Below are 72,089 nucleotides of genomic sequence, written 5' to 3' on the forward strand. Positions count from 1 at the left end.
AGCACGCACAAAATGCTGGAGGAACTCAGAAGGCAAGGCAGCACCGGTGGAAAAGAGTACAGTCAACGTTTCAGTCTGAAACGTCGACTGTACTTTTTTCCTTAGATGCTGCCTGTAAAGCCAAGTTTATTGTCATTTAACTATGTACCATCAAAAGAGACGATGTTTCTCTGGACCAGTGGGTAAAGCACAGTGGTACACTTTATACATGTGGAACCCCTGGGCATTAAGAGTCCTTAGGGGCAATTTACAGTGGCCAATTAACCTTCCAATCCACAGCTCTTTGGGACGTGGGAGGAAACCAGAGCATCCAAAGTCAAGTCTAAATATTCTCACCTCCAATGAAAAATCATCGGCCTGGAATTTGACATGGTTCTCCCTCCACAGATTAGATTAGATTAGATTATGAGAACACTCAGCCCTCGTTTATTGTCATTTAGAAATGCATGCATTAAAAAATGATACACTATTCCTCCAGAATGATATCACAAGAAACACAGGACAAACCAAGACTAAAACTGACAAAACCACATAATTATAACATATAGTTACAACAGTGCAAAGCAATACCGTAATTTGATAAAGAGCAGACCGTGGGCACGGTTAAAAAAAAAGTCTCAAAGTCCCGATAGACTCATCATCTCATGCAGGTGGTAGAAGGGAGAAACTCTCCCTGCCATGAACCTCCAAGCGCTGCAAACTTGCCGATGCAGCACCATTGGAAGCACCCAACTGCAGTGGACTCTGAGTCCATCTGAAAACTTTGAGCCTCCGACCAGCCCTTCAACACTGAGCACCATCCTCTGTCGAGCGCTTCGACCCCGCCCCAGCCACCGAGGAACAAGCAAAGCCGAGGACTCAGGGCCTTCCACTCCGCAGATTTCAGACCACACAGTAGCAGCAGCAGCAGCGAAGCAGGCATTTCAGAAGTTTCTCCAGATGTTCCTCCGTGCTCTCGCATCTGTCTCTATCAAATCAGAATTGTGCACGGCCACCCTACTTGACAAATAACTGACATCACCACCGGAGTGGCCGCTGCGAGCTGCGTCGCGCCGCCATCTTCTCCTCTCCAGATGTTGCCTGATCAACTGTGTCTCCCTGGCATTGAGTGTGTCCATTCTCTTTGAGTTTGCTCATTGTCATTTGATTATCCGTGAAATGGAAGCAGCTTTGACAAAGCGGCATCTCTCAGCACCATACTAAGGTCAATAAAGGGGCTTGCTGAGTTCATCCACCCGACCCTGGTGTTAGAGTGAATATGCAGTATTCTCCACTGTTGAAATTGGTCATGGACTCACATAGCATACAAATAGGCTTGGCAGAGATGGTGCTCGGTGCTCGATGTCAGAGGGCTGGTCGGAGGCTCAAAGTTTTCGGACGGACACAGAGTCGGACTGTGGTCGGGTGCTTCCAGGATGCTGCTTCGGCAAGTTTGCGGCGCTGGAAGCTCATGGCAGGGAGAGTTTCTCCCTTTTACCGTCTGCGTGAGATGTTGGGGCTATTGGGATTTTGAGACTTTTTTTTTACTGTGCCCATGGTCTGCTCTTATCAAATTACAGTACTACTTTGCACTGTTGTAACTATATGTTATAATTATGTGGTTTTTGTCAGTTTTAGTCTTTGTCTGTCTTGTGTTTCTGTGATATCATACTGGAGGAACGTGTATCATCTTTAATGCCTGCATTTCTGTACTTATAATGTAAACCCACCCCCGCCCCAAACCCATGCCAACTATCAAGCACACACACTGAACAAAACTAATGGAAAAGACTAAATAAAGCTCCCAATCCAGAGACTGTTGGGATGTCGGAAGAAGCCGGTGCACCTGGAGCAAACCAATGCCATGGGAAGGAGAACATGCTGACTCCACACAGACAGTGTGGAGTATTGAACCTGCCTCACTGGGGCCATGAGGCAGCGGTTTTACTCGCTGAAGCACTGTTCTGCTCAAGTTTCCATGAGGTTTGATTAAGCCAATGACATCAGAGGTGGTTGGCACGTGCATATAATCCCTCATTATACACTAAGCAGTGTTAACTGAGAACTTCGTACCTCAAGAACCTACAGACGGTACTGTGTAAAAGACTCAGGCACATAAATGTAGCTAGCATGCCTCAGACTTTTGCACAGCACTGTATAGTAATTTTATGCATTGTACTGTACTGCTGCCACAAAAAAAATCATGACAAGTGTGAGTAATGACAAACCTGACTCTGATATTGGTCTCTGTTGCGGACTGAGAATGGGAAGAGGGCTGGGAGAGGAGAATTGCGATTTGCAAAAGGGGAAGGGAAAGGAGAGGGAGCAGGAAGCACCAGAGAGACATTCTGTAATGATCAATAATGTTTGGAATCAAATGACCTTGCCTGGTGTCTCAGGGCTGGGTGTGCCTGCCCCTGCACCAACCCCCACTCCTGGCACTCCTTCTCTGCCATCTGTCCCACGCCCCTCCTGTGACGCTTCACCCTCACCATTCCCAGCATCCTTTGCTCCCAACAACTTTACAAACTTGCTCTCCGTTCCACGTTGACAAATACAACCCTAGCTACACATATGTGCAAAGTACTGTACTTGGTCAACATCTACCATACCTGGGGAACTATTGAACAATAATGATTGGCCTCTAAACCAAAACCTCACAGCCCTCTTGAGCCTTTGTATTCTCTCCATTGGTTGAATTACTAGCATATTCCCTTCATGACTTTGCCCTTGTGATGTAGACAGTGCCACTTATTGGCTATTTTGTATAACCCAGATGCAAGTAGGGAGACTGTAGAGAGTGGACAGTGGTGGCTTATCCCCTTCTCCGACACACGTTCACAGTAAAGGCTGATTTATACTTGTGTGTACTAGCTTACGCTGTAGCCTACGCAAGTGGGCTATGCCGTTGTGAGCATTTATACTTGTGCATTGGTGCATCTGCGTCGCCCTGCAATTCACTGCCAAAACGCTAGTTGGCAGTGGGGTTTCTATGCCACTGTGTTGAGTTTCTTCGTGTTGAAACTCAACATGAAGAAACTCAAACTTCAAAACTGAAGGAGGGTGAATTTTCTGTGCTTGTCCGGCCACTGAGAGACATGGACGAGGAAATGCATTTCAAATATTTCCGGATGTCAGCAGGTAGATTTGATGATTTGGTTCATCGTCTCTAACCATTTATTTCGTATCAGTGTACGCACAGTATACTCAGAGACTGGCAATCACCATTCGAGTTTTAGCTTCAGGTGGAAGTCAACAGGCTGTAGCAGCTGGCTACAAACTGGCATCAAGCACAGGGTCTTCCATAATTTCGGAGGTCTGTAAATCTTTATGGAAAACATTGCAGTCAGAGTTCCTTCCCTGCCCTTCAGTCGCCCAATGGGAAGCTATTGCGGCGTAGGAAGAAATGTGATGCTACCAAGCGGACCAATCACAGTTGTTTTGGTCTGCATCGCTGCGACGCATAGTTACGTTTTGGGAGAAGTGCGTGTTCGGCTACGGCATAGGGTTGGCGTAGAGTACAGCGTAGGGTACGCTGCTATGCTGTACCTATGGTGTACATTTGACGCACAAGTATAAATCAGCCTTAACTTTCCAGATTTTTTCTTCCCTAATACCAAAGTTCTAGTTTTTGAAATGAACCTCACGGTTGAAATCGGGCCCAGAGTCTCTGACCCTGAAGCTCAAGACTACAAAGGCGTACAGTAAAGAGAGGAGAGGGTACAAGGATCCTGTAATAAATCTGTATTGGGATCTTATGGTAAACTATATTTATATGTTGTAACTGGGTTACCTGTCTGGACACGCCCCTCTGCTGACTGCCCCTGTGGCTCCTCCCACAGACCCCTGAATAAAGGCGATTGTGCCATGGCTCCTCCTCTCAGTCCAGGGGCAGATACTCAGCATGCTGGAGGTCACATTTTACTGCTAATAAAAGCCTTCCAGTATTTACTCTACTTCCAGTCTTTTGGAGTTATTGATGGTGCATCAGATCTCTACGGCAATGTGTCCTCCTAACATTGCCTTCACAGAAATTACAACTAGAATATAATTGTTTGGGCCAATTAGTTTTTTAAAATGAGAGAAACATGCACAAAATTCTGGAGGAGCTCAGCAGGTCAGGCAGCATCTACGGAGGGAAATAAGCAGTTCACATTTTAAAAGGATCTTGCTCCAAAATGTCAATTGTTCATTTTGTCAGAGCTGGGGAGCAGCCAATACCCGCCAAAAGAACATCTGCAGGCATTCTGACCTCTGCAAGGGACTGGCAGCTGTTGGTGGACCTCGAAGGGCAGCTGAAGTTCCCCAACCATATTGCAGCCACCACCCTGCGACCAGACATTGTCCTAGTGTCTGAGTCTACTAAGGAAGTGGTGCTGCTGGAGCTGACAGTCACATGGGAAGATAGCTTGGAAGAGGCCTTTGAAAGGAAGCTCTCCAAGTACGCAGGACTGGTCAGCAACTGTCAGCAGGCTGGATGGAGAGCGAGGTGTCTCCCAGTGGAGGTTGGTTGTAGGGGATTCGTAGCCCATTCTTTAGTTAGAGCCTTCAGCATTTTGGGCATCAAGGGAGAGAGGAAGAGGAGAGCCATCCGCAGTATCACTGATGCGACAGAGAGGGCCTCGAGATGGCTGTGGCTCAAAAGAGGGGAGCCATGGAGTCATAAGTAGCTAGCCATCTGGACACAAGCTGCGGTCTGATCAGCCACGGCTGGGTCACCTGGAGGAGGTGGTATGATGCTGAAAGACCAGAAACACCCGATGATTCCAGGAACATCACTGAAGATGTGTCCAGAAGCATCAATAGATGTATGTACACAGCTTCCTCCATGGTTGCTGCCTGATCTTCTGAGTTCCTCCAGCATTTTGTGTGCGTTGCTCTGGATTTCCAGCATCAGCAAGATCTCTTGTGTCTGTAGTAAATGATAGTAAATGCATGCCTCTTTCACCAATCAATTTCCCAGCTTTTTACTTCCCCCTTCCCCCCGCCCCTCCTGGTGTCACCTATCACCCTGTGTTTCTTCCTCCCCTCCCTCACCTTCTAACTCTGACTCCTCATCTTTTATTTCTCTCCAGTCCTGATGAAAGGTCTCAGGCCAAAACATCGACTGTACTCTTTTCCACAGATGCTCCATGCACAGCAAAACAATTAGCTTATTCCTGCTTCTTCGTGGCTTGGATACAACGCTGGGCCTTGTCCAATAATCTATCAATTACACAATCTAATGCTTTCATGTATTCCCCAATGCGAGCGTGTGGTGTCATCATCGCCTGCTCCCTGCCTACTGAGAAGTTCCAAGAAAGAAACTTAGAAACATACAGCTGAAGTGCAAATTGTTTGAAGCCAAAGCAGAACTATGAGTGTACGATACCACCCTGTGGAGTAAAATGGTGCACATGTTGTGCATGCAGTCCAGTAACCAAAGATGCTTGACAGTGGTTGTTTTCTATCATGAATGGGGGACGGAGAGGGAGTCAGCGGGATGGACTTGTGGCACAAAATGCACAGAGCAACAAAGCAAAAAGGAAATGTAAGTGAGCTGGAAAACAGACACAGAGGAAAAGGGGGCAAAGTTGTCAGGAGACCTTACAGGGAAGGAGAGTGCTATTGGGAAAATAACGAGGTGGCTAAGATAAAAAGCATAGGTTCAGTGGGTACATTTAATGTCAGAGAAATGCATACAATATACATCCTGAAATTCTTTTTCTTCTGTTGAATGGGCTGTTGTATTGCTGATCCTGTGGGATGAAATGAGTTTCTTTGTTTTTCTTTTATTGTCAGGCACCACTACCTGTGCAGATGGGGATTAAGGAATTTGACCGTCACTTCCACATTATTTACACTTTAGTAAATAACTGTAGATCCTGCTACAAGGGGCCGGATTATTCCACCTGTTTATCATATGTTTCAGAACATGCACACACCTGGGTGTCTTCAGCCTCTCTCCTGGTCATTCCTGGGAGTCTCTGTATTTCATTGCTATTTATCTGCAGACTCTGGTATAAAGGTCTCTCACCTCCACTCGCAGTATCATAGAGGCCTAGCATCAAACTGCAGAGAATCTGGTCTTTCCACTCCAAACTCATCCATGCCAACTGCAGTGCCTACCTACACTGATCCCATTTTCCAGTATTAGTCCTACATCCCTCCACTCAGTTCCTATCCAAATATTTTTGTTTCCATAGATGTTGCCTGACCTGCTGAGTTCCTCAGCATTTTGCATGTGTGCCTATTCCAATGCCTTTTTAAATGTTGTAATTGTATTGGCAATGACCAGCTTCTCTGGCAGTTCATTCCAGAAAATTGCCATCCCTGGGTGAAAGACTTCCATCACCAGGGTCTCGATGTCCATTCATGGCTCTTAAGCTTCCACTCCAGAGAATCTGACATCCACTCCTGGAGTCGCCACCCTAGAGCTCAGCGTCTCTTCCTCCATCATCCAGCCCAGGGTTTCTAATTTCCATCATTGGGGTCTCCCTCCCTCTCCCTGACATCTGCAAAGTGTTGCAATTAATGGAAAGTTTGCATTACTTTTCACAGCTTGCCCTCAAATCAGCTGTGACTGGGTTAAAGTGTGTCCTGTACTGCAGACAGTGTCCTAGAGATGGTCCATACTGTGAGAAACTATCTCTTCTTTCTCTTCTTATTTATTGAACTACAGCGCAGAATAGGCCCTTCTGGCTCTTCAAGCCGCATTACGCAACGGCCCCTCCATTTAACCCTTGTCTGATCATGGGACAATTTACAATGACCAATTAACCTACCAACCAGTGGGTCTTAGGACTCGCCTGGTCATAGGTAGAAAGTACAAATTCCTTACAGGCAGAGGTGGGAATTGAACCCTGGTTGCTGACACTAAAGCGCTATGCTAACCACTACATTAGCATGCCACTCCTTGTATTAGGATGTTGAATAAAGGGACACAGACTCAGATTAGAGCCACATCATCTAAGGGTACTGTCAGGAAATGCTGCATGGCACAAGGGCGATTGTTGGGGACAAAAACTTGACTCTCCCCTACTGCTGTGGAGGCTGAGGGTCAAGTGCAAACTTCAAAACCAAAATCAATCAATTGTTTTGCAGCGAGAGTTATAGAAAATATATGAGCTGCATGATGAAGGCTCAGGGAGCTGAGGCTGAGCCATCAGTGAAATATTCCAGGAGGAAGCTGGAACTCCAAGCAGTGAAGACTCCATCAGGACAAGTAAGGTTCTCCTTTTGAACCTGGACAGACACCGAGGAAAATCGGAATTGGTTTATTATTGTCACATGCAGCGAGGTACAGTAAAAACCTTGTCTTGCATACTGTTCATCAGATCATTTTTATTACACAGTGCATTGTGGTAGTACAAGCTAAAACAATAACAGAATGAAGAATGAAGTGTACCAGCTACAGAGAATGTGCAGTGCAGGCAAACAATGTGGTGGAAGATCATAACAAGGGAGATTGCAAGGACAGGAGTCCATCTTATTGTACTAGAGAAACACTCAATTGTCTTATAACAGCAGTATAAAAGTTGATCTTGAACCTGGTGGTTAGTACTTTAAGGCTTTTTTTATCTTCTGCCCAATGGGGGAATAGAGAAGAGAGAACGTCTGGGGTGAGTGGGATCTTTGATTATGCTGCCTGCTTTACTGAGGCAGTGAGAAGCATAGACAGAGTTCATGGAGGGGAAGCTGCTTGAGATGTAAACTCCAGAATTAAACAACCTCAGACCCGTGTGAGGAAGCAGTCCCTCCATCTTCAGGTCTCATGAGACAAAGCAAAAAGTAAAAAGCCTCCCCCCAGCCGTCCCACCCTACATTAGATTACATTAGATTAGATTAGGTTATGAGGACACGCAGTCCCCTTTTATTGTCATTTAGTAATGCATGCATTAAGAAATGACACTGTTTTTCCAGAATGATATCACAGAAACACATGACAAACTGACCTAAAACTGACAAAAACCACATAATTATAACATAGTTACAACAGTGCAAAGCAATACCGTAATTTGATAAGAACAGACCATAGGCATGATAAAAATCTCAAAGTCTCTCGAAAGTCCATCATCTCACGCAGACGGTGAACCTCCAGCGCCGCAAGCTTGCCGATGCAGCATCCTGGAAGCATCCAACCACAGTCTGACTCCGAGTCCGTCCGTAAACTCCGAGCCTCCGACCAGCTCTCCGACACCGAGCACCGAGCACCATCTCTGCCGAGCGCCTCCACCCAGCCCCAGCAACAGGCAATAGGCAAAGCCGAGGATTTGGGGCCTTCCCCTCCGGAGATCCTCTATCGCACAGTAGCAGCGGCAGCTAAGCGGGCATTTCAGAAGTTTCTCTAGGTGTTCCTCTGTGCTTCTCACGGCTGTCTCCATCAAATCCAGACTGTGCACGGCCCCCTAGTTAACACGTACGATATCATTCGGAACGGCTGCGCGCGCTGCATCGCGCAGCCATCTTCTCCTCCCTCCTCTTCAAAAGAGAACCAAGATCCCAAGGGCCAAAAGAAGCAAGAGTGGTACTCCCAAGTGACCCAGGAGGAGGAGACATCTCCAGCTCCTGCAGCAGCTGAAACACCTACAGCTTTCAACCTTCCACTGCTCAGGTGCACTGAGGGCTCACTGAACCAGAGAGGGGGAGCCTTGCGACCCTCAGGATTTAGTGTACGAGTCTCTATGCAGGAATTTTAGTGTCTGAGAGAACTAGAGAGAGTCAATGTAGGAATCTCCACAGGACACAGACCAGGGGAAATACAACTCATCCCGAGGGACCAATATTCCTGCTCGGCTCAGCTCCACAAAGGAGAACCTGTGGAACAGAAGTGTGAGATAGTCGGGAAAAGCATCTACCAAGTATCACTGCATTCTTAGCACAGTATCAGAGCACTGCACAGAAGTAAAAATGTGAGAAAGAATCTCTCCACTCCCCTCCTAATACATCTCCTCCAGTCTGCGAGATCTGAACTCCTCCCAGTTCTGGCTTTCTGCCCATTTTTGGTCCTCACCACTCTCCGAGCATTAGTAGTACCTAATGCTGACTAAACCTCCTATTCTGAGCCTCCCAAGGGGCCTCTTGTCGCCTTTAAGGCTTCCCTTCAAAGCACTTCCAAGGAAGTCCTGTCCGAATAATTCCTGGTGTGGCAAGCTGCCACATTTTGTTAATCATTCCTGTGAAATGCCTTTTGACATCCTACACCGTTGAAACTGATTTTTGTGGAAGAGCATTCCACGTATTTGCCGCACCTTCCCTTGTCTAGATACTGCTGATTGATCTAGCTAATCATATGGCTGCCAACAATTCTGCTTCCATAATCCAATACTAAATAAGCTGAGGAGGCAAAAATGGATTCATCCCTTGAACAACCAGACACAAAATGCTGGAGGTCCTGAACAAGTCGGGCAACACCTATGGAGGGGAATAAATAGTGGACATTTCAGGTCAAGACTCTCCAATAGGAGAAAGAGAAGAGTGCAGAAGTCAGAATAAGAAGGTAGGGGAAGGGGAAGAAGTACAAGCTGGTAGATGATAGGTGAGACCAGGTGAAGGGAAAGGAAAGTGTGTGGGGGGGTGGAATAGAGTAAGAAACTGGGAGAGATAGGTGAAAGAGGGAAAGGGCCGGAGAAAAAGGGATCTGATCAAAGAGACAAGAAAGATAGGAAGGAGGAGGGACACCACAGGAAGGTGCCGGGCAGGTGAAGAGAAGAAAAAGGATGAGAGGTAAGCAGAATGGGAATGAAGATGTCATAACAGGGGCACTGGTAGTACAGGGAACAGGACTAGGTTTGTCAAGAAAGCAAGGGAATTGAGGAAGAAATGATGCTGGACATTGACACAGGCCCTGGATGAGACTAGGATATAGGGTCTGGGCTTGGACTCCGACCCAGAGACTGGACAAGGACCCAGAACCTGGGTCTTGACTCGGGTTCGGACCCCAAATCTAGGTGAGGACATAACGAGGCTTGGGTTCTTCGAGTCTTGGGTATGGACTCCAAGCCAGAGACTGGGCAAGGACCCAGAACCTGGGTCCTGACTCGGGCTCAGACTCTGGAGTTAGGCAAAGGCATGACATGGTCTTGGGAGGCAGGAACCTCGGAGCCTTGGATGAGGACTGGACGCTTGGAGCCTTGGTCTAGAGCATGGGAACATGGAGCCTTGGATTTGAGAGACAGGAACATGGAACACAGAGCCGGGACCCCTCATTGGGAACAGGATATGGAGCTGGGATTCATACACAGAATGCTGAACACAACAAGACAGTTCCTAACACAAGGTAGCAGCAAATGGCTAGACCTACCTAGCGAAGGCATGGACCACAGAGACGGTTCCCAACACAAGGTAGCGGCAAATGGCCGGACCTACCTAGCAAAAGCATGGACACAGAGATGGTTCCCAATGTAAGGTAGCAGCAAACAGCCAGACCTACCTAGCAAAGGTATGGACGCAAAGAGACAGTTCCAAGCAACAAAAGAAAGTTCATTATCTAGACGCAGCAAGGCTCCGGTCTTGCTCCAGCAGAAGAACCTGACAGCGATACAGGCAAAGTTGCAGACAAGGCTTCAGGTGGAAGGTGAAGGAACAATCCAGCAAATGAAGCCGAACCCAGGAGCTATTTATGTAGCCAGCCCAAAATGAGAATCAGGTGCCTCAATTAGAGCACCCAACAGAACAAGGGAAAACCGGAAAACCTGGAATAAAGAACGAGGGAGGGGAGTGTGAAATGGAATGCGAACTTCACGGACCAGACCATGACAAGAGAGAGAAGGGGGGAGGCGGGAAGAATTAACAAACGTTAGAGAAATTGATGTTCGTGCCATCACGTTGTGCAAGTTTGATCTCATCATGACAGTAGAGGATGCGCGTCAGCATGGGAATGGGAAGTCAGACTGAAATGGGTGGTCACTGGGAGATGCTGCTTTCTGCAGTGGACAGAGCGAATGTGCCCAGCAGGGTCACACCACAATCTGTATCACATCTCACTGATGTAAAGGAGGGCGCATCGTAAACGCCAGATACAAAAGATGACCTTGACAGGCTGAAAGGTGAAATGGCGCCCCCCCCCCCCCCGGAAAGACAGTTTATGGCCCTGCATTGTGGTGAGAGAGGAAGTGTTGGGCAGGTGTGGCACTTGTCCTGCTTGTAGGTCCGTTGCAAACATTAGACACTACAGACTCTGATGCTGGAACCTGGAGCAATACACAAGACTGGAGAAACTCAGTGGGTCAGGCAACATCCATGGAGAGAAATGGACAGCTGACATCTTGGGTCGAGACTTTTCATCTTAACTGCCCTCTGGACCCAGCGAAAGATCTTGACCCAAAGCATTGACTGTCTCTTTCCCTCCTTAGATGCTGCCTGACCCATTGACATCCTCCAGCATTTTACGTGTCATTCTTTTTCAATCTGTGGGAACTTGCAATAAAGGTCTAGATTGTTAACGGTCCTAAAAGTGGTATATTAATGCAGCTATTCTCTGCAGCTGGGCGTATTGATGTAGATGCAGGTTAGGAGAAGCTGCTTAGCTGCGTGGCACGTACTCAGGAGTTGTTGTTACAGCTGCAGAATGGGGGTGGGGGGGATGTTGTTTGTTTTTCTCACACAGCCCGTCTAATTAAGGCACATCCTCGGGAATTGCACGTTCCCATCAAGAGTTCGCGGCTTGGACTAAAAAAAAATAAAGTCGCACTTTTTTGAGAGAAAGATAGGAGCGTGAGTCCCTCGTGTGTTCATGACACTGCACAAACAAGTCCATGTTTGTCGCCGAACACCGACGTTGTATTAAATAAAGCATCATTTCCCATTTAATTGCAGCATGAAACTAATGGAAGAGTGGAGTTCTCCACTAACACCAGCTCAAAGAAAGAGCTTGGCATGACTTCATAGCCATGCTGAATGCGGACAAACAATTCAATTTGCAAGTGATTCACCCTAGATCAAAGTCATAGTCAAGTTTATTGTCACCTGTACAAATTCATGAACACACAGGTGTAATGAAAAACTAACTTGGCAGATGCAACATAGGCATGGAGCGTCATATAAGTTGCGTTCACTAGAAAAACATACATTAATCATAAATTATACACAATTTTTACAGGGAAGAAACACAATTAGAACAAAAAGTTTGTGCATCCTCCCTGTGACCGCGTGTGTTTTTTCCATGTGCTCCGTTTTGCTCTCACGGTGCAAAGACATACCAGTTGGTAGGTCAATTGGCCATTGTGAGTTGTCCCATGGTTAGGCTGGGATTATCTTGGGGGACTGCTGGGCGGCATAGCTTGAAAGACCAGAAGAGCATGTCCTGTACTCAATCAATCAATCAATCAATAAAAAAATTCCATTGAGGTGCGAAGTGGTCACAGTTGCTATATCAGAGCAGTGACTAAGATTGTGCCAGTTGGTTCAAGAACTGAATAGCTGAAAGGAAGTAGCTGTTCTTGAACATAGTGTTGTGGGATTTCGGGCTTTTATACCTCCAATCTATTAATAGGTGCGAGAAGATGGTGTGGATCTTTGATGTTGGCTGTTGCATTCTTGAAACAGCACTTCCTAAAGATGCTACCAATGGCGTGATGTTTTGGTGGTGGGGAGGGGTTCATGTGATGTATTGGTAGTGGGGGGAGGTGTGCACGTGATATATTGGCAGTGGGGAGGTGTGCATGTGATGTATTAGTAGTCAGGGGAGGTGTGCATGTGATCTATTGGCAGCGGGGAGGTGTGCATGTGATATATTAGCAGTGGGGAGGTGTGCATGTGATCTATTGGCAGTGGGGGTGTGTGCACGTGATATATTGGCAGTGAGGCGTTGTGGAGCGTGATGTATTGGCAATGGGGAGGTGGGCACGTGATGTATTGGCAGTGGGGAGGTGTGCATATGATCTATTAGCAGTGGGGAGGTGTGCACGTGATGTATTGGCAATGGGGAGGTGTACACGTGATATATTGGCAGTGGGGAGGTGTGCACGTGATGTATTGGCAGTAGGGAGGTGTGCACATGATGTATTGGCAGTGGGGAAGTGCACACGTGATGTACTGTCAGTGGGGAGGTGTGCACGTGATGTATTGGCAGTGGAGGTGTGTGCACGTGATGTATTGGCAGCGGGGATGTGTGCATGTGATGTATTGCCAGTGGGGAGGTGTGCACATGATGTATTGGCAGTGGGGTGGTGTGCACGTGATGTATTGGCAGTGGGGAACTGTGCACGTGATGTATTGGCAGTGGGGTGGTGTGCACGTGATGTATTGGCTGTGGGGGTGTGTGCACGTGATGTATTGGCTGTGGGGAGGTGTGCACATGATGTATTGGCTGTGGGGGTGTGTGCACGTGATGTATTGGCAGTGGGGGGGTGTGCACGTGATGTATTGGCAGTGGAGAAGTGTGCACATGATGTATTGGCAGTGGGGAGGTGTGCACATGATGTATTGGCAGTGGGGAAGTGTGCACGTGATGTATTGGCAGTGGGGAGGTGTGCACGTGATGTATTGGCAGTGGGGAGGTGTTCACACGGGTACTGCCAAAGGTCTTCCAGGTTAGCACACCTGACCAACTGTGGTGCAGCACTGCTGCAAAGGGAGCTCCAGAAAGCATTGCTGCAATGATACATCATTGACACTGGGCTTTGGTGAAAACGGTGATTTTGTAGGCTTGAGGGTTCATATCATAACCAGTGTCCTTTCATGGAACAAACATAAGATGATGACAAATTTTGGTGAGCAGCTGAATTTTAGGATTATGTTCCAGAGCCTCTCCTTGAATAGAATGCAAAGCTCCAAATGGGAATCTCCAGCTCACGGCCAGTCAAAGTGGTGAAGGGGAAGGTTGGATGGTATTGAACTTTGAAGCCAGTTATCGGAACACAAAATGGCTCTGAATAAGGGTAGAAGGAGAAGAACACCTCAAAAAATGGCCCATCAGCTTGCCCTGTCAGCTATATCTCCCCTCCCTCTATGGAAGACTCAGATTAATTTAATTACACGTGTACATCAAAACATACAGTGAAATGTGTCTTTTCCCCTAACAACCAACTCACCTGAGGGTGTGCCGGGGGCTGCCCACAAGTGCCACCATATATTCTGGCACCAACATTCCGTGCCCACTATGTTTACAGAACAACACATACAACAATAACAACAACAAAACAACAGCAACAATTGAACAACAGCAAAACAAAGCCCGTTCCTCTCTCCACCCATCCATACACATACACACACACACGCGCGCGCACACACACACACACACACACACACACACACACACACGTAGTCGTCCAACCTTCGGCCTCTAGACTCTAGACTCCAGCTGGCTCAGACCTGCAGATATTGGGCCTTCAACTTTCCTAGTGGTCATGCAAACCCAGGCCTCCAGCCTTTGGGCCTCAACTTCGAGACTTCCAATTGACCTTTGGGCTTTGATTTTCTGTATTGACCCAGGACTCACCTATAAAGGTGTGGCACGTGGCCAAGTGGTTCGGGCGTTGGACTAGCGAGCTGAAGGTCATGGGTTCGATCCTCAGCCGGGACAGTGTGTGTGTCCTTGAGCAAGGCACTTAACCACACAATGCTCCAGTCTACCCAGCTGAGAATGGGTACTGGCAAAAATGCTGGGGGTTAACCTCGCGATAGACTGGCGTCCTATCCCGGGGGGCAGGGGGAGTCTCGTACTCTCAGTTGCTTCACACCACGGAAACCAGCATAAGCACTGGCCTGATGGGCCACAAGGCTCATGGCAGACTTTAATCTTAATCTTAATCACCTATAAAGACCCCGAACTCCAGGCCTCAATCTCCAGCTCCCTCCGTAGCCATCCTAGAACCCACAAGACTGGAGTGAAAGTAAGTCATCCTAGATCCTAAGAAATTGCCTAAGAAAAAGTTTGGACCTGTGCCGCAAGAGGTAATTTTATCTATGTAAGGCAGTAGCGATATTTGTAAGGGATCCTTTGGAACAATGGCTGTGATCCCAGGGTTGAGCTATTGTTCCTGCAAAAGGAACAAAACTTAGGTGTTCCTAAAAGATTGCCTGTATTTAGGTTTTGCAGTAACTGCCCCTTTACTTTGCATTGAGTGTGTTTCATTGCCCGAGAACCTCTTTTAAACATGCATGGAATTGGATGTCTCTGACACAGGACCTGTTTAGTACCCGGAGTGAATAACAATCTGCTGTCAATGGGTTAGACAGCACATGTAGAGGGAAAGGGACAGTCAATATTTTGGATCAAGACCTGCTAGAACAGATCCTGTGAAGGGACTCGAGGCAATATGTTGATAGTTCTTTCCAGCCTAATCTCCAACTGATGCTGCTCAGCCCACTGAGTTCCTCCAGCACATTCTTTCTTGATCCATATTCCAGCATCTGTAGTATCTTAGGTCTCCACTGAACACCTGGTTGCCCAAGGAAAAGAGTGACTGGTCTTACACCTGATGAAGGGTCTTGGCCTGAAACTGTTTACTTCCTTCCACTGATGCTGCTTGGCTTGCCGAGTTCCACCAGCATTTTGTGTGTGTGATTCTTCTTAGGTTTGGGACAACTGAGTGGCTTCCTAGGCTTGACAGAGCAGATAACATGAGCCCAAAGTCACACATAGAGATCAGAGAGGTTAAAAGCCAATTGCCTTTTCTAAATATGTGAGAGTGAACCAATTGCATCTCACCACAATCCCAAGAGATTAAGCAGCTTTTGGACAATGGAATTCAAATCCTCACTGATCCTACACTTTCTGGATGATGAGCCCATCATCCTACCAGATAAAGTTGCCAATTTGGGTAAAAATTGGGAGATTTAGATTAGATTATGAAGACACGTAGTCCTCTTTTATTGTCATTTAGTAATGCATGCATTAAGAAATGATACAATATTTCCTCCGGTGTGATAACACAAAACACAGGACAGACCAAGACTGAAAAAACTGACAAAACCACATGATGATAACATATAGTTACAACAATGCAACAATACCATAACTTGATGAAGAAGTCCATGAGCACAGTAAAGTTCAAAGTTTCTCAAATGTCCCACATCTCACGCAGACGGGAGAAGGAAGAAAAACTCTCCCTGCCATGCCGACCACAATCCGACTCTGAGTCATCCGAAAACCTCGAGCTCTGATCAGCTCTCCGACACCGAGTACTGAGCGCCAGCCCTGTCCAAACGATTCGACCTCCTTCTTGGTCACCAAAAGCAGGCAAGGCCGGGGATTTTGAGGCCTACCCTCCGAAAGATTCCCGACCACGCAGTAACGACAGCAGCGAACGGGCGTTTCATAAATTTCTCCAGATGTTCCTCTGTACTTTCACGTCCATTCTCCATCAAATCAGAATTGTCCACGGCCCCTATTTAACAGATACAATATCATTTTTCACCAGAGGGCTGTGCACACGCAGGCGCTCTGCCAGATTTGGATAAATACATGGAAGAGAAGGGCTTGGAGGACCTCGGGCCGAATGCAGGCAGGATACTATGGTTATTATGGACCAGTTGGGTCAAATAGCCTGCTTCTGTGATGTATTACCTATAGTGGGGAAGTTGAGGACTAGAGAGCACAGCCTCAGAATAGAAGGATGTCCCTTTAGAGCAGAGATGAGGAGCAATTTCTCTAGCCAGATGGTGGTGAATCTGTGGAATTCATTGCCACAGATGGCTGTGGCCAAGTTATTGGATATATTTAAAGCGGAGTTTGAAATGTTCTTAGTTAGTAAGGGTGTCAAAGGTTATGGGTAGAAGGCAGGGAAATAGGGCTAAGAGAGACAATAAATCAGCCGTGTTAGAATGGCAGAGCAGACTCGATGGCCAAATGGCCTAATTGTGCTCCTGCGTCTATGGTCTCATTGCTCCATTACTCCATGAAACTCCACATTCCTGATATTTACATTTCACAGGCAAGGCAAAATTCATATGTATATACTTGCTGGTGTTTTCCAAGAGTGCATCATGAATTGCAGAAGTCAATAAAGTTATATTAGTCCCAATAGTCGACTGGAAATATCAATATTTTCACAGGCAATAGAAGCAGGAAATGCTGGAAATGCTCAGAAAGTTGGATATTACTGCGAGGGGAAAAACGGATTAATGTTTCAGGTCAAAGATCCTTTCTCAGCATCAGGGAAAGCTAACGGAATAACAGATTTCAAGATGCAGTGGAAAGAGAAGGGGAGGAGGAAATAGAAGTAAAAGTCTTTAAAAGGTCAGAGAACTGGAGAGATCAAAGAGCAAAAGGAGCAATAGGGTAAGGTAACAAATGCACAGAGTAGGTGAAAAGTCAGAATGATTATCCAAAAATATCCACTTGGTAAGAATGCTAGAATTAGTCATTGTAGAGAGATACAGAATGGAAGCAGGCGCTTCAGCCCATTAAGTCCATGCAACCATCAACCGCTCATTTACATTAGTCTGACATGAATCCCACTTTTTAAATTAATCAATTTCCCCTATTTCTACCGCTCATTTGCACACTGGGGGCAACTTATTGTAGCCAATTAACCATCCAACATTGGGACCTGGAGGGAAACTGGAGAAGACGGTGGAAACCTATGCAGCTGCAGGGAGAACATGCAAACTCCACATAGACAGCATCGGAAGTCAGGATTGCACCGAGGTCTCTGGAGCTGCGAGGGAGCGGCTCCTCCAGCTCCACCACTGTGCTGCTCCGGCATTGAAATGCTGGAATGCCGATTATTTAAACTGTCATTTTCAATGTTGGGTCCGGAAGTCTGTGATGCGCCCAGTTGAAAGTTGAGGTGCTCAGCTAAGGTAATATCTGGTGGTGAATTCTGGATTATACTTGTTAACTTCACAGAAATGTTCTCCAGATCTGCAATTTGATCCCTCCAGTGCAGAACAGACCATAGCATCAGCAGTAAGTGCACCAATCTCAGGTAAATTGTTGGCGTAGAAGACATTTGGAGAGCCCCGGTCTGTGGGAAGGGCCAAGGTAATGGGGAAGTCATGATATCTCCCACAGTTGTATGGAAGTTCCCAGGAGAAGGGAGTGGGAAGAGGTGGATGTACAAGTGTGATAAGGAGGCTTGCAGAGGAAATGGTCCCATCGGAAAGGTGTAACTAGAGGATGTACTATCCCATTGGAGATGTTGGGAGCTGTGAATGATGATCCATTGGAAGTCAAAGCTGATGAGGCGACAAGTGAAGATATCCATCCTCACTCAGGAAGTGGGCAGAAGACTGAGAGCAGAAGTGGGGGAATTAGAGAATTTTCAGCAGTGGATGGAGAAGTGAGGAAAAGGCAGATACATTGGTCACACTGGCAAGGAAGATAGCATCATCAGAACAGATCTTCCCCACAGCTATCAGACATCAGAACCAATCACCCCTTTCACATCCCCTTCCTGGCGCTACTGCTATGTTCTTGATCTCCTAAGTCTGCCACTGCTCCAATTTCATCACAACTTTAGCATCTATTCTTCCACTCCTACTATCCTTGTCATGGTCCGGTCCATGAGCTCTGCATTTCGGTTCACAGTCCGGTCCATCGATCTGTATTCCAGGTTTTACGGTTTTCCTTTGTCCTGTTGTGTCCCTTAATCGAGGCACATGATTCTGATTTTGGGCTGGCTACATAAATAGCCCCTGGGTTCAGCTTTATTTGCTGGACTGTTCCTTCCCCTCCCCTTCCTTCTGAAGCCTCGCCTGCTACCTTTACCTGTGTCCTCACCTGTAATGCCGTCACGTTCAACCACCAGGACAAGATCAGGGCCTTGCTGTGTCTAGATAAGGAACTGTCTTTCATTGTTTGGAATCGTCTCTTTGTGTCCCTGCCTTTGCTAGATAGGTCCGGCTGTTTGCTGCTACCTTGAGTTGGGAACTATCCCTGTGTCCACGCCTTCGCTAGGTAGGTCCAGCTGTTTGCCACTACCTTGTGTTGGGAATCCGTCTCTGTGTCCACGCCTTTGCTAGGTAGGTCCAGCTGTTTGCTGCTACTGTGTATTGGGAACTGTCTTGTCGTGTTCGGCATTCTGTGTATGAGACCTATTCCTAAGTCCTGTTCCCAAGGAGGAGTCCCGGCTCTGTGTTTCATGTTCCTGTCTCCCAAGACCAAAGCTCTGTGCTCTGCATTCCTGTCTCCTGCAAGTACCGCGTCTAGTCGCAGTCACGTCCTAGTACCGCGTCTAGTCGCAGTCACGTCCTAGTACCGCGTCTAGTCGCAGTCACGTCCTAGTACCGCATCTAGTTGCAGCCACGTCCTAGTACTGCATCTAGTTGCAGCCACGTCCAAGTATCACGTCTAGTCACAGCCACGTCCAAGTACCGCGTCTAGTCACAGCCACATCCAAGAACCTCGTCTCATCCAAGCCACGTCTTTGTGCTCTCGTCCTGTGCAGGAGATTACTCATCCAGTCCTATAGCCTAGCCACATCCAGTCCTGTAGCCATATCTGGTCCTCACCTAAATCCGGGGTCTGAGCCTGAGTCAAGACCCAGGTTCCGGGTCCCTGTCTGGTCTCTGCCTTAGAGTCCTTGTCCAGGTTCCAAGTTCCTTGTTCCTTGTCCAGGTCCCGCTTTCCTAGTCTAGTCCTAGCCCAGGCCCTGTATCCCAGCCTTGTCCAGGGCCTGTGTCTTGTCCAGCGTCATTTCTTCCCCACTTCCCTTGCTATCTTGACACACCTAGTTCTGTTCTTAGTACTTCAGTGTCTGAAGCCCAAAGGCGGATCAGAAATCCAGAAGTTGAGTCCAGTTGGTCTGCCAGTCCACTGGAGAAGTTTGGAAGCCAGAGGCCCGGCCTCTCCCAGGTTTGGAGAGTGGGTGGGTGAGCAGAAGGGAGAAAAGGGTTTAATTTGCTTTTGTTGTTTTGTTGCTGTTGTTCTGCTGAACATTGAGGGTAGGGGACGTTGGCACCGGAACATGTGGTGACATTAGCGGGCTACCCCTCAGCGCATCCTTATCTGTAAAGGCAAATGACATATTCCCCTGCATGTTTTGATAGGCACATAAGTAAAAGAATCAGAATCTTTGCACCATGCTGTAGCTTTGCAATCATTGTTGTGCTTATTATTACCAAACTTACTGTTTATTCTGTGAGCGTCGTATGAGCAAGGAATTTCATTGCGCCCAGGTGTATGTGTATGATATGAAACTAATCTGAACAGAAATTGAGAAACTCACAAAATGGAACTCAAGCCAGATGAGAGAAGTTGCAATAAGGTATTGACAGGAGCTTGTGGGCTTGCAATGGATGTGTGTAGTATGCACTACAATTTTTAACAGTATGTGCAAATACCTGCATTTATTGCTAATCCCTAATGTCATCACTTCGAAGGGAGCCAACTTTTAAATGAACCAACTTCTGGGACCACTACAATGATTATGATGAAGGTAGAGCCATAGATGGGTTGGGATGGAAGCCTTAGGATTTAAAATTAGCAATGATAAGGTAACAGCAAAAGTTTTCCAAATCAGGCTGGTGTGCACCTTGAAGGAGGACCTGCAAGTGGAGGTGTTCCCAGGTGACTGATGCCTCGTCCCTTGTCCTCGGAGATAATCTCAGGAATCTGGAAACCAACATGAGCGAGAGGGCTATTGGGTGGGAGAGTTAGACTGATCTGGGTGTAGGTTAAAAGGTTGACACAAGATCGTGGGCTGAAGGGCCTGTACTACGTTGTACTGTTCTGTGCGGGGTGTTTGTTGAGAGTATCCACAGCAGGCATGACTGGGAGACACGGTGAAGGTTAGTATGCTTGATGGAGTGCCCACCAAATAGGTGGGTGCCTTTGAAGTTATTGAGTACCAGGGAACTGCACACATTCAGGCAAGCGGGGAAAATTCCATCAACTTTATTGAGCTGTGTGCTTGTTAAATATGGAACGGTTCTGGGGTATTAGATGGTGAATCAGTTGCCGGAAGATACGCAGCGCGCATTCCCTTCTTGTTGCAGTATCTATGTAACTGGTTCAATGACTTACAGTTCAATAGTAGATAATCAGTATATCCCATAGGTATGTTCCACAATGTCACAGCGCTTTGGAGCTTAAATGCAGCTTCAAATCAGTGAAAAACGAGCCTGGATTCTAAATTTTCACATCTAAAGAAGTCATGATTTGAGAATCATAAGATCTTTATTAAAGTGCAGGAACATTAGTGAATCTCTGAACTGTAAACCTTTCCCAGTCCTTAAATCTCAGAGCGCAATGATAAACAGCCAGGAGATGCTGCTGAAGATACGCGACAGAGAAGACAGGAAGAGAAAGAGAGCGAGATATATATATATATATAGATAGATAGATATATACAGAGAGAAAAAGAGAGAGCGAGAGAGAAAGAAGGCAAGTTCACACTTCAACTCTAAGATAAGCTTCCAGGCTGGCCATTATTCAATATGGTTACAGCTGGTCATCCAGTTTAGTGCCTGCTCCAGTTCCCCCCTCTATCTCTCCATCCCTCAAGCTCGAAGAACAACATCTACCTCCTCAGCATGTCAGGCAGCAACTATCGAGAAAAATGTACAGTCAATGTTTCCGGTCGGGATCCTTCATCTGGAGTTGAAGGATCCGGGCTTCATCTGGACTTTCCATTCAGTCCAGATGAAGGGTTAACTGTCCATTTCGTTCCAAAGATGTTGCCTGAACCGGCTGAGTTCCTCCAACACTGTGTGTTGCTCTAAGTTCCAGTATCGACAGACCCCTGTGTCAACACCTAACTCTTCCTCAAATACATTGAATCACTTGGCTTAATATCTACAAGTTCACCGCCCTCTGGGAGAAAATACTACTCCTCTTCTTAATAATAAATAGCTGATCCTTTATTTTTAGATTGTCGCCTTTTTACCCTGTACTCTCCAGGAACGTGCATGAAGGCACAGCCTCTCACCGAGAACTCCTGGGCTGCCCGACTTGCACAGTGTTCCCGGCGTTTTCTACTTTTATTTCTGATTTTCTACACACGCGTGTCCGCTTCTGGATTGCAATCGATCTCCGATCGGCTTCAACATTACAGACCGTTCAATCACAGGAAAATCGAGCATTCGGATTGTTCGATCCATAGCTGCTACACTTACATTTCTTTTTTGTTTTAGATAAAAATGCTTCATTGTCCCTGAAGTTCCTTCTGCAAAACAACAAAAAAAAACCCTACCCCTTTAGTATTGTGTCCTGACGGACGATGATAATTGGGCTTATTTCACACCGTGGTTTGCCCCGATGAAATAATTTAAAACTCTTTGATAATGGAAATGAGAATGCACTGTTTTCCAAGGCTTGCGTACAGGTTGTGAAGCCTGTCTTTCGTCCTTGTGAAGTTAAGCCTGTCAGTGCGCTGAGCTACACCTGCATTGCAATGTAAACGGAGACTGCAAGCGGCTCGAACAACCCCAGCGCGAAAGCGCGGGCGCTGCGCGTGTGCGCACACGCCTCTAACTTTTTGGGACAATTTATTCAGTGCGCCAAGCGTGGGTATCGCCTTCTGAATGGACAGTTTCTCGCAGCTGCCTGTCATTGGTGGGTATGTTACTGCTTACGATCTGACTGCATCTTCCCGCCCCCCCCCCGGGGTAACACTTGTATAAATGTGACCGTGCAGCCCCAGAGAGTGACACACTCACACATGCACGCTCACTCGCTCGCGAATGCACGTCTGAGCCGCCGCAAGAAAGTCACAAACGGCGAAAGGAAGCCTCCCCGGAGTCACCGAGTCGGCGCAGCGATGTTGCACAGATCAGTTGTATTCGCCTTCCTCGTGTTCGTCCAGCTCGGAAGCTGGTCGGCTGCGGATGAAATAGCTCCACAAGTTGAGGACCAGAGCGATTCAATTGCATCTCGAAGGACCAGGCTGTCGGCGCAGAACTCAGGTAAATAAAAGGCGACGTCAGTCTTGGACCTCCTTCGTTTCTCTGCATGCAGATAACCAAGTGAAGGCATTTAAGTGCCGTTTTGCAACTTTCGTGCCCCTCCCAATAACAAAAACTCTCCTTTGCCCTTTGCCAAAAAAAAACCCTTGTTTCATTTACGCTGAGTTCGCCGTCTTGCTTTTGCTAGTGGTCAGGGAGATATTTACTTGCAGTTAATGCAAAATTAGAGCGTAGTGATTTCGAATTGAAACCGGTGCCTTTTCAAGTGCGCTGACATTGAATGGACACATGGAACAAGGTCCTCTCTTTCGCTGCAAACTTCTGCCGTGGTGCAGGGGCAATAGAAAAGCTCCCGCTTAGAGGGGTGGGTGTGTGTGTGTGTGTGTTATTGATGGGGGCTAGTGCTCCTAATTACACACACCAGCGAGTCAGCTTTCACAGACCTGACTGCGGAACCGGCTCCAGTTGTCTGCAGTACCCAGCGCGCGCGTGTGTGTGCCCGCTCCCAAAAGTATTCAGTCACTAAGGGAAACCAGGGCGAATCTCCCTCGGGAGAGTCACAAGATAAAGGCGTTGCTATTATAAGGATAAAATAATAAGCAGTTCTCTACCCCGTCTCCCATGCAAAGTGAATAAGTGAACTTTCTCCCGTTGAGGCTGCGGCTTATAATAACTTGAAATCCCCCCCGGCAGGGTACAGCGCTCCGAACTATCCCGTTCAATTTATATTTGCAGTCACAGCCCTCGCTGGACTCACCTGGTAACCGTCCTCACTGTGCACTCTACTCCGATACTGTTCACCGTAGTGTTAAATATGCAGTCAGTCCCACTGTCTAAAGACAATGCAGAAATGGTATTTTCCAGAGTAGGTTCCCTATTCCCAGATCTCCAGGAGGAGAGTGTGATGTCCTCTCTGAACGATATAGGGTAGTTGCTTCTAGTATCACAACTGGTGTATTGGCTGTTTGAGGAGTCTCATCAAATTCCCTAACCATGCAGTGCCCCAGATTTGAAGCGGGGCTCACGAACATCAGCTTCTGGGCTCATAGCCTGATGACTGAAAATATTTACTATAGTTCTGTTCTCACTGCAGTCTTTATTACAGGAATGCATTTCTCTGACATGATAGTTTCACAACGCCCTTAATATTTGGTAGCTTTATATTAAACAGCGATTTTTCTTGCAGTGCTGTCAGTTATGTTTTTTCTCCTGGTGGCAGTGGGAAAGGTATGTTTCTAAAATACTAATACCTTCTCTTTGCGAGCATTCACCTAGCTTTACATTCATCACCTTAATGTTGATGCTGGGTCAATATTATCACTGGCAGTCGAATCAGTTTTGATGCCTTCATCATAGAAAAATCTCAGCACAAACCTTAGTTTATTCAGTTGTGATGGCTGACTGAACTCTTCCCTGAAGACTGGGAATGAAGCCCAAGGGTCCATCCCATATCTATCCTGCGAGAAATAGCATCCTTCTCCCCTGCCAGTGTGTGGAGACTTGCTGCATGTACACTGGCGGTTATATTTTCCCACAAGTTTAGCCAAGTCTCTTACTTTCCAGGTTAGAAGGTCCTGCTTTGAGAGGGGGGAGAAAAACCTAGGCAGATATTTTGGTGTGGCTGTAAGGGAGGGCTTTACTGCTGCCTTTTGAATGAGATGTTAACCCAATGCCTCTTTGCTTTCTAAACTCAATTTAAAAAGAAAACTCACAATGCTCCTTTTGTATAGTCCAATTCTGTGATCCCACGTGCTTATAAGAATGTAGTGTACAGGAGTACACGGATTTAGGAGTTATAAGTTGATGAGCCAAATAGTTTCTTCCTGAGCTGTAGTAATTCTGTGATTCTACATGCTCAGAGGGGCTTTACTGGTGTCCTATCATCTATTTATCCCATTCTGAACAAACTGACGAAAACAGCAATGTGGTCATTAGGGCAGCACAGGGATGCAAGGAGGTGGGGCCACTGCCTCACAGAGTCAGCAACTCAGGTTCAATCCCGACCCCTGCCTGTGTGGAGTTTGCACGTTGCAAGATGTTGTTGGCTTCTTCCCGGTGTTCCAGTTTCCTAGTGACATGTGGACTGGTGGGTTGCTTGGCCACTGGAAGTTTCCCCCAGTGTAATGTGGGTAGTACTGATGGGAACATGGGGAGAACAGATTACAAGGGAAATCTGTCAGGGAATGGCATTGCTCAATGAGATGGCACAAACCTGATGGGCTGAATGGCCTCTTATATCACCTGGAAACGCATCATTTTTGCTGCTCGTGGGGGTTTACTGTGCATGATTTGAGTGTTATCATGGTTACTAGACTTCAAGGTGCATCAGAGGCATGGAGTACTTTGGACCGCATCTGATGTCGAAGGCTCTAATGAAATGCAAGTCTGCTATGCTAATTCATTTTGTATGGCATACTGGTTACAATACTGAACAGCTAGAGGCTGCAAGGGATATCTGAAAGAAGTAACAGTGATTCCCTGTATGCACAGGTTACTATTGTGCCTCAAACATTTACATTTCATGTGGCATATACTCCTCAGGCAATTTTCACTATCAATTATTCCACAGTAAACATTCCCCTATTTTAACTATTTTGTATTCTGCTTTTACTAATATGCAAGTTGTTCTGTTCATACTTGCAATGGAAACTGCCTTTAATTGTCTATCTGTTGTGACATCCTCTTTTTATGTGAGGCTGCAATGCCTCCAGTGGAAGGAGGATATCATTACTACTTCAATTTTCCATTGGCCAATTCCAGAGGCATTGTTTTTCATTATCAATGGAAGTGAAAATGAACAGGATCTCAAGATTACTAAAACAGCAATAAAGATTCTAAAGTGTTGCGTCTTTGTGTGCAATTCCTTTCTGTAACAGCTCAATGGATCTGTTAAGTTTCTGTCATTCACAATATAAAATAATATTGCCTTGTAATAATAATGTTGCTTTGTATTGAGGTGCTGCAGCCAAAATATCTGCAGTCTCCTAAGTACAGATCTGCATGAACTCAGCCTCCCTTTACTTGACCTTGTAGAATGACCTTGCAATGTTAAAGGGCCACATAATTACACTGTGCATTGACTTGTGTTTGCAGAACAAGATTCATGAGCTGAATAACCTTCCTATGTGAAAAGGGGCGGAGGGGAATCTTAGTCTTATTATGAGCATCACCACAGGAGGTGTGGTAACATTACCACAAACATATTACTGTCTGCTGTACTCCAACTCTCAGTGCCAGATATTGTGATTGGAGCATCTTGGTTAGGTTACTGGAACAGTAATCCAGAGCCCTGAATTACTGACCCATAGCCATGAACTTAAATTCCACCACGGTTGTTGGGATTTTGAAACTAGTTAGTTGAGTAAATATGCACAAAAATAAATTAGTAACATGTGTTTAAGGTGTAACATGTAATTAGTAACATATCATTTGTCCAAAATGAGAGTTCTTCCATCTCTGCCCAACAGGCTCCTGGTGTGACCGTGGACCATTGGCCTTGCAACTTGTGTGCCCAGAAGTGGCATATTTGGGGATAATTTGTCATGCATGATAACTGTCCACATATGGTTAAGGGAAAATGTGTTTTAGGGGTCTCCAATGCAATAAGCACGTAACTCAGAATTCCGATATCCTCAGACTGCACAGCTGTTAGACACCTTAAAGTAAATCAAAGATGAGTTCTTGCATTTAAGGAATTAAACATTGACACATCTCATTGAGCACCTAGACCTTTTGCACATAACAGATCGTTTTTTAACCCCGGTTTTAGAATTCTAGATTGTGGATTCTAAGTTACAACATACTTTGTATAAAATAGATAAACATCCAAGTTATTAACAATACCAATAGAACAGTTCCATATTTAAACAACTTTATGTCCATCAAATTCCACTTGTCACAAGCATTATATCAGCCTTTCAAAAGATAATGAACCATAGCCTGAAATTTAACAGCCATTGATAAAAGTGATCCTGAAAATACTCAATGGACCAGACAGTATCTGCGGAGAGTGTGTAAGATAAGTTTTAATGAAAAGTCACTGACCTGAAATGTTAGCTGTTTTTCTCTTCGCAGATGCTACCTGACTTGCTGGCTGTCTCTAATCACAAACAACTGTCCTGCCAAAGGGTCTCGACCCGAAACGTTGACTGTACTCATTTCGATAGATGCTACCTGGCCTGCTGAGTTCCTCCAGCATTTTGTCTGTGTTTGTTGGTTATCTCTGGCATTTTCTGTTTTTATTGCAGGTTTCCAGCATCTGCAGTTTTACTTTAGGGTTACAGTTGATCTTAAGTTGACTTCAGCATCACAATAAATTGCACCGGCCTGAGTTAGTTATTTGTAGAACTGGTCCCTGAAGTAAAAGCTGGATTAGTAATGACCTATTGTAATGATGAACAAGAGAAAATCTGCAAATGCTGGAAATCCAAGCAACACACATAAAATTCTGGAGGAACTCAACAGGCCAGGCAGCACATATGGAAAAGACTAAACAGTCAATGCATTTTGTATGTGTTTATTGTAATCCTGTTCTGGCTCCATGATCACTGATGATTAATGCCATAGAATCTCATGGTGTGCAGGTACAAATACTTAAATAGACTTTGCCTTCCAGAAACAGTGAGAGGACTTGATCATCCTCCTACTATTTAGTCTCTCTGGAGAGGAAAATCCCATGTGAATAGGTGTAAACTGAGATGCAGCAAGCATAATTTTGGCTTCTGCAACACGAATAATCTTAACAATAGAGTGGAAAGTAGTGGATCACCAAGATAGCTGTCAATCTCTGTCCCTGTATCATACTGCATCCAATTAGTCTTCCCGATGACTTCAGTAGCCAACTCTCCAGCATTGACCTTTGAGTCTCCCATGGTTGCAAGTAACATGGACAACTCAATGAAGAAGAGCTGCCTGTATTGAAATATTGTGCTTCACAGGGAGGCGAAAAGACTAGTTGACGAAGGCTAAGGTCACCCATTCCAATGACAGTCTATTTACTTACCATCTTGCTTTGGGTGGGTGGGGCACAATTAAGATGGATGTACCAAGCAGCCAATATTATGAAAGATGGGGATATTATGAAAGTTCCTCGTGAGTGTGCAACTCGATGCTTCTTTCAAAGTACATTTCATGGTAGAGGACTGGAGCTATCATGGCTGGATATTCTGTGAGCTCCTAATTTTACTAGAATCAGACTCAGGTTTAATACCATTGGTGTGTGTATATATGATTAAATTAAATACATGGTGCAAGGAGGGAGCAAAGAGATATTGAGGAAGTGTTCATGGTTTCATTGTCCACTCCGAAATCTGATACAAAGGAGAAGAAGCTATTCCTAAACATTGAGTGTGTGTCTTCAGGCTGGTGTACCTCCTCCTTGATGGTAGGAATGAGAAGTGGGCATGTCCTGAGTGTCGGGAATCCTTAATGATATTTGCCAACTTTCTGAGGCCTTGCCTTTTGAAGATATCCTCGATGGTATGGAGATGGCTGAGTTTTCAATCTTCTGCAACTTTTTCTAATTCTGTGCAGTGGCCCCTCCATACCAGATCATGATGCAGCCAGCTAAAATGCTCTCCACAGTATATCTATGTAAATTTGCTTGAGTCTTTGGTGACATACCAATTCTCCTCAAGCTCCAAATGAGATATAGCCATTGTCATATCTTCTTTGTAACTACATCAATATGTTGAGCTCAGGATAGATCCTCAGAGATGTTGACACCCAGCAACTTGAAACTGCTCGGAACTTACTCTTCCACTATCCATCAACCACCTTTAGAGTTTAGCCCCTTCCTGTGCCAATTTAAAAGCCATGTGGATAATTCTTGACAGTTAATCAAATCGTACTTTGTTCCTATTGTCATTGCATTGACAGTAAGTGCAGAAGGTGCTAAGAGAAAGCAGCAATTTTTTTTTTGTTTGTTTGCAGGAATCCTTCTCCCAGGAAGGCTTTCAATTTAGGAAATCTCTAGGAAGTCTTTTGGAGTTAACGTTGTTTTGTTTCTCCATAGCTGAAATCATCAGGTGCCTGAACAATGCTCTCCATGTGGGCTGCGGAGCATTTGTGTGCCTGGAGAATTCTACCTGCGACACTGACGGCATGTATGATATATGCAGGTCCTTTCTGTACAGTGCTGCTAAATTTGACACTCAGGTACGTAACTCATTGACATATCTGTATGTGGACCTTATGGTGTTGATATACACAGTGGTAACTTTACTAGCTACCATCTGTCCTAATAAAGTGGCCTGTGAGTGTATGTTTGTGCTGCTGTAGCCTTTGACATGCCTCCTGCACCCCACTATTGTAACACATGGTTATTTGAGTTACTGTCATCTTCCTTTCGGCTTGAAGCAGTCTGGCCATTCTCCTCTCACCTCTCTCATTAAGAAGGTGCTTTCACCCACAGAACTGACCCTCACTGGATGTTTTTTTTTTTGATTTTACACCATTCTCTGTAAACTCTAGTGTCTGTTGTGTGTGAAAATCTCAGAAGATCAGCAGTTTCTGAGATACTCAAACCACCCCGTCTGGCACTAACAATTATTTCACAGTCAAAGTCAATTAGATGTTTCTTACCCGTTCTGATGCTTGGTCTGAACAACAACTGAACCTCTTGGCCATGTCTGCACGCTTTTATGCATGGAGTTGCTGCCATGTAATTGGCTGATTAGATATTTGTATTAGTGAGCAGGTGCACAAGTGTACCTAATAAAATTGCTACTGAGTGTAGATTAGCCATGGCTAAGTTGGCCATTCTCTCACCTGAGTCAGAAGGTTGTGAATTCAAATTCCAATCTTTGTAACTGAGCAGTACAGTGGAAAGGCTACACTACAGAGTCATATAGCACGGGAACTGTCCATTCCACCCATCAAGCTCCCTTTTACGCTAATCCTCTTTTATTGCCTCCCTCATTCTCAGCTTCTTCTTTAATGCATCTTTCCATTTCATCACAGCCTCTTCTTGGAGGAGTAAGTCCCACATTTCCGAGTAAAGAAATGTCTCCTCAAATCCAGTTTGAACTTCTGGTGACTGCCTTAAGTTCCAGATGACAAGATTTGAACTCTGCCCTATGGAAAATACACCTATCCAGTAAAATCCCATGTAATTTTCTAACTTTCAGTAGAACACCTCCCTGTTTCTTTAATCTGCAGAACAAGAAGAGCAAGAGTATTCATTCATTAGTGGCAGATTTCACTTCTCAGCACTTTTTATGCCTTGCCTGAATCTTAGACGAATAACCCAGATCAGGAACTGTGTCACGTTGATTAGCTTGTGGACGCACTGTCACTGGAAGTGAAGAGCAGAATGACAAGACAGCCATGAGGAATCGTGTAGGGAATTTGTGTGAAAAGACATTGGATTGTAGTGCTGAGGCTTTATAAGGCTTTGGCCAGATCACAACTGGAGTATTGTCAGCAGTTTTATCGAAGAAAGGATGTGCTGTCATTGGAGAGGATCCAGGGGAGGTTCATGAGAATGATAGCAGGAATGAAAGGATTAACATATGAGGAATGTTGTAATTGCTCTGGGCTTGTACTCACTGGAGTTTAGAAGAATTGGGAGGGGGGTCCTCATTGAAGCCTACTGAATATTGAAAGACCTAGATAGAGGTGGACATGGAGATGCTATTTCCCATGGTGGGGGAGTCTAGGACCAGGGGCACAGCCTCAGAATACAAGGATGTCCCAACAGAACAGAGATGAGTAGGAATTTAGCCAGAGGGTGGTGAATCTGGAATACAGTGCCACAAATGGCTATGGAGGCTGTCACTGAATATGTTTAAAATGGAGATTGATAGGTTCTTGATTAGTAAGTGCTTCAAAGGTTATGGGGAGATCAAATGGCAGAGCAGACTCAATGGGCTGAATCCCCTAATTCTGCTCCTGTGTCTTATGGTCTTGCGTGCAATATGCAGAGGACACAGAAAACCTCAGCTTATGTAAGCTGCCAAACAAATTTCAAAAGACAAAACTCAAGCACCTTGCTGACAGACCTTGTCCAGCAGAAGATCGCAGACTTGAGCCAACGAGCAAGTTCTTTTGCAATTCTTTCTTTTGGGTGATGAGTGTCACTACCAAGGCCAGCATTTATTTCCCACTCCTGTTCTCTTGGTAGTGAAGGTGCTTCCGCAGTGCTGTTGGGAAGGAGGTTCAACAATGATGAAGGACTGGTGATCTATTTCTGAGTCTGGATGGCGTGTGGCGCGGAGGGGAACCTGCAACTGGTGGTATTCCAATGCATCCCGTCCCCTTGCTGTGGGTTTGGGAGATGCCATCAGTGTAGAGTTATACGATAACACAGCATGGGAATACCATCTTATCCATGCCAATTGAGATGCCCAACCCCACTTGCCTGTATCCCTTTCAACATATCCAAATATCTCTTAAATATCATTATAGTAACTGCCTTTCCCATTTCCTCTTGTTCAATGTATGTACCATATATACATCTGAATAAATAGCGCGAGGAAGTTACTCCTCAAGTCTTTTTAAATCTTCCCCTAGTTTTTAGATCTCTTCCACTGGGAAAAAGACGATGTGCATTTTTCCTATCTATGCCCCTCGTGATTTTATACACCCCTCTGTCATCTTCACTCCCAGGAATAAAGTCTTACTCTGCCCAACCTCTCCCTATAGGCCCTTCAGTCCTGGCATCGCGCTTTCAAGTCCTGGCAAGCACATAGTTACTGTCAGGCTGGGTGAATGTCTAGAGTTCATTTTGTAGACGGTACATATTGCAGTTGCTGCATTCACTGGCCGCCTTATTAGGTGCCTCTTGTACTTAATAAAGTGGCCACTGAGTGTATGTTCATGGTCTTCTGCTGCTATAGCCCATCCACTTCAATGTTCTACGTGGAGATGCTCTTCTGCACACACTGAGTTATTGTCACTTTGCTGTCAGCTTGAACCAGTCTCATCACCCTCCTTGGACCTCTCTCACTAACAGGGCATTTCATCCACAGAGCTGCAGCTCATTGGAAGTTTTTTTTTGTTTTTCATACCATTCTCTGTAAACCCTAAGGACTGTTGTACGCAAGAAATACAGTTTCTGAGATACTCGAACCACCCCATCTGGCACCAGCAATCATTCTACATTCAGAGTCACTTAGATCACATTCATTTCCCATTTTGAATCTGGCGCAAACAACAACTGAACCTCTTGACAATCTCTACATGATTTTATGAACTGAGTTCCTACTATGTGATTGGCTGATCAGATATTTGAATTAATGAGCAAGTGTACAGGTGGCTGGAATGCCAATCAAAAGGACAACCTTGGGTTGAGTTGTCAGGTCCCTCAAGTCTGTACCGACCATCAAGCACCCAACTACACCGATTATTCTCACATCGGTGTCCTGGGTTCTACCACTCAGCTGCACACTGGAGCTAGTTTATGGTGGCCATTTAACCCGTCAATTCACACAGCTTTAGTTGTGGGAGGAAGCAGGAGCACTGAAAAAAACCCCACATGGTTACAGGGAGAGCACGCAAACTCCACACAGACAGTGCCAGAGGTCAGGATTGAACCCAGGTTGCTTGGCAGTAGCACTGTTACCTGTGCAAGTGTTTTCAACACTACAAATGTACAGGTGCGTGTTAAATGCAGCCGAGGCAACAACACATTAGCTGCGTAGGATCAACAACATCAGAGCTGGACTTCAAGGGCATGACACTAGATGTCAGTGAACCTTCCTCAACCAGAAAGGAAGCAAAGAGGGAAGGATTCAACCAGTTAAAGAAGTCTGCTGCCCTTTAAACTGATCTGCCTGTGGCTACAATACACTTGGCCACTTTCTGACCTTTGGAGTAGATTAAATGTGCTGGCATCCCAGCCCTGTACACAAAACTTTTTCTATGAAGTCATAGAGTCATACAGCCAGGAATAAGGCCCTTCAGCCCAAGTGACCCATGCTCAGCTAAGCTAGTCCCATTTGCCGACATTTGACCTTTTCTATCCATATACCCGTTTGAGCATATCTTACATGTTATTAACATACATTTCTCAAACGCTTGCAGCTCATTCCATATACAGACCTCCTATTAAATCTCCCTTGTCTCATCCTAAGGTTCTTGATTTTCCAGCCCTGGGATCGTTCACTGTTTTTGTACCCCTTGTATTTTTATACGCCTCTGCAAGGTCGCCCCTCCTTCTCCAGCACTGCAATGAATAAATTCCCATCTGCTCAACCTCTCTGTATAACTTAGTCACCTGAACCCAGGGAAATTCCTCAAAGTGCTGTACACTTTCCAGCTCAATGCGTTTTTCCTACAGCAGAGTGACCAACACTGAACACAATATTCCAAATGAAGCCCTGCATACATGTATTAAGATTGAAACCTAAGAGGTAACTCAGCACTGAGTGGGTTCTACAGTGTCACATCCAGCACAATCAAAACTGCAAAACCTTTCTCTGAGTGCCTGGGAACGGGTGCCAGTTTGGGGAGATCTGTCTCCCAGCAGAGTCAACTAACAAGCTGATGCAGCAACTCGCAGACTCGCACTTTGCAGTCGGCGTCGTCACTCTTTCTAGGTACATGATAACTCAGGGGCGGTATTACAACGAGAAGGAAGTGTACCTGGATGTCCTTAGCATTGACTCTGGACCCCATGAAACTCTGTAACCAAGTCGAACATGACTCCTGTTGCTTACTATCCCCCATCCTCCCACAGCCGACGTATCAGTTTACTGATGCACAATGGAAGTGCAGGAGCAAGAGGAAAGAAAGTTCTAGGATTCTATGTTCTGTGTACATCGTGAAGAGGTGTTTGGCAGTACTGCCTCTGGAATATTGTGTTCTGGCAGGCGGCACCATAGCGTAACAGTTAGCGTATTGCTTTATAGTCCCAGTGGTTAGGGTTCAATTTCCAGTGCTGTCTGTAAAGAGTTTACACGTTTTTCCATTTGACGGCTTGCTCTGGTTTCCTCCCACATTCCAAAGAGTTACTAAGTTATGGGCATGTTAAGTTGGCACCTGAAGCACGGTGACACTTGCGAGCTGCCACCAGCACCTCCTTGGACAATGCATTTCACTGTATGTTTCAAAGCACATGTGACAAATAAAGCTAATCTTTAAAATCATTAAAAACTGGCTGAATCTTAAAGTTTTCAGACTGTTTCTGCAGCTGGCACTGAGTGAACCAGTGTGATGGAGAAACTTATCAGTCCAACTGTCCTAGGTCTGTGACGTTTGGTTGGTCTGTCTGCTATCCCAATCCTTGTGAGGACAAAGTCCCGTTTTCACAGTGAAAGAACCATATGTTAAATGGCGATCTGAAAAAAAACCTGCAGATACTGAAATTCCAATATAAAATCAGGAAATGCTGGAAACACATAAGTCAGGCAGCATCTGCAGAGAGAGAAATAGTGTTCATGCTTTGAAAGGTTGGGGATCTGAAACTTTTCACTGTTTCTCTTTCCGCATATGGCCATATGACGCCTGACCGGCCAAGTTCCCAACATTTGCTCTTATTTTGTAAAATCCCTCAAGTCATGTGAGACTTCTATTCTGGTGGATTCAGAATAAATCCAGCAGAACTGAGCATCCATGATACAGTATGCATTATGGCAGCAGAAATATAACCAAGCAAAAACAAACTGTGGCACATGGGATCACATCTTCAGATCCAGGACATTAACCCTACATCTCCACCAACTGCAAAAATAAAATCTGACGATAGCTAGTCAGACCTTCACGCTAAAGAGAACAAAGAACCTGAGATAAAACTCACTGCTATTTCAGAAAACGATTGTTTTCTTTACGCTTATTTGTAATTCACGTTTTTGTGACTGTTGATATTTTGTATCACAGGGAAAAGCCTTCGTCAAGGACAGCTTAAAGTGCATTGTCAACGGGATCACATCCAAGGCCTTCTTCACCATTCGCCGATGCTCCGCCTTTCAAAAAATGATTGCTGACATTCAGGAGGACTGCTACAGGAAGCTGGACATCTGCACAATGGCAAAACGTAACACCGTGGCAATAGCAGAAGTCATTCAGCTCCCCGCGCACTTGAAGAACAGGTAGGCAGGGGGTTTCCTGGCACTGCCGAGGGTGTCAATAAAACAGTGCGAGTGTCCAGGGGCAGTGCAAGCTGTTGACATTGATTAATTTCAGTACAAATTCTCTAAGAATCTTCTAATATTTGGAGGCTGGTGGAAGGTATGTGATGGTGAATTGTTTGGTCAAGCACGCCTGAGGAACAAGGCATTAGACCTCTGTTTCCCAACGCCTTCCTCTTCCTTGCACCTGGCCCATTGCAGACTAATTGGTGCTCAGTTGTGTGACAACTTAATTCCACTCCCATATGAGAGCCTCGGGGTGTTGGGTAACTACTTAGATATCCTTCAGCTTTCCCATGACTGAAAAAAATACACGTAATTCATCATATTGCGACCTGAATATTTTCTGTGTCAGATCCTTGCTGTGGGGCATTGCAACTTCAAATATTGTCCCACATTTAATGAAGCAGCCCTGTAAGTCAACACTGAATTATAAATTTAAAACCAGCTCATAGTTTCATTTTCCAGAGAAGTACGTGTCATTGTTGGAGCTTCAGTCAATATCCTGTAGATCTCTTTCACTATATCAGATCTTGAACTCTGCCAATTTTGAATTCCCTCAGGATGTGGATCAGCTTTATTCACCATATACATTTATATGTGTTAGGGATTTGCTGTGGTTAGTTGGGGCATGACATTCAACAGAAAGCATTCAACAATTATAAAGAATAAAGAATTTTATGTGTGTTTTATATATATAAAAGGCTTGCACATGTAAGAAAAGAAATTCTGTAAATCGAATTTCAAAAATAATGAAATGAAAAGTTTCAAATTACCAAAAACTTTACAACAAAGTAAATTACTATAAAGCAAACTGTAAAACCATTATATCAAAACAATATTTGACTTTAAAACGGCATCAATTTCCTTAGGTACACTGTTATGCAGTCTTATAAGGAAATTGGCTAGTAGGTTGTTCCAAGCATCTTGGAGAACTTGTCACAATTCTTCTGCAGACTTTCGCTGTCTTGATTGCTTCTGTATCCGCAGATAATCCCAGACAGCCTCGATGATCAGTGCTCTTTGTAGGCCATACCATCTGAAACCATATAAAAAACATAGAGTGCCAAATCTTTTGCACAGAACTCTATATGTGTGTGTGTAAATTGCATATATAAAAGATGATTTAAAGTGTCTACTGTGCGGGTGATTGGGGGGAGGGTAATAGATAGAGGGGGATGGGGTGGCTATCTATAACGGTTGATCAGATTAACTGCCTGAGGGAAGAAGCTTTTAAGATGGTGTGAAGGTTTGTTTAGTTTTCTTCATTGTCTTCCTTTCAGTGGATTGAGACGGGCACTCTGCAGACAGTAGTTTTAGGACTGCTGGCTGCAGGTTTCAGACTCTAGTTCAGCTCCAGGTCATAAACTGGCTGTCATTTAAGGTGGATAGGAATGATCAGACTACACTACTTTGAACATTAGAGTTGGATAGCTTAAGTGTCCTAGCTAATCCCTCAATTAATATCACTTGACTATATCCTATCACTGCGAGTGGGATCTTGCTGCACACCAATTGCCTGTTGTATTTTCTGCATTACAACAGTGACCATTTAACACTTTAAGAGGTGCTTCTGTCCATTTTTTTCCCGTAGTATTGAGACTTTCAGGCCATTTGTCAAAGTCCGACATGGGAGGCTGGTCAGGAAGATTCAGTCGCTCGGCATTCAGGATGAGGTAGTAAATTGGGTGAGACATTGGCTTTGTGGGAGAAGCCAGAGAGTGGGAGTAGATGGTTGCCTCTCTGACTGGAGGCCTGTGACTAGTGGTGTGCCACAGGGATCGTAACTGGGACCTTTGTTGCTTGTCACCTGTATCACTGATCTGGATGATAATGTGGTTAACTGGATCAGCAGATTTGCAGATGACACCAAGATTGGGGTTGTAGTGGACACTGAGAAAGGCTAGCATGGCTTGCAGGGGGATCTGTATCAGCTGGAAAAATGGCAGATGGTATCTAACGCAGAAAAGTGCACAGATTTTCCACTTTGTTAGGACCAACCAGGGTAGGTCTTACACAGTGAATAGTAGGGCACTGAGGAGTGTTGTGGAACAAAGGGACCTGGGAACACAGGTACATAATTCGTTGATAGTGGTGTCACAAGTAGATAGGGTTGTAAAGAAAACTTTGATCACATTGGCCTTCATAAATCAATGTATTGAATACCGAAGATGAGATGTTATGTTAAAATTGGTTAAGACGTCGGTGAGGCCTAACTTGGAGTATTGTATGTAGTTTTGGTCACCTACATATAGGAAAGATGTAAGCAACATTGAAAGAGTACAGAGAAAATTCACGGGGATGTTGGGAGAGTCTGGAGGACCTGAGTTATAAGGAAGGATTGAATAGGTTAGGACTGTATTCTTTAGAAGGTAGAAGATTGAGAGGAGATTTGATAGAGGTATAATTAGCATAAAAGCAAGCAGGCTTTTTACACTGAGGTTGGTTGGGACTACAGCCAAAGGTCATGAGTTAAGGGTGAAAGGTGAGAAGTTTAAGGGGAACATGAGGGGTAACTCCTTCACTCAGAGGGTCGTAAGAGTGTAGAATAAGCTGCTAGCACAGGTGGTGCACGTGAGCTCAATTTCAAAGTTTAACAAAAGTTTGGATAGGTACATGGATGGTAGGGATATGAAGGACTATGGTCCCGATGCAGGTTGATAGGAGTAGGCAGCTTAAATGGTTTTGGCATGGACTAGATGGGCTTCTGTGCTGTACTTCTCTATGACTCTCTCTGCTATTGACGGCACACTGTGGGACAGCACAGTGATGCAGCTAGGTGAGCCAGGACCTCCCCCTGTCCCAGCTTCAATCCTTACCTTGGGTATGGTCTGCATATTTCCCCTGTGACGGCATTGGTCCTCCTTCAGGTCCTCCAGTTTACTCCCACATCCCAGAGATGGGCGAGGCTGCTGTAACTTGCTCCTAGTGTTAGGAGAGGTGTAGAATCTGGAGGAGATGAGGAGAACGTGGGAAGGATAAAACCGGGATTCATCTAGCATTAGTTCACAAGAGTGGTTGATAGTCAATGTGGACACAGTGGCCCAGAGGGTCTGTTTCCATACTGTGTCTCTCTGACTCCATGGCATCTCCTTTAACTAACGCCCAACCTTTCCATCCATCTGCCAAAGCTGCCCGTAGTGTATTGGGTGGGGGGGGGGGGTGGTGGTAGTGTAACCAGTATGTGGTATTGCCTCCAAACTGGACACGTTATCTCCTATGAGTATGCCAACCAGCTAATGTGACAGTAAGAGCTGTTCCTTTGCCCAGTCACACTCAGTGAGTACGGACTGTTGTACATTGAGTTAGACTGCCACATCTCTTTGTTTTTTTGCTGTGTCAGTCTCCACTATTCATCGACTGGAATCCCATTTGGGTGGCCTCACGAACGGATGTTAGTCCCTGTGGTCAGAATCAGGACTCGAGCTCGAGCGTAGAGTCAGTGTCATACTCTTGGACGAGATCTGGAAGAACGCCAAGTCGAGGCTAACATCTGACCGTGAACATAACCCAAGCAAATGAATAATTGTCTGTGAGATCATGCTGTACATCATGAGGGTGTTAGACATTCTGATGCCTGCACTCAAGGATATGCAGAGTTGTATGGATGCCTTTTTTTCCCTATCCAATAAACAACGTGAATTATATGGTTGGGGGCACCATGGTAACGTAGTGCTTAGGGCGACACTATGACAGTTCGGGGCATTGGAGTTCAGAGTTCATTCCCAGCATCCTTTGTAAAGAGTCCATGTAGGCCCTCCCCATGGAATGTGTGGAGGTCCAAGTCCTCCATTTTCTCCCGCAGACCAAAGATGTACCGGTTAATTGATTGAGTATAAATTGTCTGATGACTAGGTTAAGGATAAATCCAGGTTGTCAGCGGTTGCTGAGCAATGCAGCTCAAAGGCCCAGAAAGACCCATTCCATTCTGTAACTCTAAATAAGTATATGTACATGGCACATCGAGATCGTTGGGGCAAAGGACTGAGATGTGTTGCAGGTTCTCCATCCTTGTTTTTTGTATTCAAACATAGCAGCAGAATTAGGCTTATTCAGCCTGCTCCACCGTTCCATCATGTCTAATTTATTATCCCACTCAAACCCATTCTCCCATCTCCTATGCATAATCTTTGCCCTTACTAATCAAGAACCTATTGACCTCCACTTTAACTATACCCAGTGACTTGGCCTCCACAGCTGTCTGTGGCAATGAATTACACAAATCCGCCACCTCCCGGCTAAAGAAATTCCACCTCATCTCTGTTCTAAAGGGAAGTCCCCCTATTCAGAGGCCCTCTGGTCCGAGACTCCCCCAACTCCCCCATTATAGGAAACCTCCTCTCCACATCTACCCTATCTAGGACTTCCAATATTCAATAGGTTGCAATGATATCCCTGTTATTCTTCTAAGCTCCAGCAAGTACAGTACCAAGGTCATCAACTACTCCTCAAACATTAACCCTTTTATTCCTAGAATAATTCTTGTGAAACTCCTCTGGACCCTCTCCAAAACCGGCACATGTTTTCGTAGAAACGGGGCCCAAAACTGCTCACTTAACTCTGTTGCGGTCTGATCGATGCCTTGTAAAGCCTTGGCATTTTATTTGTTCTTTATGCATGTTCTTTCTTTGCATTTTCCTCAACTAATTATTAATCTGTTCCTACAATTGGCTCCAGGTATTACAACAAGCTACTGAAGAGCCTTCTGGAGTGTGACGAGGAAACAGTGAACAGCATAAGGGAGAATATGATGGCTGGGCTGGGTTCCCACCTCTCAGGCTTCATCCACCTGCTGCAGAGTGACCGCTGTCTGCCGTTACCCCACCGGGGCAGCTTCAACAGCCGCTCTTCCACCAAGCACCAAAAGCTCCGTGTCTTCCTGAGGAATCTCGGCAGTAACGAGGCTCCCCCTCAACTGGTCGGGAAGCCAGCCTCTGGCGAGAGCGAGTGACAGCCAGAGGTGAGGGGGAATGGAACAGGAGGCCTGTACCTGTCTGCAGAACCCAGGTGTCCCCAGTGTAACTCTCGAAATCTGTAGTGATCATATCGTGGCAGCTGACAGGAAACATGCACCTGGTTTTAGCACAGAGCTAACTGGCAAACAGTGAGCACCTTGCGTCCAGTCTCGGTCAAACTTTCCTGGCAATAGCAGCCCTCTACCTGACCTGCTAAACTCCTTCAGCCTAGTAGAACCAAGGATCACTTGAGTTTTATGAATTAATGACCATTCTTGACACAAACCAAGCTATCTGTTGCAAGTAATCACAAGATATACCCCAGTCTGGTACTGTGACATGGTTGTTTTCAGATTTTTTCATAATAAGTTATTACCTCAGACAGAGGAATGTCACATTAAGCAATAGCAACAGCAATTCATTTTGGGCTCAAGTATAGGCTACAAGGCTTCCCCAAGGTGACAGAACATAGCAATGTGACATTAAGATCCTGTTCAGGGAGAATCTCCCTGAAGGCTTATCTCATCAAGCGGACAATTGGTTTATTTCTCTGCTAGAGATGGATGTTATCATACACATATCATCATTCAGTTTGTTAGTTTTCCAAATATAGCAAAATCTGATTAAAAACCATGCCATTATCAGAGACCAGGCAACACAAACTATTTTCAAGCCACTTCACATTAAAAGTTAAGGCATTCTCTTCTCCACAGACTGCAAGGTTATAGTCGTTACCACTGAGACCAAGTGGTGGGAGCTGGCAACATTACAGTGAGCATCACAGTTAAGGCATATTGCAAACTTAGGGTTACAGTAGCTGTCACCAAGTTTTAGACCCAATAAAGTTCCACAGTTTGTTGCCTGATGAAGGCAAGGGCCAGGCAGCACCTATGGGGAGTAATAGACAGTCGACATTTCCCTTCATGTGGACTGTATCTCCAGAACTAATTGTTTTGATCATGAATACATTGTTTTTTGCAAATGTACTTCACTGTGGCTGTGTGTTTGGAGTACGCATCCCGTCACCAGCTGCACTATCTTACAAAGCTCACTCAGATTAATTTATTTATCACACGTCCGTTGAAACATACCCTGAAACGTGTCCTTTGTGTTAACAACCAACAGAATCCAAGGCTGTGCTGGGGGCAGTGCACAAGTGTTGCCGCTCTTTGCAGGGCCAATATAGCATGCCCACAATGCCCGGCAAAGCAACACTGTTCAATTGTCCTTCTAAAACAAACTGAAATATTTTTGTGTGTCACGCCTACTTTCTGTCCATTAGAAGAGTGGGGTTGATCTAATTGAACTGTCCAGGATGTTAGAGTGATTTCAGTAAGAGAGAGGTGGAGGGTGAGACAGAGAGAGATATTGTATGCTCTGATAAATGGAGTTCGGAATAGAGGGTCTTAATTTTGATATTAATATTGACTGTCTCATATTTTAACAGAGGCATCGCACAACAGTATTGATAGTAGCACTAACTGGGGAAAAGAGGGCTGTTTCACCATGTGATGACTTCAGACAGAGAGAATGCATTTGCATGGATTTGGGTGCCAGGAACATAATGCAGGATGGACTTTCAATTGTGTTGACACTTGGCATTCAAATTCCTTCAGATTTCCCATACATTGTATCCCAACACAAGGAGGCAAAAGGTTATGGAAATTTTGCTTGCTATCAGATTCCAAGGAGCTAGCACTAGAGCCAACCAGAATACAATGCCAGGGACTGACAATATAGGATCTTCCTGTAATATCTAAACTTAGCCTGAGAACTTGAGTGAATTGCTAGCAACAGCACAGAATGGGAGCCCTTGAAATCTTGGAGCATCTGGGAGCTCACTTGCTTGAGTGGACACTGGGAGAATGTTTATCTTGGCTGAGGAGTCTAGCTCTTGGGGCCACAGACTCAAAATAAGGAGTTGGTTATTTAGGACAGAGATGAGGAGGAATCTGTTCATCCGAGCATAGTGAATCTTTGGATTTCTCTGCGGCAGAGGGCAGTGGGGTGGCACTGACTGCATTAACAACAGTGATCAGTAGATTTCTGGACATTGAATGGAATGATTGGTGATGGGACAGAAAAATGGGGTCAAAGTAGAAGCCATGATCTTGTTGAATGGTGGAACTGGTTTGAATGGCCAGACATCCTACTCCTGAACCTGTGTTCTTATACCAGACCTATAGACTCCAACAGGACCTTACCACCAGAAGCAAAAATTGCCCCTTGCCCCAGAAGCAAGAAGGTAGAATGAAAAATTATTTTACAGGAAGGAAAAATGGTGAAGAAGCAAACTCAGTGATTGAGCAGTTCAAAGGGAAGCCATTGTTGAACCAGAAGTTCAACAAACCATTTTCATAACTGGCAGAATTAAGATAGGCAGCTTGAGTGCAGTTTTGGTCACCCTTGGTATCAGAGAGATGTGGTTAAACTAGACTGAGTGCTAAAAAAATGATTTATGAGGACTAGGAGGCCTGAGTTATAGGGAGAGGATGGCCAAGCTAGGTACTAGTTCCTTGGAACATAGGAGAATGAAGGAAAACCTTACAGAAATGTTTAGTACAAAGGTAAAGTGGATGGTCAGTCTTTTTCCCAGGTTAGGGGAATCCAAAACTAAAGGGCATGGGTTTAGGGTGAGAGGGAAGATTTAAAAGGGACCTGACAACTTTTTCATGCAAAAGGCAGTGCTATATGGAATGAGCTGCCAGAGGAAGTGGTTGATGCAGATCTAGAATTGTCATTTATAAAGCAGTTGGATGTGTACATGGAGGGCAGGACTTGGAGCGATGTGGGCTGAATGCAGAAAATTGAGACTAGCAGGGTGGGCCCAGGGCCCATGGAATGGATTGGTTGGGCTAAGCCTTTATCTGTGCTGTTTTGATCTATGAATCTATCTGAAGATGATCACCAATGTTTCCAATTTCCCAAGGCCGAAATGAAAATAATTGCCTGTAGTCGCATTTCTATGGGCAAAAGAAGCCTTCTTGGTATGAAATCCAGACTGGGGTAATATCCCCTACAGAATGAGAACTGTTATTTCAAGTTTCTTCCTGTCAGCTGACCAACAGAATGACAACTTCCAGGGAGCAGTGAGGAGCCATCCATAAATATCTTGCAGTTTTATTAGCAGTTGGAAACACGCTGGTAATGTGGAATTCCACCAATTGTGGCCATGCATTTGAGGGGGATGTTAGCCCCAGAAAAGTTCCGTCCCATGGTCCTTTCAGCTCATCGCTGTTTGCAGGATCCTGTTGCATGGATCAAGGGGTCAGCCAATGGTATGTTTAATTACTCTTGTTTGAAGAGATGCAATCAGGTGCTTGATAAATACAAGCATCTCTTGTGTATCTAAAAATATACTACATGCTTGTAACAAGGTAAAGCATTCCATTTACCTGCCCTCCTCGGTGCCAATGTGACTATTATGGATGGTCCCTAACTAACTGAGACGCCAACTTGTCAGGTAGAGTCCAAACACATTTCTATAATGATATTACATGTTATTTATTTTTAATTCCAAACATTGTAATAGATGGTCTTTTCTTTCTTGTGCCTTGTTTCTCGATGCAGAAGCTGCACAATTTTATTTTCCTGTGGGTCAGTGTTTTGCACTCAAGGCTTCCTGAATGTTGTCTGTTTTGTAACTGTATGTTTGTAACTTAAATATTAAAGTTATAATTACATTCATTAATATAGCAAATAAATTTGTGATGCTTTAATCACATCCTCTTGTGTGGCATTTGAATTCTTGCATTGATAAATCTGAGACTGAATTCATGTATGTTATGTATATGGAACAATCCCCCATTTTCACAGGAAAACTTATCCTGCTATTACTGGAAGAAGTTGCTGTAATTTATTTTGTTATAAAAAGTAGAATCCTAAAGCATACCAGGAGGCATAATATTAAGGTGACTGGAGAAAAGTATAAGGGGATGTCAAAAGTAAGATTTTACGCAGACAATGATGAGTGTGTGAAACACCCTGCCCGGGGAGGTTGGGGGGGGGGGGGGATGGTGGTAGAAGCAGATGCTTTAGGAACATTTAAGAAAATTTTTGATAGGCACATGGACCTTAGGAGAATGGAGGGTTATGTAAGAAGGAAGGTTCTTCACATGGATGAACTACAACAATTGTTCATCCCAGTTTGGCAAAAGAATAAATCAAGGAAGGGAGTGCACCTGTGGCTGACAAGGGAAATTAGGGATAGTATCAATTCCAAAGAAGAAGCATACAAATTAGCCAGAAAAAGTGGCTCACCTGAGGACTGGGAGAAATTCAGAGTCCAGTAGAGGAGGACAAAGGGCTTAATTAGGAAGGGGAAAAAAGATTATGAGAGAAAACTGGCAGGGAACATAAAAATTGACTGTAAAAGCTTTTACAGATATGTGAAAAGAAAAAGATTGGTTAAGACAAATGTAGGTCCCCTACAGACAGAAACAGGTGAATTGATTATGGGGAGCAGGGGCATGGCAGACCAATTGAATAACTACTTTGGTTCTGCCTTCACTAAGGAGGACACAAATAATCTTCCGGAAATAGTAGGGGACAGAGGGTCCAGTGAGATGGAGGAACTGAGGGAAATACATGTTAGTAGGGAAGTGGTGTTAGGTAAATTGAAGGGATTAAAGGCAGATAAATCCCCAGGGCCAGATGGTCTGCATCCCAGGGTGCTTAAGGAAGTAGCCCAAGAAATAGTGGATGCATTAGTGATAATTTTTCAAAACTCTTTAGATTCTGGACTAGTTCCTGAGGATTGGAGGGTGGCTAATGTAACCCCACTTTTTAAAAAAGGAGGGAGAGAGAAACCGGGGAATTATAGACCGGTTAGCCTGACATCGGTGGTGGGGGAAATGCTAGAGTCAGTTATCAAAGATGTGATAACAGCATATTTGGAAAGCAGTGAAATCATCGGACAAAGCATGGATTTGTGAAAGGAAAATCATGTCTGACGAATCTCATGGAATTTTTTGAGGATGTATCTAGTAGAGTGGATAGGGGAGAACCAGTGGATGTGGTATATTTGGATTTTCAAAAGGCTTTTGACAAGGTCCCAAACAGGAGATTAGTGTGCAAACTTAAAGAACATGGTATTGGGGGTAAGGTATTGATGTGGATAGAGAATTGGTTGGCAGACAGGAAGCAAAGAGTGGAAATAAACGGGACCTTTTCAGAATGGCAGGCAGTGACTAGTGGGGTAATGCAAGGCTCAGTGCTGGGACCCCAGTTGTTTACAATATATATTAATGACTTAGATGAGGGAAATAAATGCAGCATCTCCAAGTTTGCGGATGACATGAAGCTAGGCGGCAGTGTTAGCTACGAGGAGGATGCTAAGAGGATGCAGGGTGACTTGGATAGGTTAGGTGAGTGGGCAAATTCATGGCAGATGCAATTTAATGTGGATAAATGTGAGGTTATCCACTTTGGTGGCAAAAACAGGAAAACAGATTATTATCTGAATAGTGGCCGATTAGGAAAAGGGAAGGTGCAACGAGACCTGGGTGTCATTATACACCAGTCATTGAAAGTGGGCATGCAGGTACAGCAGGCGGTGAAAAAGGCGAATGGTATGCTGGCATTCATAGCAGGAGGATTCGAGCACAGGAGCAGGGAGGTACTACTGCAGTTGTACAAGGCCTTGGTGAGACCACACCTGGAGTATTGTGTGCAGTTTTGGTCTCCTAATCTGAGGAAAGACATCCTTGCCAAAGAGAGAGTACAAAGAAGGTTCACCAGATTGATTCCTGGGATGGCAGGATTTTCATATGATGAAAGACTGGATCAACTAGGCTTATACTTGTTGGAATTTAGAAGATTGAGGGGTGATCTTATTGAAATATATAAAATCCTAAAGGGATTGGACAGGCTAGATGCAGGAAGATTGTTCCCGATGTTGGGGAAGTCCAGAATGAGGGGTCACAGTTTGAGGATAAAGGGGAACCTTTTTAGGACCGAGATGAGGAAAAACTTCTTCACACAGAGAGTGGTGAATCTGTGGAATTCTCTGCCACAAGAAACAGTGGAGGCCAGTTCATTGGCTATATTTAAGAGGGAGTTAGATATGGCCCTTGTGGCTAAAGGGATCAGGAGGTATGAGCGGAAGGCTGGTACAGGGTTCTGAGTTGGATGATCAGCCATGATCATACTGAATGGCGGTGCAGGCTCGAAGGGCCGAATGGCCTACTCCTGCACCTATTTTCTATGTTTCTACATTTCTATGTTTAGATTGATTGGAAGAGCTTGGGGTTTGAGGAGTTTTAACTGTCACCAAACACTCCAGCAAATTTCATGGAGAGCATTCCAACTGTTTGGTATGTACACTGTATATACTGGTATGGCGGGGCCACTATACAGGATTAGAGAAAGATGCAGAGTCTTGCAAACTCAGCCAACTCCATCATTGTCACCAGTTGATGCCTCAAAATGGGGGCATCCATCGTTAAGGATCCCCATCGCCCAGGACACACTCTCTTCTTATTACTCCCATCAGAGAGAAGGTACAGGAGTTTGAAGGCACGCATTCAATGTTCTAGGAACAGCTTCTTCCCCTCTGCCATCCAATTACTGACAGACAATGAACCAGCCCACAAACATTGCCTCACAATTTGTGCTCTTTGTAAACCACTTACTTAATATTTTTTAAAATTCTAATTATTATTTTTGTGTCTTGCACTGTACTGCTGCCACAAAACAACAACCAGTTTCACAACATATGTCAATGATATTAAACCTGATTTTGATTCTGACCTGAGAGCCTGTCAAGAGGTCAAAACAATGTTGTAGGCCATAGGGCCTATACTCTGCTGTACTATTCCATGCAGACTCAATTTTCAGAGGAAATTAACACTTTGTTAGAGGATAAGGTTGTTTTCTGTGGGCCCACGCATAGCTCTTGCTACCATACAATTGGCTGATACTCCTGATAAAACATTCGCCATCTCTAAAATGAACCACCTCAGAAATTCCTGGGAGCTCAAAAACGATGATGTTGTCGCTCATTAAGCAAAGAGTCTGATTGCTATCAGTTAGTTCACAACACAAGGGAGAAACCCAGAGATAGTAAGCATTGTTCTTGTTTTTTTCTCCATTGTGTATTTCACTTGCTCAAGCACCATTAGTTTAACAAAATCTTTCTGTCGCACATCAAAAATAGGAACTTAAATTCAGTCATCACCTTCTGAAAGGGTGCCACACTCCAATACCCACAGAATCCTCAATCACAGTGGTGAGCATCACAAGTTCCCACCCCTCTCCGCACCTGATTTTCAGAAGAGTGGCAAGCACAGGACAAAAAGACCCTTCAAGTGCCTGTTGCCTGAATCCATGAATATCTAGCCTAGATCCTGTCCAGTTACGAGGTCCACCGACTGCTTGTTCCCTCTCCACCCACTCTTACCTCACTCCACACTGCATGCCATAAGAACAGATGGATGGGACTAAAACCAACTTCACAAGGCTGCCTGTGGGATCATGCTTCTAACTATGTGACCTCGTGTCTCCCTCAGTCACTGAGCGAAACCAGGAAATGGCCTCAGTCAGATCACAGAAAATAATTGGTATCCTGTCCTGTGTATCTGTCTTGGAAAATCTGAACTGGCTGCAGATTACTAACATCAAGCCACTGCCCAATGAGACATCTGCTTGATACTATCCACAACAGGAGTGACTGTTCTAATGCTAATCGGTTAATGTGAAGAAAAGACTCCTAATCAGCCTCGAAGTGGTTCCTCACCAGATATTAGGCAGAATTTTCCTATTCTTATCATGGACTCAGAGAGCAAGGTTGTCTGAGTATTTTGGAAAGTTGCACAGTGGTATTTCTGTCTGTGCCCACGTTGAAGGTAATTTCTATGCTCCATACCTGGAATGTGTAATGTCAGCCCGAGAAACTGCTTAAGAACTTAGAAATTTATTCTCTCCGAGGAGAGTGAAACTCTGGATTTCTCTGCCCCAGAATGTGATGGAAGGTTGGTGGTGGAGATTGATTAAGTATTCGGAAAATTGAGGAATTGAGGGCTACGGGAAGAGGCACAGAAGAGGAGTTGAGACCAGTATAGATCAGCCGTGATCATATTGAATGGGTGGCAGGCTTGAGAGGGTGAATGGCCGACTCCTGCTCCTATTTTCTTCTGTTTCTGTGTTAGTCTTGCCTAAGCACCTTGTCAACCTGTTGGCTGGATTATCCCTTCAATGACCACCACTAACGCTACAGTCTGGTGTCGGTTCTGCAGTTGGGGATCACGCGAGTGATTACTTGTGGAAGAGAAGCATGCCAGATTTAATGAGCCATTAGAGCCTGTCAGGATTTTCGGCTGAGCTTGAGATCACACAGGTTATTAGGCACTTGGCAAGACCCAATAAAAAAAAGTTAAGTGGAATGGCCATTGTGGGAGCAGCCATTGTGCTCAAGAGGATTCAGCAAGGAGAGGAGGAGGCTAAGGTAATTAGTTTCTTTTTTTCTATCTTTCTTTCTGTCTCACTCTCTTTCTGTATCACTTTCTTTTGGTCTCTCTGTCTCTCTATTTGGAGCAGTGGGAATGACAGTCAGGACAAAGCACTGCTCCTCTTGTGGGATGTGGGAAGAAGGGAGAACTCCATTATTCCTAATGACTACACCTGCAAGAAGTGCATCCAGCTACAGCTTCTTACTCACCCATATTGGGGAACTGGAGTTGGATGAACTCTGGGTCATCTTGGAGGTTAAGGGGTTGACTGACAGGGGATACAGTTAAATCTAAAATGCAGGACACAGGTAACTGAGTGACTGTCAGGGTGCCGTTATGGACATTCCTCTCATTAGCAACTCAGATCTCTGGCATTGAAACTCAGAGCGGAAGAAGAAGAAAAGTTGAGCAGTAGTGATGGGGGAATAGTTTGTGATTGGTTAGGGGAATGGATAGGAGGTTCTGTGGATGAAATCGAAATACCTCGATGATATGTGGCCTCCCAGTTGCCAGAGTCAGAGGCAACTCAGACTGAGTCTGAAGCATTGTTAAGTGAGAGAGTGAGCAGTCGGAGGTTGTGGTTCACTTTGGTAACATTGATTTAGGCAAGAAGGGTGACAAGGTCCCACAAAGTGAGTTCAAGGAATTGGAAGATAAGTTAAAGAATTAAAGGGCAGGACCTGCAGGGTGGTGATCTCAGGTTGGCTACCCAGGTCACATGTTAGTGAGGCTAGACATAGGAAGTTAATTCAGTTTCACACATGGTGAAGAAAATGTTGCAGGACAGGGGGCTTCGGAATTTTGGATCACTAGCTCTCTACATATACAAATAGGATAGTTTGCATCGGAACTGGAAGGAGACCAATATCCTTACAGAAAGGTTTGCTTGTGCTCTTCTGCGGGGTTTAAATTAGAGTAGCAGGGTGATGGGAACCAGAATGCCAGGGCAGATTGTGGATTTGGTTATAGGGAAATCAGGTGTCAAGCCTACACAAAATGACAGGAATCAAAAGATTGGGAATGATCGGACCAAGTTTCTGAGTTGCATCTATTTCAAGGAATATTGTAGGTAAGGCAAATGAGCTTAGGACTTGCATCACGATATGGAGTTACGCTACCGCAGCCATTAGTGAGACTTGGTTGCAGGAAGGTCAGATCTATCTGCTAAATGTCCCGGAGTTCTGTTGCTTTAGAGATGATAGAGGGGCAAGGGTTAAAAGGGGAGGGCACAGGCAGAACAGGCTGGAGGGCTCATCTACTGATGTTGTATGGGTGGAACTGTCGAATAAGAAAGGGATGACAAAGTTAATGGACAGTGGAATTTAGAGGAGCAAATTTGAAGAGAAATAGCAGACAGTTGCAAGTGATAGTGGGTGATTTTGACTTTCCACATATTGAATGGGACATGCTGTTAAAGCTCTGGATGGATACGGTTCAGGAAAGTTTCCTTATGGAGGTCTCAACTAGAGCGAGTGCAATACTCGAGAGCATTTTGGACTGATTGATCATAATTCTTTAATTTCAAGATAGTTATGGAGAAGGATTGTGATTCTCTATAACTGCTCCATGGGTTGAGAATTTAAAGCAGAGAAAGGTCAATTTTGAAAGCTTCAGAAAGGAGCTGGCAGGTGTGGATTGGGACCGCGTGTTTTCTGGCAAAGGGATACTTGGTAAGTGAGAAACCTTTAAAAATGAAATATTGAGAGTACAGAATTTGTCGGTTTCTTGTAGAATGAAAGGCAAGAACCTTGGTTTTTGAGGGATATTCAGTCTGTGGTTAAGAAGAAGAAGACCTAAGAGGAAAATCAGGAGGGTTAAAAGAAGGCATGAAGTTGCTCTGGCAGACAAGGTTAAGGAGACTCCCAAGGACTTCGTATTAAGAGCAAAAGTATAGCAAGGGACGAATTTGATCCACTTGAGGATCAGCATTCTCATCTATGCGTGAAGCCAAAAGAGATCTTAAATGGATTTTTTTTTGTATCTCCATTTACTCATAAGATGGACCTCAGAGCTTGAGGAATGCAAGTAGAGAGATCACGGACCATGTCCGGATTCCAGGAAAGGAGGTGCTTGCTGTCATGAAGCAAATTAGAGAGGATAAGTCCACTTTGACCTTGTGGGAGACTGCAGAAATTGCAAGGGCCTTGGATAAGCATTCTAAAACGTCCTTTCAGATTCAGATTCAGTTGTATTCATCAAATGTACTTCAAAACATATAGTGAAATGCATCTTTTGCATTAACAATCAACGCACCCAAGGATGTGCTGGAGGCAGCCTTCAAGTGTAGCCACATATTTTGGTGCCAACATGCAGGTAGATTGGAAAAATCAAGTTGGTGCTGGATCACAAGAGAGACAAACTGCAGAATGTCTACCAGATGACTTTTAGAGGAGATTGTGGTTGAACCCACCAGTAGATTAGCTATTTTGGATTAGGTGTCATGTAATGAATGAGATTTGATTAGGGAGCTTAAGGTAAAGGAACACTTAGGAGACAGTGATCATAATATGATAGAATTCACCCTGCAGTATGAGAGGGAGAAACTACAGTCAGAGGTATCGGTATTACAGAGGAGTAAAGAGAATTACAGATGCATGAGGGAGGATCTGGACAAAGTTGATTGGAAGGGAACTCTAGCAGGGATGACAGCAGAACAGCAATGGCTGGAGTTTCCAGGAGCAATCAGAAGGTGCGGGATAGATACATCCCAAAGAAGAGGTATTCTAAAAGCAGGATGATGCAATCATGGCTGTCAAGGGAAGTCAAAGTTAACATAAAAGCAAAAGAGAGGGCATATAATAAAGCAAAAATTAGTGGGAAGTTAGAGGATTGGAAAGCTTTTAAGAATCAACAAAAGGTGGCTAAAAAAAAGCCATAATGGGCAGGAAAGATGAAATATGAAGAGAAGCTAGGCAATAATACCAAAGCGGATACCAACAGGTTTTTCAGATATATAAAGAGTAATAGAAAGCTGAGAGTAGATATTGGATTGCCAGAAAATGACACTGGTGAGGTAGTAATGGGGGACAAGGAAATGGCAGACAAACTGAACAAGAATTTTGCATCAGACTTCACTGTGGAAGACAGTATGCTAGAAGTTCGAGAGTGTCAGGCAGCAGAAGTGAATGCAGTTGCTGTTACTAGGAAGAAGGTACTTGGCAAACTGAATGGTTTGAAGGCAGATAAGTCACCAAATTGAGTACACTCAAGTTTCTGTAAGAAATAGCTGAAGAGGCTATGGAGGCATTAGCAATGATCTTTCAAGAATCAATGGGTTCTGGCATGGGTCGGGAGTACTGGAATGTTGCAAATGTCACTCCAGTCTTCAAGAAGGGAGGGAGGCAGAAGGGATCATAGGCCAGTTAGCCTGAGCTCAGTGGTTGGGAAGATGTTGGAGTCGATTGTTAAGGACGTGGTTTTAGGTACTTGGAGGCACATAATAAAATAGACCATAGTCAGCATGGTTTCCTTAAGGGAAAATCTTGCCTGACAAATCTGTTGGAATTCTTTAAGAAAATAACAAGCAGGATAGACAAAGGAGAATTGGTGAATGTTGTGTACTTGGATTTTCAGAAGGTGCCATACATGAGGCTGCTTAACAAAACAAGCAAGAGCCCATGGTGTTACAGGAAAGATACTAGCATAGATAGAGCATTGGCTGATTGGCAAGAGGCACAAAGTGGAAATAAAGGGAGCCTTTTCTGATTGGCTGCTGGTGGCTAATGGCATTCCACAGGGGTCTGTGATGGACCTGCTTTATTTTTACGTTGTATGTCAATGATTTAGATGCCAGAATTGATGGCTTTGTAACCAAGTTTGCGAAAGATACAAAGAAGGGGAAGATAGTGTTGAGGAGGCAGGGAGTCTGCAGAAGGATTTAGACAGATGAGGAGAATGGGCAAAGAAGTGGAAGTTGGAATACAGTCAGGAATGTCTGGTCATGTGCTTTGGTAGAAGGAATAAAAGCATAGACTATTTTCTAAATAGGGAAAAACTTCAAATATCCAAGGTGGAAGGGGACTTGGGAGCCCTTGTGCAGGATTCCCTAAAGGTTAATTTGCAGCTTGGTAAAGAAAGCAAATGCAATGTTAGCATTCATTTTGAGATGACTAGAATATAACAGTAAGGATGATGCTCAGGCTTTATGGTGCACTGGAAAGGCCTCACTTAGAGTATTGCAAGCAGTTTTGTGCCCCTTATCTGAGAAAAGATGTGCTGGAGAGGGTTCAGAGGAGGTTCAAGAGAATGATTTCAGGAATGAAAGGCTTATCATGTGAAGGGTGATTGATGGCTCTGGGCCTGTACACACTGGAATTTAGATGAATGAGGGGGTATCTCATTGAAACCTATCGAATATTAAAAGGCCTTTCTGGAGTGGATGTGGAGGGCATATTTCGTAAAGTGAGGGAGTCTAGGACTAGAGGGCACAGACTCAGAATAGAGGGACATATATCTATAAATATAAAGTAGAGATATTGGTGCATGGCTAAGTGGTTAAGGCATTGGTCTAGTGATCTGTAGGTCGCTAGTTCGAGCCTCAGCTGAGGCAGCGTGTTGTGTCCTTGAGCAAGGCACTTAACCACACATTGCTCTGTGAGTACACTGGTGCCAAGCTGTCCCCTTGGACAACATCGGAGGTGTGGAGAGGGGAGACTTGCAGCATGGGCAACTGCCGGTCTCCCATATAACCTTGCCTGGGCCTGCGCCCTGGAAACATTCCAAAGCGCAAATCTATGGTCTCACGAGACTAACGGATGCCTAAAGTAGAGATGAGGAGGAATTTCTTTACCCAGAGGGCAGTGAATCTGTGGAATTTGTTGCCACAGGTGGCTGTGAGGGCTGACACATATGTGTATTTAAGGCGAAGGTAGATAGATTCTTGATTAGTCAGGGCAGGAAAGGTTGCAGGGAGAAGGCAGCAGATTGGGGCTGAGAGGCAAATGGACCAGCCATGATGAAGTGGCGGAGAAGACTCGATGGGCTGATTGCAGTGGCGTATCTAGGGTATGGCAGGTATGGCACGTGGCCTGGGCACCACTTGAAGGGGGCGCCACTGAGCAGTTTCTATTAAAGTCAGACAAGCCATCCTTGGATAGTGAAAAAAGAACTTTCTTCAGATGTATGATCTGTCTTTGATTATCATGGGTGAGAAGCACTAGGATGACCTTATTTCAGAGCATTGTGTAAGAAGACCATGAAACGTTTCTTCACGAAGAAGAAGGAAAGTGGAGCTGAAGGACGGAAGAGACGAAATTTGGAGGCAGCGGAAACCAAGAAGTCGAGCAAGTTCTTCATGCCCTTCTTTGAAAAGCCCAGAACAAGTAGTTCAACGCGTTCCATGGAGTCACCTGCACCTGCTACAAGTTTGTTAGAATCCGAAGGTGGATCAAGTACAAACGTGTCACAAACCGAGGAGGAAGTCAAGTCAGATAAATCCGGGTATGAGGAGATTAAGAGTGAGGCTGCCACAGAGGACGTGGACATGACAGGAGGGGAAGATGATGGTGGTGGTGATGTTGAGTTTATTGACGAGATTTTTCCTGTCAAGTTTGAACCTGATGACACTGAACCTAGTGAACTGGATGGTGTCAAAGAGCCTCCAACTGTCATCCCAGAAGTGATTGAACAGCATGACATTGGACTTGAAGTTCGACAAGGATACTGGAAAAGCAATTCTGTCTGCCGCATTGAGAACGGAAATAACAAAGCTGGGTTGAAGTATTTCCAGAACAGTGAGGGGCCTTTCCTACCAACAAATAACCACTCAATGAACAAAACTTAGTTCAAAAGGAAATTGGGAAATGGTCGTGGTGAAGAAGTGGCTCGCTCATGGCTGGTCTATTCCCCTTCTAAAAAGTCTGCATTTTTGTATCTGTTGTTTTCTCTATTCCCGGTCAGACCATCAATCCTCACTGGAGCAGGAAAGTGGATTCAACCAGTGGAAAGCACCTGAAAGGATTAGTGTTCATGAAAATGCCAAGAAGCATCGGGAATGCTTCACACAGTGGAAAGAAATGGAAAGAAATTTAGCTGGAAACAGAGGAGTTATTGACGCGGTATTTCAGTCACAGATTGAGAAGGAAAAGCAGAAATGGCGTGATAATCTTGACTAGAATCCTTCACTGCATAAAATTCCTTGCGACTCAGAACCTGGCTTTGCGAGGACACAGGGAGTCACCTCAGCTAGACGATGACTCCAATGTGGGAAATTTCCTTGGCTTACTGAAACTATTGGCCATCTTTGACCCCTTCATAAAAGAACACCTCACTCATTTGGAAAGTCATCCTGGATCCACATCTTATCTTTCACCGGGTGTCCAGAACGAATTCATCCATATGATGGCATCCACTGCTCACCAGAGTTTACTGAGAAGCATTCGTAAAGCCAAGTACTATGGTCTCATGTTCGACTCGACTCCTGATCAGGCACACCGTGAGCAGATGTCAGAAGTAGTGAGGTATGTGGAAGTTGATTTTGAGAGGAAAACAGTCCGTGTTAGAGAGTCTTTCCTTGTGTTTATCCAGATAAGCCAGAAGGATGTTAAGAGCTTGGTTGAAGACATCTTGAAACAGCTAGAGAAGGACGAAATGGAGCTACAAGATTGTCGGTCACAGTGCTATGACAACGCTGCTGTGATGGCTGGACACAGAAGTCATCAAAGAATAAGTGAGGAAAACAACCTGGCAGTGTTTGTGAGTTGCGACAATCACTCACTCATATTGTTGGGTGTACATGCAGCCAAGCAGGATACAATGTTGGTCGCATTTTTTGGAACCATCAAGGCTCTCTACGTGTTTTTCTCTCGTTCAACACAGCACTGGGAAAAACTCAAAAACACCGTTTTTGTGGTTGTTAAATCAGAGTCCAAAACCAGGTGGAGTGCAAGGACAGAAGCAGTGAAGCCCGTCAACAAGTACCTTGAGGAGATATTTCACGTTCTTCAGGACATGATAGACAATGAAAACGAGACCGGGAAAGCAAGAAGTGACGCAAGGCAGCTGTACAACCGCATGTTGAGTTATGATTTTCTGATTTTGCTAGGAATTTGGAATAAAATACTCATTCGCATTGACTGTATTCAAAAGAGGCTGCAGGATCCTAGCATGAACTTCCACGATGCTGCCCTGGACTTGAAAGCCCTCCTACATCATTTTTATGATGAAAGAGAAGTATTGGTCAGTGAGTCACTCGAAGAAGGAGTTGGTCTCTCTCAAGAATGGAATATTGAAGTTGAAAGGCGTCAGAGATGAAAGAAACGAATGGCTGATGAGAACTCAGGAGATGCTGGATTAACAGCTAAAGGGGAAATGGAAAGAGTCATGAAGGGAACACTCGACTGTCTTCACAGAGAAATTGATGAAAGGTTCGCTCATTTGAACGACACTGACGTCAAAGTTTGGGTTCCTTCTCAATGTCGAGGGACTGTGTTACAGCGCCGACAGTAACAATCTAAAGAAGAAGATATTTTCAACTTGAAAATATCAAGACCTGAAGTGCTTCTTGAACTTATTGTTCAGTATGGAGATGAGAGCGTCTTCCCCAATCTTCACATTGCTATTCAGATAATGCTAACCATCGCAGTTTCCATTGCCAGCTGTGAGAGATCATTCAGCAAGTTAAAACTAATACTTTCGTATTTGAGAGCCTCCATGGGTCAAGGCAGACCTGTGATCTTGCTCTGCTGAGTGTAGAAAGAGGAGAAACTAAAAAAACTGACTTTGATCACAACATAGACCAATTTGCATCAATGAAAGTAAGGAAGGTGCAATTATAATTTTCATGTAGTGCCATAACTTGTTAATTAAAAGATTTACGAGCTTGACTTGTATTTTTGAGCTGATATTATGGTAAAGTTATCTAAAAGATGGGTGTCAGATGTTTGGACAGGGGCACAATTTCAGTGCTTGCCATAGGTGCTATTTTCCGTAGATACGCCCCTGGCTGAATGACATAATTCTGCTCCATTGTCATATGGTCTAACATAGCATGCCCACAATATTCAACACAACGCACAACACTGAATAACCACCCCTTACATTGTGCCAATCAACATTACCTTGAAGAATAACCACTCATCTTCTGATTAAGTTTTACCCATGTGGTCTTATTTTGAAGAGACATCTAGGAGGTCCTTCCTCACTGTGACATTCATAGACTCAATTGCCATGTGACAGTTAAGAAAAAAAACTATAGCCTGCAGGAAGATATAGGTGGTCCAGTTGGTTGAGCAGTTTATTGCAAAAATGTGTGATGTATTGCATTGGGGAGGTTCAGTAAGGTAGAGGAATGAACACTTAAAGGAGTTGATGGTGTGTAGAAACAGAGTAGTGTTGGTTATAGATAGTTAAAGGTAAGAAGGTCAATAAAATGGTTGAAAGTGCATTGACAGTGCTATCCTTTATTGGTTGAGTTATACAGTATAAGAGTAGGGAAGTTATGCCGCAACATTAATTCCACATTATGGTACCCCATTTGAGTCTGGCTACTGTAACACAGGAAAGTTGCCATTGTGCCGAAGAGTGGGTTGGGGTCTTTAGCTATGGGTGAGGTGCCTGAGGACCGGAGGATAGCTAATGCTGTTCCTTTGTTCAAGAAAGGCCGTAAGAATAAGCTGAGAAGTTATAGACTGATGAGCCTGATGTCAGTATTGGGTAAGTATTGGAAAGTATTCTAAGAGACAGGATATGTAAGTATTTGGATAGACAGGGCCTGATTAGGGATAATAAACATGGCTTAGTGCATGGTAGGCCATGTCTAACCAATCTATAGAGTTTTTCAAGGAGGTTACCAGGAAAGTTGGTGAATGAGAGACAGTGGGTGTTGTCTACATGGTCTTTGACAAGCTCCTGCTTGGGTGGATGGTCCAGAAGGTTCATTTGCTTGGCATTCAGGATGAAGTAGTAAATTGGATTCAACATTAACTTAGTGGGAGCAGCCAGAGTGAGGTAATAGATGATTGTCTCTCTGACTGGAGGCCTGTGACTCGCCACAGAGATCAGAGCTGGGTCTATTGTTATTTGTCAAATATATCAATGATCTGGATAATAATGTGGTGAACTGGATCAGCAAATTTTCAGATGACAACAAGGTTTGGGATGTAGTGGGCAGCGAGGAAGGCAACCAAAAATTGCAGTGGGATCTGGATCAGCTGGAAAGTTGGCTGAAAAATGGCGGGTGGAATTTAAGACAGACAACTGTGAGGTGTTGCACCTTGGGAGGACGATCCAGGGCAGGACATACACAGTGAGTGATAGGACACTGAGGAGAGCAGTAAAAGAGAGGACTCTGAGAATTAAGATCCATAATTCCTTGAAAGTGGCATCACAGATAGATGGTGGGAAAGAGACCTTTTGGCATATTGGCCTTCAAGCATCGAGGTACTGAGGACGAGAGTTGGGATGGTATGTTGAAATTATATAAGATATTGGTGATGCCTAATTTGGAGCCTTGTGTGCGGTTTTGGTCACCTGCCAACAGGAAAGATGTCAATAAGATTGAAAGAGTACCAAGAAAAAGTACAAGGATATGGCTGGGACTTGGGGACTTGAGAACCTGAGTTATGAGGGAAGGTTTAATAGTTTACGACTTTATTCCCTGGACTGTAGGAGATTGAGGGGAGATTTGATAGAAGTATACAAAACATCGAGGGGTTTAGACAGGGTGAATGCAAGTAGGCTTTTTTTCCGCTGAGGTTGGGTGAGACCAGAACAGCAGGTCATAGGTTAAGGGTGAAAAGTGAAATAGTTAAGGGAAACCTGAGGGGGTGCTTAAGGGACAGGGCAGAATAATTATGGGACATGGCGGAATAAGAGTTCAGTGCGGATTAGATGGGCTGAAAGGCCGGTTTCTCTACAGGGATGCTCTGTGACTCTATGACACCTTTGGAAACAAGTAGATTCCTGAATAAGAGGTGTTGTAGTTTCGTCAAAGGAGAAGTGCCTGCTGCAGCAATTTCTGTTCAATCCCAACCTTTTCTCCTGTCTGTGCGGAGAATCCCTGTGACTCTGTGGGGTTTCTGCAAGTACTCTGCTTTGCTCCCACATCTCGGTGACTTGTAGGTTAGTAGATTAAATGATCGGTGTAAATTGTCCCTAGTGTGTAGCTGAGTGATAGAATCTGGGGGAAGCTGCTGCAATTCTGGCGAGATGAATTTGTAGGGAATGACTGTGCGGTGATATGAGACACAGCAGGCCCAATGGGCCAAAATAACCACCTTCTATGACATTGGGAAATAAGATTAAAAATTCAAACTTGGGTGCATTGTCAACGTATCAGCTGTATCAAAAGAGCATCTGAACTTTAATAGGGACGCAAGGGATTCTGCAAACGCTGGAAATCTTGAGTTATGCAAAATGCCAGAGGAACCTAGCAGGTCAGGCAGCATTTATGTAGATGAATTCACAGTCAGCACTTCAGGCCAAGGCCCTTTATCACGACGAGAAAGGAAGAGAACAGAAGCCAGAATAAAAATGGAGGACATAAATTTAATGTGAAAGGGCAAAGAATTAATAGGGACTCGAGAGGTGCTTTTCCAAACAGAGGGTAATGGGTATATAGAACAAGCTGCCAGAGGAAGCTGTAGAGTTGAATAGAATGACAGTATTTAAAAGACATTTGGATATGTAGATGGACAGAAATGGTTTGGGCCAAACCCAGGCCAGTGGGACTATCTTAGATGGGAATCTTGGTCAGCATGGACCAGTTGAGCTGAGGGGCCTGTTTCAGAGTTGTATGCCTCCATTGTTCTATGTCACAATCACATTTGAAACATTTATAGAAGATTGACGGCCTCGTGCAAAATCATTTAACCTCTCTGCTTCTAAACTGTTACTGATGGACCCTGTTGCTTATCCTACAAGTCATCCTCTAGTGTTTCGAGAATCTGCCTGCAGTAGAACCGCGGGAGGTGGCTGGGTCTAAGGCAGTCGCTGTGAGAAACCGTCTGACAGATTCACCTCCACACATGATTGCACCCACGGTCCCTGGCACTCGACCAGAAAGGGCCTAGAGCCAAAGTGAACACGGTTGCTTTTGACAGGAGCTCAGCAAACACCACGCCCGCAGTGGGTTGTGACATTGGATCCCACCAGAAAGGGTGAGAAAAAAATAGTTACTGTCAGCGCAGCACTTCCCCAGTTTGTGCATCCGCATGGGATGTACCTCTGGGATAACCCACCTGAGGAGTGGGGAACCACCACAGGGGACGCATGACTGCACCTCAATGCTAACACCGCGTGATCAGCAGATTCATCCATCAGGAATTCACTGTCAATTGGTATGTGGCTTCCAGCCAAACACGGAAGCCCTGGCTTTGCAAACTTTTGCACGTGTTCAACGCCACTTTACAAAGGTAGCTATTTCCAATGCTGTCTTGTGCGATAATTGCGCTGGAAGTCCTAACTCAGTGTTCTTCCGGATATCAGTTACATTAGTAAATTATCGAGCGACGTACAGGAAGACAGAGCTTAGACCTCTGTCACTGCCCTGCTGAATGTGCTAATCGTACACCACAGCGCGGGGGAGAAATGGCAGCGTGCACATAATAATGCAGATGTAATCAGCCACCTACAGGCAAGTTCTTCCTGAACCTGAACGAGCTGTTCAGTCAGCGTCCTTCTCTGTTGGCCCAGATGGAGGGGAAATAGCACTAATTGGGGAGAGGGAGCTCACATCAGAGCCCTGGATGATAACCTGACCCTCAGCACCCTCACTCAAACAAAAAAACCCTCCACTTGATGAGCAAAGTAAAGTCAAAAATTGACACTGAACTACAACAGGTGGTATTCCAGCAGACGAAAAATAGATTGGTCACTGTAAAGAGGAAGTAAGAAAGAAAGTGAGTTTGAGAGAGTTTTGAGAAGGAAGTCCTAAGGCTCAGCCACATGGCAATTGTTGATACAACACTGGAATAGTTAAAACTGGGAATAATCAAGAGGACAACAAGGGAAGGTTGGAGAGATCCCAGACAATTAGTGGATTGGGGATCAGATCAGAAACAGAATCAGAATCATGTGACATGAAATTTGTTAACTTAGCAGGAGCGGTTCAATGCAATACATAATATAGAATAGAAAAACAAATAAATAAATAAGTAAATCAATTTCAGTATATGTCTATTGAATAGGTTAAAAATCGTGTAAAAACAGAAGTATTATATATTTAAAAAGTGAGGTAGTGTTCACAGGTTCAATGTCAATTTAGGAATCGGATGGCAGAGGGGAAGAACCTGTTGCAGAATCGCTGAGTGTATGCTTTCAGGCTTCTGTACCTCCTACCTGATGGTAACAGTGAGAAAAGGGCACATCCTGGGTGCGCAAACAGGAGAAAATCTGCAGATACTGGAAATCCAAGCAACACACACAAAATGCTGGAGGAACTCAGCAGGACAGGCAGCACCTAGGAAAAAAGTATAGTTGACGTTTCCTGGCCAAAGGATTTCAGCCTGAAACGTTGACTGTACGTTTTTTTGGGGGGGTGGGGTTGTTTGTGCAGACAGAAAGGGGAAAGACCCTGCAGGGCTTTGAAAGACATAGATGTTACTGGCAAGGTACAGTTAAACTGAGAGCACAATATGAGCCGGCAATGGGCTGGTGCAGAATGGGACATGGGAGGGATAGAGTCTTAGAAGGCCAGAGGCTTGGAGAGATTAAAACAGGGGAGCATGACATGGAACTCGGAAGGTGAAGAAAAAGCTCCAGGAATTGTAAGTTCACCTCTTGACTGTTATTGCAAATGTAAAACATACCCGGTACAAGAAGATTAGAGATATAGGGCAGCAAAGGTCACTTGTCTTCAGTCAATTCACTGACCAGTTTCCACAATGTGGAGCATTCATGTTGGCTTGGCAATGGTATTTCCATTTCCATTTCTTTAATGACACCCTTATACCCCATGTTGGGATGTCTCTACTGCCCAACCTATTCCCTTCACTGTCCTATCTATCCAAGGGCGTTGGTGGAGGTTGCTTAATATTTCTCCTGAATAATCCATCTGCTTCCCCTCTGATTGCTCAAGAAGATCCAAAGCTTGGAATGATTGCAGGAATGCATGAGGCCAGTGCATGGGAGTCAAGAGGAAGAGGGGAAGTATGTAATCTGAGATCATGGGAGGAAAGTTTCAGCTAGCAAGCCCACATGGCGGTGGCTCCCGCTGACTGCTAAGTTCATTTTCCTTTGTGCTTCTGCACAGGTCTCTCAGGTACAAAGCTGGAGTCATCCAGCCATTGGCATCAGGTCTTCAATGCTGTCAGGCAATCCGAGAACAAGATACTACGGCATGTTCTTTTGTTCATGTTTAATGTGCCAGAAGCCATTCAGCCTATAAGTCCTATGCTAGCACTCAGGACAATCCCATGAATTCCATTTGCTTCCTTGTCATTTATCCTTGCTCATACGCAGGTTACCGCATAGGGGCTGTCTAGAAGCAGTTAAAGGTTGGGAAGTTTAGAGAGGGAATTTCCAAAGCTTGAGATCTCTACAGGAAAAGATTCAGGGGATTAATAAGAGTTTAGAACTAGACAGGTGTGGAAACTTTGGAGGTAGGGATCAAGGAGGTATGACTTGCTGAATGAATGCTTCAGTTACAGCTGCAGAAATCTTAGGAATTCCACTGTGCTATTAAAACTATTTTTGAACTTATTAGATGCTGCAACAATATCTAATACCCAGTCTGAATCTCTAACCTCCCGTTTCGTCTTTGCCAGTTAACCACAAAAGCAAGAGAAACCTAAAAGCTTTGAAGAATTACCATTAGACCAGGTTCTTTGAATTTCAAACAGAGTTAAAATACATCAATAATGATAAGGTGCAAATTCAAAATTAAACATAACTGAAGGGCAGAAACCACAGAAAGATCTACAGCCCTGGGCTTACAACTTCAAGAATATCAGTCTGCTTCGCAGCACCAGATTTAACTCTTTCAGGTAAGCATCCTGAAGCAAATGTACAGTAACTCGTGGAATGCTTGTGGAGTCAGGCAGCATCTGTAGGGTGAGAAGTAGGGCTAACATTTCAGTTTAATGTCCCCTCATTAGAACTGTATCGGTATCACCCTCGTTACAGATGCCAAATCATCTGATGATCTCTATCTCCAATTGTTTCACATCAAAAGTCCATATCTATATGTACATAGTAAAAATGTTACACCAATAGTAACACTGGTGTCATTGAAGATTCCTCTTCAATGACACCAAGAAGAGGCCATTTTGTCCCTAATGAGCTAGAGGAAACATTTCTTCTGTAATAAGTCCCAGTTTCAGAGTAAGGAACCTGCCTTCGCAGAACCTACAACCCAGCTTCTGTAATGACATTTCGATTTATATACCCTCTCAGAAATCAATCAGGAAAAGAAAATATAAACGTACTCTTTAAGCTCCCTCACCACTAATGCTCGATTAGCCACACTTCTTCCTATCATGCTTCCTTTCGGCTTTGCAGTCTCCATCTAGTCTGTTCCGGTGCCGCCACCTCCGTACCAGTGATTTGTCACTGATCAAGGACTCTCTATCTTGTCCATTCCACCTTTGACTCTCAGTCTTCATTCCCCAGCTTCCCAAAACAATGCTCAGTCTTCACTTAGTACTGCAGCACAGAAACAGGCTATTCTGCCCACTAATGCTGTGCAGACCACCAAACCCATTGATACCAAGCCTACTCCAACCCTGATTAGTCTCCCCCTATTCCAACTGGATTCCCATTGACTCACTTTTAGTTTCTGGCACTCACTACACGAATGGCTCAAAGACCCATACCCAACGTTTCAGAAGCAGCTTCTACTCCTCTGCCATCAGACTTCTGAATGGGCCATGAACTCACGATCACTACCTCACTATTCCTCTTTTTGCTCTTATTTATTTTAATTATTATTGTAACTGTTATGCCTACACTGTAATGCTGCCACAAAACAACAAAGTTCATGATTAACGGCAGTGGCAATAAACTAGAAGAGGTTGTATTTCCTACATCAATTCAGGAAGTACAACCAGTCTGTTCTCTGTTTGTCCATCACTGTCTGGTTTGGATCAGCTACCAAACAAGACAAGAATAGACTCCAAAGAACCGTCAGGGCTGTGGAAAGGATTATTGGTGTGAAGTTGCCCTCAATCCAGGACTTGTATGCATCTAGAGTCAGGAAGCGAGCAAGCAGCATCATTGTAGACCCATCACACCCTGGACATCACCTGTTCCAACTCCTTCCTTCTGGTAGGCACTTTAGATCACTGTATGCCGGGACAAATAGGTACAAGAACAGTTTCTTTCCGTATGCCATCAGTCTTATGAACATTTGAATTTTAGTCTATTATAAACCAAGTCCACCTGTACATACACAGGTACACCTCATTGTATATAGTTCATGATTATTTGCACTATTGTTTTGTTTGCTTTTTGATTCGGTACAGCCAGAGCTCAGGGAAACCGGCATCAAATTCCTGTATGCGTCCACATACTTGGCGATGATAAGGGATTCTGATTCTGATTCTGATTCTGATATGGCAATTGACTTCCTTACCCGTACACCCTTGAGACATGGGAAGAAACCAAAACATCCACATAGTCACAGGGAGAACGTGACCCTTCATCAGGGCTGATGAAGGCTGGAACTGCTCCATCATGAAGGCTCTTGGCCCAAAATGTTGACTGTTTATTCCCCTCCGCAGATGCTGCCCGACCTGTTAATTTCCTGCAGTATGTTTTGTATGTTGCTCCGGATTCCAGCATCTGCAGTCACTTATGTCTCCATCGGCACCTGTGTGTTTCGCAGTCTCTGGCTCTAAATTGAATTACTCCCTCTCTACACCTCTTTGCCTGTTGACCTCTCTTTCGTTCCTTTAAGCTCTTTCATTTTCACCAGCTTTGGAACTTGCAGCCATTTTTGTCTGCTGATGCGCCTATAAAGTTGGGATGTTCACTATGAAAAAACTAGAACAATGGGGATTGTTGTTGCCCTAAATAGACCTCACGGTGACTCAGAACCTTTAGCAGAACAATTATATTTCTCCTTTCGCAACACGTTAGAAGCCACTGCAATGTCAGCTAAATACTTTGTGCGTTGTTTCCTAACTCATTGTTTCTTGGGGTTTTCACAATCCGCAGCCCTATGCTTTGGCTCCACGTTAACAAACAGTCCATGATTCCCTTGATCAAAACATACAGCCATACATTTTGGCGCCTGCTGTCTTTGTAGAGGGAACCACAAGGGCTGCCTGCTCAACGATGGCTCACGCTCATTCCATTCCTGGAAGACTGACTCAGATGCTGACTCAGCCTTTCCCTCCCCCATCATCAGCGGTGAGTTTGCGGCGCTGGAGGTTCACCGTCTGCGTGAGATGACGGGACTTTCAAGATACTCTGTGACTTTACTGTGCCCATGGTCTGTTATTATCAAATTACGGTATTGCTTTGCACTGTTGTAACTATATGTTATAATTATGTGTTTCTTGTCAGGTTTTCAGTCTTGGTTTGTCATGTGTTTTTGTGATATCATTCTGGAAAAACATTGTATCATTTCTTAATGCATGCATTACTAAATGACAATAAAAGAGGACTGCGTGTCCTCATAATCTATATTTATTTATTTTGAAATACATCGCAGAACAGGCCCTTCTTAGCCTTCGAGCACATTGACCAGCAACCCCCAATTTAACCCCAGACTAATCATGGGACAATTTACAATGACAAATTAACCTGCTAACCAGTACATCTTTGGACAGTGGGAGGAAACCAGAGCACCTGGAGGAAACCCCAGACGTTTCACGGGGAGGACGTACAGACTCCTTACAGAGGATGCAAGGATTGAACTCCGAACTTCGATGCCCCGAGCTGTGATAGTGTCGTGCTAACTGCTACAAAGCTATGGCGCCCGTAAAATAGCATACCACACCTACGGGGGTCAGCTGATGCCAAGCATTTCTTCATTTGTGAAGAATTTGTTGTAATACTTCAACAACCCTAGATATTCCCTCAGTTCCTTTCAGAAGAATTCTGAAGCAGAATTAGGCTATTCGGCCCATCGAGTCTGCTCCACCATTTCATCACTGGCTGATCCATGTCCCTCTCAGCCCCAATCTCCTGCCTCCTTCCCATATCCCTTCATGCCTTGACTAATAAAGAATCTATTAACCTCTGCCTTAAATATACCCAATGGCTTGGCTTTCACAGCCGCCTGTTGCAACAAGTTCCACAGATTCACCACTTTCTGGTTAAGGAAATTCCTCCTCATCGCCATTCTAAATGGACGTCCCTCTATTTTGATGCATTTCCCTTTGGTCCTCAACGTCCCCCACCAAAGGAAACATCCTCTTCATGTCCACTCTATCCAAGTCTTCCAATGTTCAGTATGTTTCAAAGAGATCCCCCCTCATACCTCTAAATTCCAGTGAATACAGACCCAGAACCTTCAAGTGCTCCTCATATGATAACCTTTTCATATCCGGAATCATTCTTGCGAGCATCCTCTGAACGTCCTCATCCTTTCTTAATAAGTGACTCAAAACTGCTCACAATACTCCAAGTGAAGCCTCACCTGTGCCTTATACAGCCTCAGTATTACACCCTTCCTTTGTATATTCTAGTCCTCCTGAGATGAATGCTAGCATTGCATTTGCCTTCCTCACCACAGGCTCAACCTGCAAATTAACCTTTAGAGAATCCTACACAAGGACTCCCAAATACCTTTGCACCTCAGAGTTTTGAATTTTTGCCCAGTTCAGAAAATAGTCCGTGCTTTTATTCCTTCTATCAAAGTGCATGACCATACAATTCCCAACACTATATTCCAACGCTATATTCCATCTTTCCATCTGCCACCTCTTCATCCATTCTCGTAATCTGTCTAAGCCCTTCAGCAGCCTCTCTGCTTCCTTAAGACTACCTGTCCCTCCACCTATCTTCCTACCATCTGCAAACTTGGCCACAAAGCCATCAATTTCACCATCCAAATCAATGGCATACAATGTGAAAAGCGGTCATCCCAACGCAGACCCCTGTGGAACACCACTGGTCACTGGCAGCCAGTGAGAAAAGGATCCCTCTATTCCCAGTCTTTGCCTTCTGCCAATCAGCCAATGCTCTATCCATGCTAGTATCTTTCCTGTAATACCATGGACCCTTATCTTGTTTAGCAGCTTCATGTGTGGCACCTTGTCAAGGGCCTTCTGAAAATCCAAGTACACAACTTCCGCCAATACTCCTTTGTCTACCCTGCTTGTTATTTCCTCAAAGAATTCCAACAGCTTTGTCAGGCAAGATTTTCACTTAAGGAAACCATGCTGACTTTGACCTATTTTGACGCGTGCCTCCAAATACCCTGAAACCACATCCTTAATGATCGACTCCAACATCTTCCCAATCACTGAGGTCAGACTAACTGGTCTATAGTTTCCTTTCTTCTGCCTCTCTCCCTTCTTGAAGAGTGGTGTTACATTTGCAATTTTCCAGTCCTGTGGAACCATGCCAGAATTTATTGATTCTTGAAGGATCATTACTATTGCCTCTACAATCTCTTCAGCTACGTCTTTCAGAACTCTGGCTTGTAGTCCATCTGGTCCAGGTGAATTACCTACCTTCACACTTGTCAGTTTCCCAAACACCTTCTCTCTATTAATAGCAAGTGGATTCACTTCCGCCCATTGATACTCTCAAGCTTCAGGCATACTACTAATCTTCCACAGTGAAGAATGAGACAAAATACATATTCAGTTTGTCCGCCATTTCGTTGTCATTATTACCTCTCCAACGTCATTTTCCACTGGTCCAATCTATATTCTCACTGCTCTTTCACTCTTTATATATCTGAAAAATATTTTGGTATCTTTTTTGATATTATTGGTTAAATTACTTTCATATTTTATCCTTTCCCTCTTTATGCTTTTTGTTTAGATTGTTTTTAAAAATTTCCCAATCCTCTGGCAATGACTTCCCCCCTTCTTGATCAGTATTCAAATGATGTCCCAAATGCTCCGAATCAGAATGAGAGTCAGATTTACTATCACTAATATATATGGTAAAAGTTGTTGCTTTGTGGCAGGAAGACATAAAAAATGCTATAAATCTCAGTATAAATAAATAATGCTAAAATGGAATAAACCGATGTAATGTTCATGGATATATGGACCATTCAGAAATCTGATGGCAGACAGGCCAACATGACCTAGATGGGCCGAAGGGCCTGTTTCTGTGCTACAGTGCTTATGACTTGTATTAAGTTGCGGTTCTCCGACCACTCAGCTACAGCCTACATCCTGTTCATCAGTGTGATATGTTACCCCATATCAAGCTCAAATGTCACCGGTCCTGTCTTCCTCTGCATTACAGTCAAAAAAGTCAATGAAAATTTACTGTAGATGCTGGAAATCTGAAATAAAAATAGAAAGTGCTGAAAATATCCAGCAGGTCAGGCAGCGTCTGTGGGAAGGAAGCACTCTGACCAATCGCTTTCACCTGAAACATTAACGTTGCTTCTCTTCCCACTGACCTGCTATTTCAAATACTTTCTGTCCTTCAATCTGCAATGGAGCCTTCACTCCCTTCCTGTACCTCATGGGAAGGCATAAAAGTGATGATAAGTTACAAATATAATCAGCTAGTGTAAATGAGAAATAATGAGTTAATGTCCATTAAGTTCACAGTTCAGAAATCTGATGGCAGAGCGGACACCAAATTTTTTTTCATGTTTCACTTCATGGTTTTATATGCTTGAAGCATGTTGTCAACCAGCTGCACATAGCTTGGTGATCTGTAGTTCCTAAGCAAAGTTTCAACAACATCCTTGAATGCCTCTCATGTGACTTTCTCTAGTCCCACTAGAAGTTCTTCGAACTGCCTGTCATTGATGACCTGTTTGGTTTGTGGACCAATAAAACTGCCTTCCATAATGTTGGTATTGGTTATTTTGATTTGAATTATGAATTGAAATAAGAAATATATCATCATCATCATCATCAGGCGCTTTGAGCTTTGACTGCCATGGCCCACACATTCCTGTTTCGGGTCAAGTGGATCAGTTCTTTGGTATTCATTTCCAGTTCTCTGGCAACTGTCTCCATCATCATCTGTCTTTGCCTTCCTCTTGCTTTCTTCCCTTCAATCTTTCCCATAATTACCGTGCATTCTAACTCCTCTTTCCTAATCACATGTCCAATGAAGTTACATTGCCTTTTCATGATCTCATACATTATTTCTCTTTTTGTGCTTGCAATATATATATTATATATATTATATTGTGACGAAAGACCAAGTTATCAGAAGATTGATGCTGATGAGAGAGATAAGAGAGACAAAGAGAGAAAGATTCCAAATGTTAATGAGAGAGGTGAGAGATTAACGAAAAGAAACACAATTCCGAGTATTGACAGACCGGTTGCTTTGAACCTGATCTGTCTGAAGTTTGATGGACAGGCGATACCCCAGCAGGGGGATAAAAGGAACAGGTTCGCTAAGGCAAGACAGATATTGCAAGATCACGAGATAACGAGACCCTGGAAGTGTGGTGTGCCCCCACAAGTTGGTGAGAGTTTGGAGGTCTGATCGCGGGACCGACCATAGACGCACAGGGTGGAAAGGTACGGTTGGCGGGAACCCGGTGTGTGTGTCCGCCCTTGCCTGGGTGCCGGGTTCACCGCGGAAGAACGATCGTATCCGGAACGGAGGGGTCACAGTCGGTGACCTTCGAAGACATTTAAAAGGGCTCTCCCGAAAGCTAACTGCGAGGAATATCAAAGGTCTGTTTGAATCCGATTTGCATATCATCATTCACTCTCTCTCTCCAACAGCACAACAGCGATTGCTGTGAACTGTACTAAGCTGAACTGAACTCTGCGTCACTTGAGACTGATCATTTTACCCCTAGACTGCAATAGAGCTTGATTGATTCCTATTATCCTAGTTCTGTGTACATGTGTGTTTTATCATTGCTAACCCATTGCATCTATATCCTTACAATTAGAACACTGTGTTACTTATTTCTTTAATAAAACTTTCTTAGTTCCAGTAATCCAGACCCCAGCTAAGTGGTCCATTTCTGCTGGTTTGGCAACCCAGTTACGGGGTATGTAACAATATATACTAGCAATTTCAAAAAAAAGGTGCGTGATGGGGAAATTTCATGGCGGTTTTCATAGTCAGCGACCCAAAATCCGTAAGATATACCCAAAGTATTCAGGAAACAAAATCTTTGCTGTTCGTTCAACTTTAGGTTCCTGTACCTTCTTCCTGACTGTAGTAAGGAGAAAAGGACATATGTTGGATGGTGAGGGTGATGCTGGATGCCATCTTCTTGAAGCACTGCCTCTTGAAGATGCCCTTTATGGTGGGGAAGGTTGAGCCTGACATATGTCTGTGGTAATATACCTGTTTCTGCTTTCGGTTGCTTTGCACGATGTTGTTTTTATGTTTGTTCCTGCAGGTTCTGGTGATGAGGCCATCCGACCTGCGGCAATTTTCTTGCCTGAACCAGCATACGTTCCCACCACCCCACCCCACCACTGTAACACCTTTTCTTTTCAAACCACGTTCAGTTCAGCTGAAGCAGTGCGGTTTCCCACTTGCCCTATGTGTGTGCTGTTGTGTGGACCAGCCAAACTCAGTCCCATGGTTTCTTTTATCATGTCCTCTGCTTGGACAGTTTTCAATGCAGTTACAAAGGTCTCAGGTACAGTCAGCACCGTTCTACTCACTTGCCTACTTGCCTACCTATCTGTGAAAATGTGTTGTCATAATTACAATCTTGTGATGACATTTTCCCTTAGGCTACAAACTCAGCCACTGTTTCATTAGGTTTTCTTGGAGGTGAGCTAAATTTAAAGCTTTGCATAATCTCCCTTGGCTTTGGATTAAAGTGATCCTTCAATAAAGCAGCAGGCTTCTTAATACTTTTGTTAACCACATCTTTCAGTTCACGGAAGGCTTCTCATCAAACTAGATGCCAGGTCTCTGACCATACTAACCAGTGCTGTTGATTGCAGCAAAGTATTGCATCACTATCTTGCACCGTTCTTCCCTTCACAGGAAAAGGCGAAGGAACAAGACTGATGGATTTGTTGTATCAGAAGCAGCTGATGGGCTGAATGGCCTCCTTCTGTAACAACTTTTCATTCTTCTATGGTCCTTGTGTTCCTTTTCTGAATAGCTGGGAAGAGAAAAGTGCGTTTCTACATTTCCCACTTCTGATCACTCAAAGCAAGCCGCAAGCAAAGTGTGGTCACTGGTGCACTGTTGCCTGCTGATCAGTGCACAACAAACTGCCACAAAGAGCAAGGTGACCGGGAGCAGTTTCACCCATAACAGCTGAGGGGGTAAGAATTGGCCAGGACACCAAAGGGAAGTCAAAACGGTGGAAAATCTGAAATGGAAATTGGAAAATGCTGAAAACACTCAGCATGTCAGGTAGCATCTGCGGATATATATATATCTGCATGTGTGTGTGCGTGTTTCCAGATAGATAGACAGAGATAGATAGAGAGAGAGAGACAGGGAGAGAGAAAGACAGACAGATTTAACATTTCAGATCAAAGACCTTTGGTCAGAACTTGGAAAGAAGGAAAATTAAGTTAGTTTGAAGTTACAGATCACTTCTCTTTTCAATCAGCCTGAGCAGAAAGACAATGCCTTGGTTTAACATCTGACCCAAATTAGGACCCCTCTGGTAATGCAGCAAATCCTCTGTACTGAAGAGGGAGTTAAGTGACTGGGTTCTGTGCTCCCTGGGGAGGAATGATTTATACATTTATTTATTTATTTGTTTATTTTTATTTACAGATACGACACAGGGCAGGCCCTTCTGGTCAAATGAACCGCAGCACCCAGCAACCCGCCAATTTAACACTGGCCTAATTACAGGACAATTTACAATAGCCTACTAAACAATACGTCTTTGGGCTGTGGGGAGAAAACCCACACCGTTCATGGAGAGAACATACAAATTCCTTACAGTCGGAATTAAACTCTGACCTCTGGAATGTCCCAAGCTGTAACAGCATTGCGCTGGCCGCTGCACTATCACGGCATTCGGTTTTGTTTGATAGTTTGATTCTGGGGCTAGAGCGCTGCTCACTGAGCTAAACACAACACCTAACGCCAGAGCAGAGGCTGAAGCAAAGACAACACTGCTTGTTCCAGTCCTTCAGGTAAAGTAGCACTTCCAGCAAGCACAAACTCTTGGCAGAAGGTTGGTAGAGATGGTCCCTAGCTGCAGCTTCTATATTTGTATCGCTAACACAGCAAGATGGGACCTCTCCAGCTTTGGAAGGGAGCATTGGTGGGATTTTCACAAGTACTGATTCACACACACACATAATTAAAAGAGCTTTTATGGGAAAACAAAAGCAGAGTCTCAACCAGAAACATTGATTACCAATTTAACCAATTTCCCCCAGGATTAATGAAGTACGACTATGACTATTACTCCTTTTGCCTCCACAGACGCTGCCTGACCTACTGAGTGATGTAGGCCAGTGATGTTGTGGGGATGGAACTGGACTCTCTGATGGTGGTGTCTGAAAAGAGGATGCTGTCCAAGTTGCATGCCATCTTGGACAATGTCTCCCATCCACTACATAATCTACTGGGTGGGCACAGGAGTACATTCAGCCAGAGACTCATTCCACCGAGATGCAACACAGAGCATCATAGGAAGCCATTCCTGCCTGTGGCCATCAAACTTTACAACTCCTCCCTTGGAGGGTCAGACACCCTGAGCCAATAGGCTGGGCCTGGACTTACTTCCTGGCATAATTTACATATTACTATTTAACTATTTATGGTTTTATTACTATTTATTATTTATGGTGCAACTGTAACAAAAACCAATTTCCCTCGGGATCAATAAAGTATGACTATGACTATGACTATGAGTACTTCCAGTATCAGCAATCTGC

At 44.5% G+C, this 72,089-nt stretch overlaps 1 protein-coding gene across 1 annotated transcript; it reads left to right on the top strand.

Annotated features, from left to right (window-relative positions):
* Window positions 1-22,507: 22,507 nt before the first annotated feature.
* On the top strand, window positions 22,508-43,475 carry LOC140201821 (stanniocalcin-1-like). Its single transcript, XM_072266525.1, has 4 exons — window positions 22,508-22,749; window positions 28,763-28,905; window positions 34,567-34,778; window positions 39,495-43,475. The coding sequence occupies exons 1-4, from the start codon at window positions 22,605-22,607 to the stop codon at window positions 39,766-39,768; spliced, it is 774 nt and encodes a 257-aa protein (XP_072122626.1). The 5' UTR covers window positions 22,508-22,604; the 3' UTR covers window positions 39,769-43,475.
* Window positions 43,476-72,089: the final 28,614 nt, after the last annotated feature.

The sequence above is a fragment of the Mobula birostris genome, chromosome 8 (genome assembly GCF_030028105.1).
Source record: "Mobula birostris isolate sMobBir1 chromosome 8, sMobBir1.hap1, whole genome shotgun sequence".
In the NCBI taxonomy this organism is placed as follows: domain Eukaryota; kingdom Metazoa; phylum Chordata; class Chondrichthyes; order Myliobatiformes; family Myliobatidae; genus Mobula; species Mobula birostris.

Excerpts from the sequence above, each read along its gene's own strand:
- LOC140201821 (XM_072266525.1), top strand. The coding sequence starts at position 22,605 with ATGTTGCACAGATCAGTTGTATTCGCCTTCCTCGTGTTCGTCCAGCTC. Across the intron at positions 22,750-28,762 it reads GCTGTCGGCGCAGAACTCAG|CTGAAATCATCAGGTGCCTG; the intron begins GTAAATAAAAGG and ends GTTTCTCCATAG. Across the intron at positions 28,906-34,566 it reads CTGCTAAATTTGACACTCAG|GGAAAAGCCTTCGTCAAGGA; the intron begins GTACGTAACTCA and ends TTTGTATCACAG.